Genomic DNA, 72,089 nt, shown 5'->3' with positions numbered 1-72,089 from the left:
TTTCTGAGTTTTTCAAAACCTTTTTTCTTTTTTGTTTTTTGTATTTGGATTTTATTACTATTAGTAGTGTTTTTAACTTTATAATATTTGTCGTTATTTAAAAATACTAAAATTTTTATATATTGGACACTTTAAATTAGTTTTAAAATTTGTTAATATCGGATATTTTAATTTTTAGATTTTAAAATATATAAAATAATTTGTAACGTTTTTTTTAAGAAAAAATTTAATACACTAGGTGAAGCGTACAACTAACAAAAGATAAATAAAGACAATAACATAAAATCTACATGCTACAATAATTTTTATGTCATCTTCCATATAATTATCAACAACATTGAATTAACTACCACATTATTTTTTTAGAGTAATAAAACAATATAGAAATATAGTCCACCACATTTGTTCTCTTGTTCTTAAATATCACACCATTTTTGAGTAACCAAATATTTCTTATAACAGAAAAGAATTTAATTAACCGCTTCTTACTCATGTATTTTTTCAAATGGTATGATATTTCAATTCTCAAAATATTCTTTAATAGTATTTGGGATGATCCAATCACGCCTAACATAAAAAATTTATGCATACCACACTTGTCAAGAAAACATATAAATAACAAACAAGTATTATATAGTTTCAATATCCTTTCTATACAGAACACACATTATTACAAAATTCAATGATGCCAATCTACTCAATCGGTCTTTAATATTGACTCACCCTACTATAGAACAAACCAGGTAAACAATTCAATTGAAAAAACTAATCCTTTCCAATTTTTTTGTGAATATGTAGCTACTTATATCATCTAATAAAGTCTCTTTTTATAATACTTACACAAATGAGTTAATAAAATAAATGTCTTCTTTGTCAAATTTTCACACCACTTTATTCTACTGTATATCTGCTATTAATCTAATAGAATGCAAGACATTAAGCAGCTGGTTCAAGATTTCTGTCTCCCATTGGTAAAATTTTCTCCTCTGTCTAAAGTTTCAAACTCACTTTAAGCCATCCTATAATTCACAATCCCCAATTACAGATTTTTTTGTTTGAAATTAAGACGAACCTTGGAAAGGAGTTCTTTAGATTCCTAACTTGTAACCATCTATTCTCCCAGAATCTGATTGATCTATCATCCCCAACTTCAATAGCTAGTCCATCAATTATCTTCTCTCTCACATGTTGCTTCTTTATTTGCAATTGATGGCATATATCTCTTCATGGACTTCCTTTTTATTGGTAATATTGAGTTGACAACAACGGATTAGGGTTCAAGTTATTGTATGAGCACACAACCTTCTTCCACAATAGACAGTTCTCCTTAAAGAATTTTCACCATCATTTAAACAGTAAAGCAGTATTACAAACTACCGCATCTCCCACTCCCAAGTCTCTTAGATTCTTCGATGCATGTATCATCTTTCACCATTCAAGAGCCAAACTAGGTCGTCCATCTTTCTTTTTCAAAAAGAACCTCCTCTGCAATACAATTATTTTTTGTACATCTATATTTGGTATCTTATACAGACTCATATATTTATCAGCGTTCGTATCTTTTATGGATACAAATAATAATTTATTCATTTAATAAATATATATGATTAAGACTTAATTAATAACGAACCTTTGCCCTTGTCCATTTTTTCCCACACCGTAGTGGATCCATTCCCGTGGTTTTGAGCTTAGCACTAGAGACTAAGGATGTTCAAAACTGATATAATCCAAACAAAACTAATCAACCGAAATAAAAAAATTGATAACCGAACCAAAAACTAAAAAAAAAATTATTTTTTTTGTTCGGTTCGGTTCGGTTTGGTTTTAACAAAAAAACTTGAACCAAACCAAACCGAACCGATAAATTTAACTACGTAAGTTAATTTTAGAAAAAGATCCCCACTTGACCTACCTAAACCCTAATCCACTCATACTCACCCACTCCCTCTAAAAAAGTGCCTTCACTCCTCTCTCATTCACATGGCGCAAACTCCTCTCTCACTTAGGCTTCATGCACACAAACTACTTTCTCACTCACTCAGTATCAGTCTCCACTCTCCTCTCTCAATCACAGAATCATAGTCCTCTACTCCTCTCTGCCATCACCATCCAGCAACTGCCATTTTTTTCCACTGTTTATCGAAGTCTCATGCCGTCTAGCAGCGCCGTCATTCTCAGCGTCGTCGTTCTCGGCCGCTATGTTGTGCTCCGTCATCTTCACTCTCTGCGTCGTTCTTGGCACTGTGCTGGCCGTGATACTCAATCCTTCTCAGCCTCTGCACCTCCTGATGGTTGTAAAACCAACTCGACAAGTGCACCGAATCGTATCAACTAATACTACGGTGAGTGGATATCGTTCCCACGAGGATTAATGAACTGAGCAAGCAATGATTAATTGACTATTCTAATTATACTGATTGAAAACTTGTCTGAGAGGTATTAAATGTCAAAAATAGAGAATTTAAAAGAAAGCAGTTATGAACGATTAGGAAAAGTAATATGAATAAAAACGTTAAGGCTTTGGAGATATTAAACCTTTAGAAAAAATGCTTCTTGCTATCCACATTGATCATGCAGAGATGTATCTATGACAAACCATAGTTAATCAAACCCCAATTCTTTGGTGATTCAATTTCTCTTAATCTAATAAACTGTCAATTCCTTGATCAATTTGTTATGATAAGAGGTCAAGCACAATTTCTGATTTATAGCCACACAATTCTTAAGGATTAATCCTAGTTGATTTTATGTCACTTATCAAAACTAGTTTTAAAAACTTAAGGAATTATGAGAAGAAGTTTCAAGCTTAATTCCAGTAATCAACTTTTTGAAAGTAATAATAGAATTTAAATCAGATTATAATTATTTTTCAATACATTCCAACCCTTAAGATGAAGAACGAAACTTGCTTCTTAAGAAAAATATCTATGCATTAATCAAAAGTAGAAAAACAATAACATTAGTCCATCATAATCAATAGAGCTCCTAACCTTAATAGAGGAGATTAATGACTCATAGTGTAGAAGCAAAAACAAGAATTTAAAATCAGAGAAAACTAAAGTATCCCCAGAAAAACTCTTTGGACTTATTTATATTCTATTCTAAACCTACTTTTCGAATTTAAATACAGAATCAAATAAAATATTTTCTAATTAATCTCAACAAAAAGTGATATTCTCTTTGAACTTGAAATTCAAAGCTTGGCACTTGCTTATTTGAAATCATGGACCATGCAATTGATCTTTGGGCTTGGGGAGTTGGTGTGACACTTTGTGAATGTGGAGTGACATGCCAAGGTACTTTAGTGGTCAATGGAGCTTGGCCCAAGAAAGTGAGGCATAGGCGTGACACTTGGTGACGGTTGCGTGCCACTTGGAGAGTTGGTCAAACTTGGTGATGGTGGCGTGCCACACCCTTGTATTAGCATCATGGAGGGCCTCCTGTTTTGTGCCCAACGTGCCACTTGAGATAATGGCATGGCACGCCCATTCAAGGATGGGGTTGAAGGCATGGCACACCAAGAGAGGGCATGGCACGCCCAAACTTGAGGCGTCCCTGGAGGTGAGGCACGAAGGTGTGACACGCCATTGGCAGGGCGCACGCCATGCTTGAGGATGGCTCTCTAGAAGTGCATGGTCGAAGGCGTGACACGCCATGCTTGGCTCCTTGGAGGTTGCTTATGTTTGGCGTGGCACGCCAGTGGCTAGGCGTGGCACGCCCAAGCTTGTGGCATCCCTGGGATGACCATCTTCTTCTTGTCTTTCTTCTTTGCTCTTGTTATTTCTTTTTCAATCATTTTTCTATAAATATACGTAGCACAAAGCACTCAAAGTACATTGACCAAAACATATGGAACTTAGAGCAAGTTCATTAGTTTTATTAGGATAATGAACTAGAAAAGCTACTAAAGATGCTCATACATCGCCCCTGTCGTTGCATCTTCCAATGGAGTCTTAAGTATGATTTGTTCATTCTTTGTCCTAATTCTTTGTTTATTATGATTTTTAAATTTTTCAAGTCTTAGAACTTTTATTTTTTAAATTATGTTTGTAAATTGTGTTTATTTGTGGGAACTTGTTATGATTCTAATTTTAAAAATAATGCAAAAATTGAGGCATGTGTCCTATTCCCCTAATTTGAGGATTGAGAAATGAGAATATCTAACATTTAGAGGCACATGTTTAGTTTAGTTAAGCATTCATACTACTGTTTAACATTCATTTTTTTATGAATATACAATGTAACACCATACCACACTGAGCTTTACGCTTAAGTCGTAAAACAGAGGTGGTGTGGTATTACGACCTCTAAAAGAAAATGTGTACATATAATAGCAGAAGGATTATAATATGATAGGAGCCTTGAAGAATAGAGGAAAATAAAAATCACAAAATAAAAGCGCAACGCTCAAGAAACGAGTTAACTTGCGTGCTAAGAAGACTATAGCTATTAAACATAAGATAATAAAAGTAGGCATAGAGTGCCAAAGATACAAACTAACAAGCTCCTAGCTCAACCCGCGAAGTCAAGACTTGCTGGAGAATATTTACACATATATACATACATATCCAAAACCCAAATTTACATAAACATAATCCTGCCTCTCCATAAACCTCTAAGAGGATAAAAAATAATAAGTTATGTGGAGAGAAAGCTAAGTACATATATATATATATCACAGTACAACAAAAAAACCCAGTAACCACTTTGCCTCAGGTATCCAGACGCCTAGTGAGATGCCTCTCGACCTGCATCTGAAAAACAATAACATCGTATGGAATGGGAACCGAAGGTTCTCAGTATAGTAAAGGTGCCACACACATAATATATAAGGTCCTGGGAATGCCAGAGGCAATCCTAGAACGCCGACACTCAGGTTATAGAGCTTAAATTATTAAACAGAAGCCATAAAAGGTGGTTTTCTAAGAATATCTAAACCTAACTTAACTTAACCTTAAATCTAAATTCCATACTACCATTCCTCCATACCTCCAACTCCATTATGCATTTCACAGACAAATAAACATATAAAGACAAACACAAGAAGGTTACAAATACTGCAGGTAGCAGATATACACTTAACATGGCAAGTACATTTAGGCACACCCAGTTAAAGTACAAGCAAGTAATTCAAGTAATATGCATATGATGCATGCCTGTCCTATGGCTGATGAGGCTCATCTGTCGGTTATCCAGCCAACCTGACAAGTCCAAAAATCTTAGACTGTCCCTCGACATACATCCCCAAGAGTCTATGCATAGCTTTTTCTCAAATAATCAATATTGCTCAATGGTGGTTACATTCCTGGGAATTTATAGTGCCCGGTCACCCTTACATCGTAGGGTCAACAGAGTATCGAGTTATCAACCTGGTACACGTGGTGGCAAGTCACGGTACTTTACCCAGGGAATCTCGTATCTCAAATCATTCAAATTCATAAGCCATATAAATAATTCAATTATAATTCATCAACATCCACATCATTCTCAATTGCATCTCATTCATCATCATATATCAATCATATTCAATCCTTATCCTTCATTATCACACCTCCCACTCTGTCCATCAATAGTTCCAATTCAAAACATAATTCATTCTTTTTTAAATGAATCAAACTTAAAACATACTCATTTTCTTAATAACTCAAAATCAAACCATATAACCTTTGAATCTAAATCTTTTAAATAATCATATAAATAAAATCTCTAATTTTTATAAAATTTCGGCAGCATCTCCTATAAAACTCGGACTTTGCCACCCTTTTTGGGTCCAAACATGCATTCTTTTCAATTCAATATACCCTTCATCATCATCATAACAATCACCACAATAAATCTACCTCAGATTAACAATTATACTCATACAATATTCAAATCCAACAACCAAAATTTAACTAAGAATCATAGTTCACAAATCCTAGGCTTTTAACACAAAATACCTCATTATCACAACAACCTCCACAATAGTTATACCTCAAATTAATAATTCACCAAAATCACCAGTTAATCAACAAGCACCAAACCAACCATGTTCATCAACAGGATACTAAGTATTAAATATACACATGCAATCCAACTTATCCTATGGTCATCTAGCCTAAGTTTTCACAGAACATTATATATTAAATGCAAGAAACTTAAACCATACCTTGGCCGATTTTCACGTAATGACCAAAGCAATATATTCAAAATCAAGGCAGCCCCTCAAAATTCAACAAACTCTAAGCTCAGTTTCCTCCAAGTTCCAATATTCACAATTTCAAGCTCCAATTATTTATTTTTCAACTTAATACACATTTATAACACATATATATCTAATTTAATAATCAAAGCTCAAATTTAATGAAATTAAAATAGAATTATCATATCCTCACCTTACCCAAGCTTCACATAAGCAAAAATAAACGTTCTCCACAAGCTAATTGGATCCGAAAACGTCAGAAATCAAAGAAATTCAACATTCCTGCTCAAAATTCAAAAATTGGAGGAAGAGGAGGCTGAGGGTGAAATATCAAGTTACCTATAAAATTACTCAGGTAGAAACGTAGAGCTCAACGCGATAAACGCGTGGCCGCAAACGGTGAGGTAATCAGAGCTCAGACGGAAGAGTTACGGGGTTTGGAATTCACCGTTAGGGTTGGAAGCATTTTTCCTTCCTTTCCTCCCCTGTTCGCTTTCAATATTCTTTGGGTTAAGTATTGAAATCGTCCCTAAGGTCTGAGCTGAAAATCAAAATCGTCTTCAACCTTTTTTTGTTATTAAAATCATCCTCAACGTTACAAAACGGTATAAAATCGTCCTTTTTCACTTTAATTTTATTTTTTTACCATATTACCTTTCATTATTAATAAAAATAATTAAAAATAATATTAAAGAATTAAAACAAACTCCCCACCCCTCAACACCCACCCCTCCCGTAACTCCCTCACCCAACTCCCCCTCACCCCCTCAGCCCACTCCCTCACCCCACCCCTCATCCCTCACCCCTCACCCCACTCCCGACTCCCGTAACTCCCTCACCCCTCTTCCCCTTCCTCTTCTCACTCTTCTCCAATCCCCTTCCTCTTCTCACTCTTTTCCAATCTCCTTCCACCTCCTCCCTCTCCTTTTTCTCTCCACCATCACCACTGCCACCATAGCTATTCATTACTCATAACAAAACAAATTAACAGCAACATTCACAAAACAAAATAAATCAACAAAAAATCAAAGACAGAAGAAGCATAACAATTTCAATAATCACAGCAATTTCAATAAACAATAATTTCAATAATCATCAATTACAATTTCAGTTTTCAGTTTTGAAGAGAGAGGCATCAGGAAAGGGATGGGGGGTTACGGGAGCATTTCCACATCCAATCTTGCAGCATCAACCTGGTTAACTCTCGATATCGTAATCAGAATCGTAGACTGTAGCAAAACTCAGCGCGATTACGAATTGAAGAAGAAAAGTTGAGATTGTTAAGGGCGAAAGCAAACCCTAACGAATTGAAAAGGAGCTGAGAGCTAACCAGAGAAGAGTGGGAGAGAGGGCCAGAGAGGGAGAAATGAATTGTATGTGTGAATCCAAGCATCTTGTGGCGGCGCTAATGATGATTCTGTTGGAGCAGTGGTTCCAGCGACGACAGTGCTACCACTCAAGGACGGTGATTCTCTGTCCATTCACCACACCGAATAGTAACTGACGGGAGTGGGGTGAGGGGGTTATGGGAGGGTAAGAGGGTGAGGAGGTGAGGGAGTGGGTAAGGGGGTGAGGGAGTTACGGGAGTGGGGTGAGGGATGAGGGGTGGGGTGTGAAGGAGTGGGGTGAGGGGTGAGGGGTGAGGGATGAGGGGTGGGGGTGAGGGAGTGGGCTGAAGGGGTTATGGGAGGGTGAGTGAGGGAGTGGGGTAAGGGGGTGAGGGGAGTTACGGGTGGGGGGAGGGGTAAGGGGTAAGTGGTTGAGTGGTTGAGGGGGGGGGGTGGGGGTTGTTTTAATTTTTTTAATATTATTTTTAATTATTTTTATTAATAATAAAGGGTAATATGGTAAAAAAAATAATATTGAAGTGGAAAAGGAAGATTTTATAATGTTTTGTAACGTTGAGGATGACTTTAATAACAAAAAAAAGTCGGGACGATTTTAATTTTCACCCCAGACCTTAGGGACGATTTCAGTACTTAACCCATATTCTTTTCTACTGAAGTGGGGAAAAGAAAGGCTTCGGGCTGCTTTTAATGCTGGACCGGTTGGGCTCACGGGCCCGGTTTGGGTCCAGTTTAACTGGTTCGGCCCGTTCGGTCCAATCTTAGACTGTTTTCTTTGAAATTAGTGTCAAAATTCTCGTTTCGATGTGTTCTATCCTAATTTGATATAATATTCACATTTCTAATCTTCTTTATTAAAAATTAATTTATTAACTAATTATCTATTAATTTAACAGGGTTTACATACAACCTCATTTGGTATTAGTTATTTGTGTTTTAATTTAATTTTGGATTTCAGGTTCTTTGTTTGCTCAACAATGGTTTGCTATCTTATTAGAGAATATTAAAGTGTGGCTGCTTTGCAGAAAAAATTAATGAAAACAACTTTTTTGTTGTGTTAAACTTTTCATGTTTTTTGATTGTTGTATTATAATTTTTTTTAGTGTTAAACTTCTTGTATCAATATTTTTGTCAGTTATTATATTTATGACTTTATTTATTACTTTGTGAAATTAAATTTATTATTTTATTACATATATTTTTATTAAAAATAACATAAGACAAAATTTTAATACATGAAAAATAATAAGAACAAAATGTTTTTTTAATTTGGTTCGGATGATCTCAATAAAAAAAATTAAATCGAACTATTAATATAAAGTTACATCAAATAATTTTTCTTTAAAAAATAAAACCAAATCAAACCGCAAACATTGCCTGCTAGAGACTGGTATGTGGAGGTGGAGCGCGTACTATACTTTAACGTTGGAGTAATAAATAAACAATGCAATGTTTTTTTTTTTTCTGGCATGTTATTTAATTGAATAAAATAAATGCAACTTTGCATATAAAGAATGGATGTTGATTTTGCACTTGCGTCTGGGCATAAAGCCATAAACAAATGTTTGATCCTTCATCCTTGTTTGTCTGAGTGGACAAAATCTCGGGACCAAATTGTCCACGTGCCTGACATCAGAATCATCTAACAACAGTGTGATTTATTTATTTTATGTGCATTAGCTATTAATTATTTCACTACTAGAATAACCCCTATTTAAAATTTTCCTTAAAAAAAAAAACCATGATATGTTATTATTAACGATAATACTATGAAAAATACAATTTGTATAACAAAATTCAGCCTTTCGCAACCTTTAAGTTTATTTATATTTTTTAATTAAAATATATTTTTATTTTTTAAATATATATTTGTAATTAAAATTAATTTAAAATTTAAAAATTAAAATTTTTCTAAGTTGTATCCACTTTATACTTATTTTTTTTACGTTTCTTCTATTCTTCTATCTCGTTCTCCGTTCTTTAATTTCAAATCACATAATTTATTTCAATTCAAAAGTCTAATCCTTCGTTTCAATTCAAATTAGTTCATTTTAATCCAAAAGTGTTATATTATTCTCAATAAACTTACTACTTTAAATTAATATTTTTTCTATTATGAGTATTTTTCTTTGTTTCTTATATCATATCTTGTATCGTTTGTCTCTTTCGTACAGGACATGCTTCAATTCAATTTAAGAATGACCTTCAATTCAGTTCAAGTCAAAGGTGCTCTATTTCTCTCAATAAATTTACTACTACTTATTATTATTATTATTATTATTATTATTATTATTATTATTATTATTATTATTATTATTATTATTATTATTTGTCCATTGTTTATGTAATTATTTATTTTATATTTTTCTTTATTTTATCCTTGTATGTTAAGAAATATCATAATTAACATCTTTAATTATATTTAAAAATAAACATAATAATTTATTTTTATTTAATTAGAACTAGGTTGATTTTATTTGATTTTAATAATAGAGTGGTTACAAATAAAGTAATTTATACTTAATTGGTTTGAGTAAAGATGCACAAAAATTCAAAAGTTTAAGTAAGAAGATATAGATGATATGTTCATAAAAAAATATATTTTTTTAATTATAATATATCTAATAGTATGATGTTATATACAAAATATTTTTGAAACACATCTAAAATCATAAATTTTAGAATTTAAATATAAACATTAAAAATATAATTAATCTTTTGATTTTTGATTCGATAAAACGCATCTAATATTTATTATTTTATTATTAGTTAGATTTTTTCATTACTTATTTGAACATTAACATTTTTAAACTTATTAAAATTAATAACTAAGTTAAGTTTTTTAGATCTTATGAATAAAAATATATCTAACATATATTATCGTAGTATTAGTTAAAATTTTTATTACTTATTTGAATATTAGACGGACCCAACTTGAAGGAGGAGGGGGCACTTGCCCCCACTAAGGAGAAAAAAAAAAGTAATAATATTATATAAATCAATATATTTATTTTAATAATTTTTTTCCTCACAAAAATTTATAAAATTTTATTTTGAGATTCATGTTAAATTTTTTTTATTAAATTTAACAGGTAATAATATTTATTTTGTTAAATTTGATTTAATATTAAAATTGAAAATAAATAAATAAATTAACTTAATAAAAAATGAATGAACAATGATATAATATAATTTTTAAAATTAATCAACCAGTTAATTATTAAACTAAATTCTAATTCTCTAAATATAAATAAAATAGTCACCAAAAAAAATATAAATAAAATTATCAATATCTTATTTTGTCTTAAAAAATTAGTTATAATAAATAAAAAAAGTATTTATCTATTAATTAATATTCTTTATTTTAATATTATAAAATACTTTTTAATTTTATCTCTTAAATAATTTTATTTGTAATAACTATTTTAGATTAAAAATATTTTATGTTATAAATATTACAACAAATAAACGTTTTAATTGAATGAATGTAATTAATATTTGAAAATTATAATGAGTAGTAGAATAATTTTTTAAAAGCATAGAAGTTGATTTTGATATGTTAAAATATGTATATTTTTTTAGATAATTATTTACATAATGTATATAAAATATAATTTTTTTAATTATAATATATAATTAAATAGACGCATAAAATCTTTAATCTGACAGTATATCAAAATTAAATTAAATTATTTTAAGAGTAAAAGTGTTTACTAATTTTTTTTAATTTTTATATCTCCATTATATTTTTAGTATAATTGGTAATATTAAAAAATATCTTAGAATATATATTTTGCCCCCACTTTTAAAATTTTCTGGGTTCATCACTGTGCATATGTTCAGTGTAGTGAAGACACACCTGTATCCTTTCTTATTCCAATGCTATAAGCACAAGAAAATAGTATAGAGATAAATATAGTTTTATGGTATTAAGTATAAGTAAATAGATAGATTGATAAATAGATCATAATTAATAAGCAGATAGATATATAGATTTGAGTTGTTTAAAATTTGAATTTTAGGATATGCAAATTTTTTAAGTTAATTGTTAATTAGTTTTTATGATAAATATTTATTAGTATCCATCTGATACTCGTTAATGTCAATGGATTGATAAATTAGTTAAATTATTAAATTCCATACAAAAACAAAACCTTTAACTATTGCTATTGGTTTCGATCCTGATCTAAGATATATTTTTTTTGTCTTACTGATCCAAAATGTTTAACCAATATGGACACCTAGTTATTAATTTGTATATATTTTAATTAATTACAATTTTTTCTTTTTTAATATTATAATAACCATAATTTTATTTATAATCTTAGACGTCAACATGGCATTTGTGATAGACTTGAACACGCCGCCATAGTAAGAAAAAAATTGACTCATTTGATAGCCATATTGATATGGACGATATAAATATTTGTAGTGGTTCAAGCAATTCTGCTACAGAAACTGAGTGCACAACTGAGGTAGTTAATATTTTATCTTTTGGAAATTTTGAAAATGTAATAATTTATTATTTTGATATTTGTGGCCGACTTTTTTACTTGCATGCTAATTATAGGTTATATTTTAATATATTTCTGTAAAGATATCCAAATACTGAGCAATGGTACTATAAATATATATGTATGTATATATTATTTTGTCATAATCCTTGTCATTATGTTTTGTTTTTTTAGGTCATAATTCATCCCAGCATTTCTGATGAGGAGATTCTAAAAGTGTGGATGCTATTTGGAACCCTCGAAGAAGCACACCAATTTTGCTACAACTATGCCAATAAAGTGGAATTCGAGTCTCATATAAGAAACACTAACTTCGACAAGAATGGAAGGACATCCATTAACCAATCCATACAGTGCAATAGAGATGGATACCGAATAAAGAAGAATCCGGCAACCCAAAGGTCAAACACAGTCTCATCTGTACACTATAAAGCTCGCATCTATGTGAAACTTGACACAGAGCTTGGACAATAGAGACAGTTGAAGGTAAAATTAGCTCACACGCACCAGTGTGATCCCAGTTTGTCATGGATGTTTAAGAAAAACAGGGAACTCTCCATGCACGTTAAGGATGTCATTGAGCGTAACGATCAGGCTGGAATACGACCTTCAAAGACTTTTCAAGTACTTGTTGATGAAGCTGGTGGTCGATCTAATCTGGAATTTGAAGAGAATGATGTTAGAAATTATATATCTAGTAAACTCCGAATCCATAGAGATGATACTGATGCGCAGGAGATGCTGGATTATTTTACGAGGATGAAAGAGCAGAATCCAAATTTTATTATGACATTTTGTCTATAGTGACAATAGTCTCAAGCATGTATTTTGGGCGGATGCTTGATCAAGAGTTGCTTGCAAGTATTTTGGTGACGTGGTGTCATTTGACACCACATACAAGCTCAACAAGTAACTTCTTTTTCTGGTTTATTTTTTATGGATTCATTAATTTACAAGCTCACTGATTGTCCCATGTGTTGATTTTTTATAGGTTTGAGATGCCAGTTGCAACATTTGTAGGCGTCAATCACTATAGAAGGTCATGTCTCTTCGGGTGTGCTCTATTGGGCAATGAAGAGACTGAATCCTTTGAATGGCTCATGCAAACATTTGTAAAATGTATGAGAAAAGCACCATATGGCATCTTAACTAACCAATGCAGGGCCATGGAAACTGCCATTCAGAATGTTATGCCAAACACCAGGCATAAATTGTGCATCTGGTACATCATAAAGAAGATACCACATAAACTTGGACGGTTGAGCCGTTATAAAGAAATTAATGCTACAATAAGTAGGATATTTAGAAGTCTCGTTCGCGAGAATCATTTGAAAGTTTATGGTATGAATACACATCCAAAACATGATTGGTCTGTTTATTAGTCGTTTTAAGTGTTGACTAGATTTTGTAAAAGAAAAGAACTTATGCTAAATTTCCTTTCATGCATGTTTAGTGTCACAACATAGGTGAGTATTTTAACGGTAAATATGTCTATCAAAATACAAATATCTATCATATTCACAATATATGGGTTCCTATTTTTCTAGAGCACGAATTTTGGGCTGACATGAGGAGTACACAACGAAATGAGAGCATGTATGCTTTCTTTAACAAGTACCTAACATATAGGAGCAGCTTGATTCAATTTGTGCACCAGTATGACAATTGTCTTGTAGATAAGGAATAGCAGGAGTGGGAATGCGATGCAGCAGACAACAGGAGCCTGATCCCATGTGTATCAAACTCTTCTATTGAGAAACAGTTCCAATATTAGTACACTAACTACTATTTCGCGATGTTCAAGCCGAATTTATCAAAAAGTGCGACTACAACCTGTCTCCAAGGGTAGTAAAGGACAACTAATACTTCTATGAAGTGACTGAATAGAAGATAGTAAATGTAATATCTGTTTATAGCAAGTATGAAGTTGTGTTTTGTCTTATTTCACACCAGGTTAGGTGCAATTGCTTCAGGTTTGAGTCACATGGTATCCTCTGTTACCACACCTTATTGGTTTTATCTCATTGTAAGGTTGACAAGGTGAACTCGTCCTATATACTATCTCGATGGAGCAAGAATGATTATCGCAAGCACACCCACATTAGAAGTAGTCACGACTCACGGTGCTTTGATGAAAGCATGAATATATTTAGAGGACTGTGTGTTGACTTCTATAATGTGGCACAGGACTTTGTGCATGACAAGGAGGAGGCTGATATATTGCGTTCTGCTTTTGTGAGTGCTAAAGTGGCACTTAGCTAAAATCGGGCAAAACATTCAGAAAGTATACGCACAAGTGAGTGTCTTGATAGATTAAATGCTCTACGGAGCCCTCCTCATGTGGTACTTAGGGGCGTCAAAGTTTCAAGAGACTCGGGACGGATATGGACCGGAAAATTAAGAAGGCTACTAAAAAACATCGAGCTGGTAGTAAACATCCAAAGGTTAGTTATGATGGCCATGGTTTACACAATTATCTTGCTCTGCTTATATTTTTCATGTGTTTAGCCTATTGAATTTAAGATATTTTCATATCACTACAGGACGCGCGCAGAATAACGGTGGTTTAATTGCCGAATTGCCAACAAAACAGTATCCGCAACGCATAAAGGCGCGGGAATCACACTTTGCGGCGGTTTTCAGCAACCGCTGGCATAACCACCGCAAATCATGAATTTTGCGGCGAACAGTTTACCGGCGGTTTATAACCGCCGCCATATCATCCAAAAGTGATTTCCCACGTAGGTTTGCGACAACCACCAACCGCCGCTATTTGCTAATTCAGTTTTTAGAGACTTTATTCGCGGCGGTTTAAAACTGCCGCTATTCTGAGGAATTTTGTTTAATAATTTGTTTTGATTAATTTGACAAACCTGTGTAATTTTTTTAATTTCTTTTTATCTAAAGATTATTATCGTTATTTAATTTTTTATCTTTTTTATTATATTTTATTAATTTTTTTCATCTTTTTTATTTAAAGAATATTATACCTTTTTTATCTCTAAAATTCTGCACTATGGAAAAAAAAGCTCATGAATATTTAACTGTGAAGCAAACTAACATATCTATTTTAATAATGTCAATAAAGTATTTCAATAGTCACCCAAAAAGGTAAAGTACCTGGCTAATAATTAATGCTGCATACTTAACATAAACTAAACATATAGTGAAAAACAAAGTATCACATAAAGCCTAATTTCTATTTTCCGCCATGTCTGTCCAAATAATTCATCCGTGCAGCGATATCCAGAGGCAGCTCCCCACATTGCTGTTGGACCAGATAACTCAGCACACTCTTTATTGCACGCCTCTTCATTTTCTCTGCTGCTAATTCATCCTGCATTGCTTTCCGCTTCAATTTTTCAGTTGTCACCTCCGCTTGTAGTTCACACAGCATCTTTTGAGCCTCTTTTACTTGAGCTCTATCCACCGGCGGCTGCGAACTCAAACGGAAGAGTTGACTTGGTGTCGGCCCATGTCCCATCCCACGCACTCTACCCGAGTGCTCTTTATCGAGAGCTTGGGCAAGGGAATCATTTTCTGACAATATTCTTGTAGATTCATCCAGCTGCTCAATCTCAGATATTTTTTCCTGCAGGCATAAACAAAATTACACAATCACACTAGGCTAATAGCATACTTAAGGCATTTTAATAACTAAACCCAACATGTTACATCATAAATGATTAAGTGTACCTACACCAATCTTCCGAGCTTCTTCATGTATATAGCTTGCATCAGATCTTTTGTGCTTTAGGATCCATACTTCTCCTCTACCAACTTTTCTTCCTTGCTTTTCTGACGGTGACAATACAATTTATGCCATGAATTTCACTTCTTTAGATTTTTCCAATAATTCTGTGTTGTTTTACTCTATAAATAAATCAACACTAAATGCCACTTATACTTGACTACAAATTTATATTACCTCTTCTTCCCTTGTCCTAGCCAAGCTTTTAGAACCGCCAGTGTGCGTGTAAAGTTACTTCTAACGATTCAGCGCATTTTGCTTGCACTTCGCCTATTAAAATCAACAATAAGTTGTTGTTCACTAAAGTAATAAATATAACTACGTAGCATATATGTATCCTACGTTGCAATAGACTCAAAATAATGGGGAAGTAAGTAAGAAAGTGTGGAAATTGAATAAAATGTATGTAGTCTTAAGTTAAGTACTGCTTTACCAAGAACAATAGTTATATGCATGCGGTCCCTATTTACATATAAGAAGTTAACAATGTTATTGTATTTCTAATATGCAAATACAACCCCTATAAGAAAAGCTTTAGCAGGCATCTGTGACATAGCCCAATAACAATTATATAGCATAAATTATAATAATAGGGGTACTGAAAGTTCTATACGGTAACAGACAAACAACAAGGTTGTACTAATGAAAGTTGGTGTACATCAATCTCATCATCATGCAAGTATATATTATGATTTTAGCCAAACATTCCTTCTGGACCGTGACATGTGCTGAGTATGTTTATATTAAATTTAATTACACATGTATATTAAATAACAGGGTTCAAATTCAAATCAATTGGAATAAAAACTATTTATATATATTAGATCATATCAAAAAATGATCAAAATTGCATGTTCAGATTTGAAAGGATTTCATTATTTAAATAATTACATGTATTAGATTAGATTTTGGATCAATAGTTATTAGAATTGAACCGGTTAAATCACTCAATCATATTGAATCTGTGGGTTACAGAATGAATTAGCCTAGTCATAACTAAATAAATGGGGTACCTTTGTTGCAGGATCATTACGATAGTCAATGAACCACCTCCATGTGCTCTCTAGGAATTCCCTCCGGGCGCTTTCCAAGATTCTGCTCAAGTGTCCTTGTTGGTTTGTAATGCGAGTCATACAGCCTCCCCCTTGTGTCCTTCCAGGACCTCCCCATTTGTTACAAAAGTTTTTTCTTGATTCTACCACTGCTATCCTGAAAGTGGAACATCTCTTAAAACGACAATGTCCAGCTGTAAGTAATTGCAAGTTCTAAGGTTTGATATGATTAAACAAAGCCAAAAGTCATTACCTTTATGCAATCATCATAAACCATATCTTTACCCCACAACTTTGCCCAACTCTTTTCACAGATAGGAAATTTGCTATAATCAGAATCCAACGCTCCTAGAATGCCACTCAACAGGCCAGCTCTATCTCCAACTGCTTGCAGTTCCTCATTGAACCTCAGTATGATCTTGCTACCATTAAAAGACCGCTCCATAGCCTCCCTCACACTCATTTTAGCTGGCTTGACTATTCCTTCAAAATCTATTAAAAAAATTTTAAAAATGGTATTTACGTGTTCAACGTGCCCAACATGTAAGCCATACATAAGTATATCATTAGCTAATCAATTAAAAAGTTTTATGGTTCAACATTTGTTACCAATGAGATCAACATTCCAAAACTCAGTGGTCTTTCGTCCTTTGCGCTTTTCAGCATCAGAAGCAGCAAATATCCTGTCAATGTGTTCCTCAAACGAATCTACCTCGTTCGCCTCCGAGTCAATGTCTTCATTGCACGGTTTCGTCACTTGTGAACCGTTAGCGGCTTGTGACTCAGGTCTTGGTTCGCTCCTGGGCAGACGAAAGGGTTGCAGAAGAGCCGCTATGGAGACACCACCATTACTGGGACGGAGGGATGAGCCAGTCATCGTCATCGGATGGTGAAGACACAGGAGGTGCAGCTGGAGGCTGCTGATGCGGTGGCGACACTCTGGTGTCTTTCTTGAAGTGAGCTTTCCTAGGCATCTTAAAATTCTAGTGTAAACACATGTAGCATGCCAACATAGATTAATATCTCATGGAAGAATAGAATAATTAACCAACAAATAGCTGCTATTTCTCTTTCACCTTCTATGTCGTATTAAATTCCCTTAATTAAACAGTGGATATTAGCTAAAATTATCTACATTTACAGGCTGTTAAAGGAAACACCGCGTCTTAGGCTAATAGCATTACTCCCAATATAACTATGTAAAAAGATAGTAAGTACTAATATATATACGTACATATATTAATTACATTAACAGCATCTCTTTTTCCAAATGATCCAACTACATGTAAATTAGAAAAATCAAAGTCCAAAAGGAAAGCTGTTAATGGACGAGGACACTAATAAAGCCTTAGTTCATTCTTTTGGAAAAATGAAACCTAGTACACATAGCATAAATAAATTACTAGTTTTCCTAATTCTCTAATTGCATGAGCCAGGTCCAGTGCATTAGATTATTAATTACAATTATTAATATTCCTATTTATTACAGGTGTATTTATTCCAGATATTTTTAGTTAAGAAACTATAATTAAAGTTAACAGCCATCATTAATAATCATAACAGAATTAATTAAGATAAATTTTCATAAAGTTAATATTCTCTCTTTACATTAGCACCATTTACTCCATTAGAATCACCATTACCATTATCAATAGTCATATTCCTAGCAGGTGTATCAATATACGATTTTTTATTTATGAAAATATGCCTAAAATTAAAAGCCATCATTACCCCTTGTGAAAAATTAAATCAAAAATTAGATCAAACTAACAGAGGCATATTATTTAACCCCTTTTTATAGTGACATTGAAGATATGAACATGCAATTCTCCCCACCCCCCCAAACTAATTATATCTTATATGTGAATGTTCATACCCACATAGAATTGGAGTTAGTGTTAAGTTGATAAAAATTAAATACAAAAGATTGATTGCATGCGAATAGAAAGGGTTAGCATCTCAATTAATTGATACTTGTGACCAGCGGATGTCTAGTAATGAGATTTCTTCATAATAGCTTTGATATATAGTAAATCCATTCAACTAATTTGACAGGTCACATCATAAGCAACTGACCCAATATGAGGCACATAACTATTAGCATGAAAGAGTTGGAACATGTTACTTCAACGAGCATAATGACCGTGTGGAAGAGGAGTTGACTGACGGTACCGTGAGGGAGTTAAGGGCGCAACAATGCCGACTACGTTGCTCTGATCCGACGACGTGGGTAGTGAAAATAAGGATTCAGCTAGCGTGGAAGTGGGGTTGTACGAGCGACTAAGGATGCTGTGAGGAAGATTAGGTATTTATTTATTTAGTTTAACCTCTTCAAGGTTTGACGTAAATGTGGGCCTTGAGATGTAGAAAGAATAAGATCTTCTGGATGTGGGTCAAACTGATAGTATAATACTACTACTAATTCAAACAGGTTTTCATAGTTATAAAAAAAGGAATAGATGAATTCTCAAATGATACTACTATCAATTCACGGTTTTCATAATTATAAAAAAAGGATAAATGAATTTTCAAATTTGTTCACTAGTCTCATTCTAAAAAATAGTAAAACTACATTGTTATATATTCTACCAAATTATATCTAATTTAAAGACTAAATAACCCGGTACATACTAAACTAATTTGGCTTAATTTTTATTATACTTCTTAAAATCTTCCAAGCCTATTTGGAAATATTGTGGGATGAGACCCCTTAACCTGCTTATTTGAATTATTTAATTGAATATTGGAAGTCAATTCAAAAAATGAAATTCTACATCTTGTATTTGTTGTGAAGACAATTTTCAACATGTAAAATTCATTATAGCCGGATGGTATACAGACTACAGTCTAATTATTTTAAATATTTAAAATAATTTCTCAATGATCCCTGTTATATCTTGTACTTATTGAAACCCATTTCAATTTTTAATACCAAAGACAAATATAACTGCTACAAATTTTTAAATAGTTATCTTTGAATAGCTGGCTCAAATAAGCCAAAAAAATTTTAATCATAGACAAAGTAATAAAGAAGTACAAAATAAATTATAATGTTAGTTAAATATCTTTGTATAATAATCTTTAAATATATTTTTAAAATATGGTATCACGAAAATCTGTATCTTTATCTAAACGACATGTGCACAGCCTTGATAAAAAGAAAGAGAAGGGAATCTTCAAGATAGTGGTAGAAATAACAACCAAGACATAACAGGCCTTCAAGGAAATAAATAATGAGTAACATTATTCGACAAGACACCATCACAAGAATACAAACTAGAGATGAATCAAAATCTCTCGTTCTCGTCCGGTGTCTTATTGAGGTTATAATTTCTCATGGAAGCCTTTTGACCGGTCGAAGCACCTCATCGGAACTCTTGCTGGGCACGAGTTCTTCTTCCAGTGAGTCTTGAACTATCTCCCCTATGTCGTCTGTGTCCTCTTGAAGCTTCTCTTGAGATAGTCTTGAAAGTTAGAGCATAACAAACCGCTTGGAATAAGATTACACATTTTATAGAGAATAGGGTCAGGCTACTATATTCTACAAAGCTTGTTTGACTTACATTCTCAGAGTTTAGTAAGTCCTCTTTCTATGAAAATGAATTCCTCTCGGGACACAAAATCCAGTTTAGCCAAAAGATTGTTCTCGCATTGGGCCTAAATCAGAACAAAGTGATCATCAGAACAATGGGGCAATCCAATAGCTAGGGAGAAAGTGCCTATGAAATCTGAACAGTTCATTGGTAGAGAATTTTTTGAATCAATTCAAGATCTTGTTGGTGTAATTAAAGGAGCAAGAGAGCCTGACCGGTATGCCAGAACTCCAAAAGAATGCAAATCAGCAAGTATGACCAAAAGTTTTTTAGTTTACTTGGTAATCTTTACTAGTTAACCTTTCTCAAAATTGCTAGAAAGAAGGAGACAAGAAAAAAATATTTTGCTTTAAACAATGAAGCTTTTTAAAAGAGTCAATTCATAGCATCACAACACACAACATCAAATGATCAACCTGATTTGTCATAATTTTTAAATGATTCACCATTTTCACAACGCACCAGCATAAACTCAGACCATTGACATCATCAGAACAATTGGGCAGTTCAAGTGCTAAGAAGACAGTACATAGGAAAATCTTACTATGTTCAGGGGCAGGGGAAATTTTTGAATCAATTAAAAATGTGATTCGTGTAATTGAAGGAGTAAGAGAGCCTGACGGTATGTCAGAACTCCAACAAGGCAACTCAGCAACTTTGACCAAAATTTTTTCTCGTTTACTTAATAATCTTTAGTAGGGTAGGCTTTCTCAAAATTGCTAGAAAGAAAGAGACAAGAAAAAAAGAATTTGCTTTAAAAGACGAGGCTTTATAAAACATTTCATTCATAGCATCACAACACAAAACAGCTGTTGATCAACCTGTTCTGTCGTATTTTTAAAAAAATTTACCATTTTCACAACGCACAAGCCTAGACTCAGAAAGGACTTCACAAGCACAAAACACTATTGTAGAAAACACTAGTCATATAGAAAATAGTACACAACTTCACACACAGTTTGGTCACATTGAGACACCCATTGACTTTATAGAATCACAAAGAGAGTTTTCTGTGTTCACAAAGTCTACCTCTCCATCTAGATGCCATGCTATTTATTTACGAGGATGGAATGATGCCTGACGGCAACGACATACCTGAGACAACAATAGTGAAGAAAAGAATTGATGGCATACATATAAATATCACATATAAATATAATATAAGTGGTCCCATCTGGACAAATCATAGAATTCATGTATAAACTAACTTTTTACCTTCACTTCCTCCAATATCTTATGCGAATGTCTCGTATCTATAGTTGTAAAGAATTTGAAGCCAAATTTTTTCCGGTACTTTGCTCTAAATTGACACAGATCCTACAACATTGAGAGTCATACAAATAATAAGATATTTGGCTTTGTCTTATAGTTACAAGATACTAAACCCACTCAAATAGTTGTCGCCGGTCGACGAAGTAAAAGAACCCCTGAGCTGTGGGCCAGATTGATCACGTACTGATATTAGTTCAGTAGGCGCCCTACTAATAGCATCTCCTATGTGCCTGTGTGCGGAGAATGCATCCAACCATGATCTAATAGGTGAATTACTAAAGTTGACACAAGTGTGTCCCAAAATGTCTTGCTTTATGCCTCTACCAGACGTGGTGTCTGCCCAGATGCATCTAAACAAGGCCACAAAAAATTGACCACTGTAATTCAGCTCAATAATATCTACCAATCTCCCATAATACGAGACGCCACCAACAGCCATGTTACTGTCACGAGCGCTTGCATAACTTCTAGTGTCAGAAGTGACACAAATTCCGCTATTCTGGGTTCTCATTCCATCCTCTCTTGATAGGGTTCTAAACCTAAATCCATTGACATTGTACGCCTTAAAGCGCCTTGCCTAAATATTGAGGCCACATGCGAGCCACTGTATTTCTCTCAGGTGCATAGTACTTCCCAGTGGTATCTACCAATGAAATATACGTTTTATTCAGTTGAGAAACAGAAGGCAAGATACCATCGAAACTATAAATGGAAGAGCCATACAGAAGATTCACCTCATGCTTGAACCACTCGGCGAATTCTCTGTGGACAACCTTGTCAATGTAGGCTTCATTTCTTTTTCTAATACTTTGTAGCTGTCTTTTTCTGCTAGCCCTAAAATCCCTGGACATACCACATGGATTTATTGACAAATGGTTTAACAAATATTGACTTGGGGTACATCATCATCCGAGCTGAAATAACTGCACTTACTCTAAGAAATTCTCCACAGCTGTGTAATTGACCAATACATGACGATGTGCTTGAAGTCTCTCGGTTGGTGAAAGATTCATACATGCCAAAGCCCCTACCGCTTTGCCAATCAGTGGGAACATGCTTGTCACGGTATCAGCCACATCTTCGCTCGGTCGATCATCAACACGCAATGGTCGATTGATCCTGCTCTCAACATTATCCAGGTATCGTGAACAGAAAGTGAGAATCTCATCGGATAAGTAGCCATCGGCAATCGATCCTTCCGGTGCAGCCCTATTACGCACGTACTATTTGAGACGACATAGGTACCTTTACGAGCAAGATATGTGTGTTAGGTTGTTAGCTTTCAAAATAATTGCAATGTAAAATTAGTCTTTTAGTTTCCTTTCAATTGGATACATCCACCTATAATACACCGGGCCCCCTAGGCGTAACTCTTTGACCAAATGCACGGTTAGGTGTACCATGACTATGAAGAAAGATGGTAGAGAAATTATCTCCAGTTGACAAAGAGTGAGGACAACATGTTCCTGTAGGAGAGAAAGTTGTTGAGGGTCTATAGATTTACTGCATAGTCGTCGAAAGAAAGTTGAGAAATCAGCCAGGACGACTGCCACTGGGGCTTCCAATACATTCGTTGATGTGAATTGGGAGAAGATGTTCCATGAGAGTGTGGTTGTCGTGACTTTTCAAGCTAAATAGTTTTCGTTGCTGTAGGTCAACACAGCGAGATATGTTGCTCGAATGACCATCTGGGAAGACCACATTCTTTAAATTCCTAAGAAAGACGTCCTTCTATGAATTCGACATGGAGAATATTGCAGTGGGATACTTTCTATCTTCCCGAGGCCAGAGTTCACGCCTAATTCTCATCAGCTGGAGGTCTTTTCGAGCTTTGAGGTTGTTCTTGGATTTACCACTGTCGTTCAGTATCGTGTTCATTATGTTGTCGCACACATTTTTCTCTATGCGCATCACGTCCAGATTGTGACGCAATAAATTATATTCCCAATATGGTAGTTCAAAGAATATACTCATCTTTTTCCAAGGAGACTCATCTTATAATGCAACCTATTGTCCGCGTGCGCTTTTACCGGCAACCATTTGCACCTTGCCAAGCTTGACATGCACATTATCCAACTGTCTCAAAATATCTCCACCCGAAAATTTTACAGGGGGACCTCTGACCTCTACATTGCCATCAAATCTGACCCGGTCCTGCCGAAATCTGTGGCCTTGACTCAGAAACCGCCGATGACCCATAAAACACCATTTTTGATTGAAGGTGAGTCGTTTAGGCTCAGCATCCAAGTTGCACGTAGGACAAGCTCTCCCACTGTACGTATTTCACCCAGATAAGTTGCCCAACCCTGAAAAATCACTGATTGTCCACATCAACGCAGCATGCATCTTGAATGTTTTTTCTCGTTAGCGTCGTACGTATCAACACCACCCTACAGCTGCTTCAACTCATCTATCAAGGGCTGTAGGTAGACATCTATGTCATTACCAGGCATCTTGGGACCGGGAATAATCATAGACAACAAGAAAGAGCTGGGTTTCATACAAATCCATGGGTGTAGGTTATAGGGAATGAGGATCACAGGCCAAATCGAGTACCTTGAGCTGAGATTTCCGAAGGGATTAAAGCCATCGCTAGCTAAGGCTAAGCAAACGCTGCGCGGATCACCATTGAAGTCAGTATATCTTCTATCAAATGCCTTCCATGCCTCTCCGTCCCTTGGATGCCTCAAAAAACCATCTGAGTTAGGACATTTCTTGTGCCACAACATGTTAGTCGATTTCTTATGGACATGAACATCCGCTGCAGTCGTGGAACAAGGGAAAAGTAACGAAGAACCTTCGCCGCCTGCGGCTTCCGATTCTTCTTAACGACTATATTGATCCGAACAATGGAATTTCTCCTAGTCTTTTGCTTCTATCTCGAGGTCCCATATCGCCTGCACCTAGATAGTTCTTGGTCGTTGCCTTGATATAGCATGCAGTCATTCGAACATGCATCTATATTCTTGTACGCAATGCCGAGCTTTCATATGATCCTCTTCGCATTGTGCAGTGAGGCCGGAATCTTTGCATGCTTAAAGGCCTCACCCAGTAGCTCTAGTATCATTCTGAAAGCCTTGTCACACACTCTGCACAGGAACTTTATATGGTATAGCCTCATGAAGAAAGCTAGCTTTGAGAATTTTGCACATCCCGAATACAATTTCTGCTCTCCATCTTGAAGCAGCTCATCAAAATTACAGGCTGCTTGACTAGGTTCACTGTACAGATACGGCAACTCTTCGGCGTCCCCCCCAGAATCTATGTTGCCTGAGTCTTCTTCATTGGGAATGAAACCTGTCAAGTTGAATGCCTCATGAAGCATGTCGTGCATTGGATCTCGGTAGACGCTATCCGGGTCAACTTCTTGTGTCTCAGTAGATCTCTCTCCTATGCGTCTCTCCCCGTGATGTAACAAAAAGGTATACTTAGCAGGAAACGGTTTTAACAGTAGATGATCGTAAGCATCCTTTCTAGTTTGGAAAAATCGGAACCCACACAAAGGACAGGGACAATGTATCATCCCATCGGATGATGCATTCGCAAATGCAAAGTCCAAAAATTTTTTCAAGCCGACCATGTATTCGATACTACCTCGAGGCTTTGTGATCCGACTATTATCTATATCTACTTTAATAAAATCGTATAAACGAATGAATAAAACTCTAATAAGGAAATACAATTAGAAAATATTTAAAAAAAATTCGGACAAAGTGTCCGAAGGCATATATTAAATTTATCACAGTTATTTAATGGGAGAGTAATAACATATTTTAATTCAATAAGTAATCCCATAGAGAGAACGGGAGAATAACTTGGGAATAAAACAGAGATAAAGGTACTTGTATCCGGGATAATAGATAGCATATAAATCGTATATGGAAGGTTGCTTACTCATGGTCTAATTCTGCACTTGTAAAAAAGTACTGGAAGAAAGAATTTCTAGTTCCAAAGCCAAAAAATAAAATGGAAAAGAAGAGCTTTCTTTATAAAAAAAAGGAGGGAGAGGAACAAAAGTTAGAGTGTAAAAATATAAAAAACAAAAATATAAATAACAGCAAAAAATTGCACAAAACACAACAAAGCCTTTCTTTCTATTCATGTACTGAGTGAAATAAATTTCAAAATGCTTTGGTGAGCATCTTTAATAGGTTACAAAGCTTCATAGTTTGGGAGTGTCTCAAAATTTGTGATCAAAATCTTGTTTGTTTAACTTAACAGGATGATGATATGGTATATATATGCCGAAAAGAGGCACGTGCCACGAACATGAACTCATTATAGTAATATACTTTTGAATTGTAATACTATACTATCGTCTTATTTCAAATGTCATTAGCTAATCTAATCAAATCAAATTAGTTAGTTATAAACGAGTGGACATGATGGACATTCCAACACCTCCAGGCTCCAGCCATTATTTCCCATCTTCCATATTGCCTTTTTATTTTGCGGTATCCTTGTTTATTAGATTTTCAGGAATACACCCTTGCTAATCAAACTTCTCTATTATGGAATATAAATTAATATATAGTTAATTAAATTCACAGCATAATTGGAAAATCATAGATCTATCCTGAACACAACTCACATTGCTTGATTATAAGTAACTAAATCTAAATATAAACCACTAAGCTAGCTGAATGTTACGGAGTCATCCGAAGAAAAGCAGTTATGACAAAGCCAAATTTTGTTGAATCCGATCACAGACACAAATTAAACAAGGTCATACTATATACTTTTAGGTTCCATGTATGCTCATCAAGAAAAAATTATGGAGGAAAAGAAGGATAATTAATGAAAATGAAAATCTCAACATAATAGGCCAACATAAACCATGAAGCATAAATTATTAACAGCATAAGAAGTTCTGTTGGATAAGAATAATCACCAGCCAAGATAAACATAAATACATGTACAATAACACAATATTGCCAAGAATCAGACTTTAGGAGAGTTGCTAATTGAGATGACGCAAACACACATTGCTAAGATTTCTATTCATTCCCAATAAGCAAACCAAGTTATAGTACAACATAGAAAGTGGAAATCCTAAAGCCAATTTATTATCAGATGAATTAGGAAGTATGAGGCAGGGGCAGAAAATGATGTAATTTTCAAGTAATCAAGTACCTGTGTCCTCTTTCTTGCATTCACGTGGGAGGGATTCTAAGTGTTCTCTTCGGTCCTCAACAGAAGCTCTGAATTGTTCTTCAACAGTCTGGACCTTTTTATACCAAATGCGAAATTAGATACCTTGGTAAACATGACAAGTTGGCATAATATATATGTAACATCCACATTGGCACAAGCGTGGCTTTATATATAACTTCCAATCTTATTTCAAACAGAATTATAACAGGACTGACAAGGAAGTTGCATCAATTAATAACAAAACCAATTTAAGATGAACATCCAATAGTGCAAGATTTTCAGGTTCATAATAATTAGTGAATAGGCTTCAATACTAAAATAGATGAACAACTTGCACTGCTCAATAATTTTTCTTTTTTTTCTATAGATCTCTTTCCACTGAATTTCAGCAACAAATTAAGGTTAAAGAAACAACGAATGAACAATACATAGCTTCTAACCTCATCAAATAGATATCAAGTGAAGAAAAATATTATAAAAAGTCTAATCAGCAGCTTTATTATATCATCAATCGTATATTAACATAAAACAAAGTTGATGTAAAATATTTCTCTTGTATCTAGCATACCACTGCACTATCATCAATTACACCATTGGAAAAGCCACAACACTTGGTCATAAAAAGTGAACACAAATTGATTAGTATACCCCAAAACAAAGCCTCTATGAGCCTCGAAAAGATACACCTCGTTGTGTTCTGTTTAGACCAACCAGACAAAACTTCTTCACTTTCAACTTAATACAAGGTTACATAAACAGCAAAACTAGTCATATTATATTACCAAATCAATAGTTAATACTACAGCGAACAAAATAGTACAAATTGAAATAATCATGAACTAATTTGAACTACTAACAGTGCTAGAACTCCAACAGAATCTTAGAAAATAAGCTTGGTCAATGAAGTAACAGAGAAGCTAAACTTAGTAAGGTCTTGAATAGAGCACTGATTTTTGTGCTAAGGTCTTGAACAGAGCAAGAGGAAACAAAAATGTGATTAACAAAACACAAAAGCTAAACTTAGTAACTAAGAATTCTAAAGTAGGAATATAAGGGTTATAATCTTGCATCTTAGCAGGAAATATTTCTGCAAAGTTAGGGGATAGAAGGAAATATTTAAGGGAAAGGACAAGGGGATAAAGAAAATATTTTTAACTAGGACAATGTTGCAACTTAGTCCTTTCAGCACTTTTCTCTACTCTTAACAATGACTTCCATTGGTAGCTTAGGCCTTTTGATTGTGAATAGTAACAGGAGCTGTATTCTTTGTATATGTATGAGTAATTGATAAGTGTATTGGGATGAGAAATAAGTAATAATGAGCAAATTCTTTATTCCTTTAAGGGACCCCAGAACTTTGTCCCTCCTGCTTTTGAGAGGGTTGTCTTTGCCGAATTTGTTCTTTCTTATGAGCAAACTCTTTTTTCATTATTTCCTTTTCAAATATAACTGCGGCATCAGCATCAAACACGATATTACATCGAGGACATAAAGACAAATCTAGATCTTTTAACTTTCGTTGCATAAAAAATTCCAATAATCCTTCACCAACACCAGGATATATTACTCACACATTAGCTTAGAAGTCCCCCAAAGTAGTATCGAACTCATAAGAAAAACCAACCGTATTGACCCCTAAAAAGACTCTGCAAAGTTTGCACCAGCATCGAAGGGATTAGAATCAACCTTCATGTCCTTCTTGCCATCATCAAACTTTAATCTCCCTTCCATTATTGCCTCCTAAATTAAATCCTTGAAATGGACACAATTATTAGTTGAATGGCTAGTTGCTTGATGAAACTTACAATAGGGTTTCCCCTTTAAATCTTTTGTCGAAAGCAATGTTTTGCCTTCAGACAATACTAATTGTTTATCTTTAAGTAACACATAAAATATTTGGTCAGATTTTGAAATATCGAAACCATATTTCTTTCCACTCTTATGTTTTATATCATTAGATCTATCAACATTTGCAATTTTCTTAAATAAAGAGCATACGTAAGGTGGCCCTTTTTTTAGTTTAGCCAAATCATCTTCGGGAAACTCGAAATTGGATTCCTCACTTGAGGATTCTATTTTGACATACGAAACCTTTTATTTTCGAGAAAAAATCTTACTTTTCAACGTTTTCTCATTTTTAAATTTTTCTTTCACTTTCCAAAGAATTTCTACTTGACATACTCTTTCTGCCAAATAAGCCAAGTCAGGTATAGAATATTAAGCAATTTTTGATGTATATAAAAGCCTAAACCCATGGTGACTATTTTAACTACTTCACGTTTAGGAAGAGATACATAGCATCGACTTCGAGCATTTTTGAAAGAATCATGAAGTCATCAATTGATTCTTCATCGTCACGTTTCAAAGCTACCAAATCAGTGACGGTCACATTCAACTCTCCTCTAAAAAATTGAGAATGAAAAGTATTCTCTAGTTATGCCCAGATTCCAATCGAATTTAGGCCTAAGATTAGAAAACCAAGTGAATGCATTCTTTGTTAAAGAAGAAGGAAAAAATGTCATCTTTGAATTTTCATGATTCGCTAAGTTTTTCAACTCAACCATATATCGAGCAATATGTTAAGTGGTTGATTCACCAACTTTTCTCGCAAATTTTGTTACTATTTTAGGATTTTTTATTCCCCTAGGCACTTCTGCCATTTGCACAGCAGCAGGAAAAGCAAAAATAAAATATGGTCGATTCATGAAACCCACATTGAATCCAACCCTATTAAGTACATCTTCAACAATTCTAGTAACCTGGTATCTCTTACCACGCTGAATGACTTTCATTCGAGCCAACACCTCATCTGGATTTTGATCTCGTCGAACAACTCGAGGAGTATCTCTTTCAAAATGCATATCACCTCCCATATTTCTGGGCATATTCATCCCATCCTCCTTATTCATATGTAAATTTTGATCTCCTTCGTCATAGTCAACAATTCGAACAATTCTCTCCACTTGCCTAGCAAGGCGCTCGAATTTTGATTCATGATCAGCCATCATACGATTCAAAATTATAGTAATCTACTGGGTCAATAAAATGACCAAATCCTGATGACTTTCATCAATATGTTGTCGAAAAATAACCATCGAACTAGAAGCATTCGATGTGGAACCCAATTGATAATCTCGAAAAAATTCAGGAGGTAACGGAGGCACAGGATTACTAACAAAACTTATGAATTTCCAAATCTAATTGGTGGAGCATAACCACCCATTGGAGGAGTGTAACTTGGAGGAAGGCCATAAGGAGGCCAACCAGCAGTTATTGGTGGCTGCGCTTGTGTCACAGCAACCCGTAGACGCTGATTTCACCCACTATTTTGCACTGAAGGATGAGTAACTGTTACATTCTCTATTATTGTGCTACTTTCAGCACGTAACGATATCTCCGTCGGGATTGGTGCAACTATAGCAACATTATCATTTGCAGATGATCGACATTAGGATTAGAAATTTCTTCTGCCATTCGTATAATTTTGCCATTTTTAAGTTGCATGCACTAGATCATTACAAGATGCTTTTTTGACACACTTAATTTTCAAAACTGTCCTACTGGGCGTGCCAATTTATATTACAGATTTTTCGTAAATCTTAGTGGTTCGATATCTAATGATTTGGAAGCGAAACCTACTACTTTTATGAGTACTAGTTTTTAAAAATGCATCAAAAGTTATTCCAATTGGTTAAACTAATAAAAGAAAATCTGAAAAGAAAGCAAGTAAAATTGAAAGTAAAATGACTAAAAATGAATAAAATAACATTTAATTCAAAGAAGCAAGAAATGGCCTTCGATGAGATCGAAAGGCTTTGAAATCAAATACAAAAAGTTGAATCTTAAAAGAAAACGGAAAGAGTAAACTTGTTTGAAAGGTAAATTTACAAGAAAATAAAGATTACAAGAAAGGTAAATTGAAAATAAAAGACAATGGAAGGAACTTTACAGGAAAAAAAACTCTAATCAAGCTCAGAAATTTGCTGGGGATATGAGTGTGCGAGAGTATTTTCTGATACAAGATTCTAACCTCTATTTCTTCAAATCTTCACCTATTTATAAGAGTCTTTGACCAACTAAATTCAAATATAACTCCCACGTTCATTAATCTTTAAGTAACTGTTCCTATTCTTTGTACAGTATGAGTAACTGCCATTAATTATCTTCACTCAATATTCTTTTTCGATAAGACTTATCGATCAATCTTACCTCTTTTTGTCGATAAATCCTTTTTCGATAAGTATTACATTCTTCGAAAAAATATCCATCGAACTTCGTCTTCGATGTCTTCGACTTTATATATTTTCCACCTAACAATATGTAATCCAGTGAAAATAATCTTATAAGGTTTTGTAGGACAGAAACTTGAAGTGGGCAAAAATGCTACATTAATAACTTGAAGTGGGCAAAAGATCATGCATGTAAAAGGATAGTGGATATCGGATATCATATATTTGGAGAATTTGAACAATGCATGTGAAGCTTAAATGCTTATGATATCTCTTCAACCACTCCATTGGACCAACCTCATTATATGTCGACGGCCATGCCTTACATACAATTAACCAAATCAATATATATATATATAATAGCCATCATATTATTATGTATGTATTAATTATTATTTGGATCGATCTGATGTGTATTATATATACATTATTATATAATCGAAAATTTTTTAGATTTGATGCTAAGCAAAATCATAATATATTTTTTGTATTGTAATATTTCATTGTTCTTAATATTAGATGAAGAGTAATACCAAAAAGATAATAACTCAAAATTATTTTATTTATTTTATCATTCATAAATGTATATATGTAATATTTGAAATTATATAATTTAAAGTATAAATTAAGAAATTTTGGATTAATTTATACAGGGCGAATTAGACAACACCTTTCTTTTAAGGGGTACAAAAGTTTTTAAGGAAAAAAAATATTTATGGCTAATAATTTTATGATGTATTTTTAAATACTTTTAATTATTTTATACTAATACCAAACTGATTTAATATATTTATTATTGATTATATTTTAGGAAATAATAATGACGTAACACATCATATGCTGTTGTTCTCAAATGAAATTTTGCATGATGAATTGATACAAAATGTCTGGTTATGATTTGTTCTCACTTGCAAAATTAATGAATCGGAGGCCCAAACTCTCATTCTCAAGCTTGTTTATCTGTACGGACTAAGGGACATTGAAGCCACAATTACAGAGTAACCACTTGCAGGCGACCTCATCAATGCAAATATTTTTTATCCTTTATTTTTATATGTTTGGGATACACATTATATTCGTCTTGTTATTTTGTAAATTCACGTGACTAATATTTCATAATTACCGAATCAATGGGGAGGAATAGCAATTAATTAAGTACAACTTAGTCAACGGCAAATCATTATTTTGAGATGCTGGCAAGAAGCAACAAGCAAGACTGCCGGCGTGCAATGCTGACCCGACTGTGATCATTATATTTAAAAAATAGAGTTAGATCTTTTAAATTTTAAATTTTATCTTAGAAAATGAAATATGATCTCTCACCTTTGTATTTTTTTTTTTAGTTCTATGTATAAAATAAATTCATTAAATTATAAGAGATCATACTTTACTATCTTAAATAAAATTCAAAATTTAAAAGATTTACAGTTTTAAAGAATAAATTTATGCATCAAAATTTGTCCTATGTCTTTTTTTTTTTTTGGTTGAAAGTTTGTCCTATTTCAAAGTCAAAGTATTGTTCCGCTTTGATACATACAAGCCAATATCTATATACAAAGACAATTACATACAAAGCCCAAATAGTTTACTCTTTCTTCAGGTTCGTATACTACTTTCATTGAGACCTTGATAACATTTTTTTCCTACGTTACAGACAAAAAAAAAATGAAATAAAAAAATTTGCATCAACTAAGAAACTCAATCATATCAAATTATTTATCAAAATATTTTTATTTAATAAATTTTTCATATGAATATTTTATTCTACAGAAACTAAAAAGTAGTTAATGGACATTGTCGCCAAAAAGTTCTCCGAAGAATCATATTGTGTGAATGCTGAAAAGAAAATAAATGGCACAATTAAAAGAATATGAAATAAAAAATGAAATTGCGTCATTGCAACTCAGTTAGGCACAAGCAGGAGGCTATTCCTAACAACCTTAAATCCTGATGGTATCTTTAGTTATCTATTCTTTGTGCGTCTCAATAAAGTTACCAACTTACCATGATAGAAGCTATATTTCTTTGATAGCAGGAATGCCAACTACTGCAAACAGGTATAATTGTCCGCCAAACATTTTTCATTGTTCTTGTTTCGGACCAAAAAGAACATAACCGACCAAGTGATTAAGACTATAAATCAACTTCATGATATAACAGCAAGATACCACAAAGGATTCGCCATTATATTTCGTAACCACCGAATCCCAGTAAATAATGTGCCATAATGAACACTTAATGCCGAAAAAACGAAAGCCCAAAAGACAAAGACTAAAAGAAAAAGGTCAACACTAGGTAAAGACACAAAACTCACTTACAACCTCACACTCCATCGACTTTAACATCGGAGTGCCTTGCAAGTTGTCCTCCTAACCTGATTCTACACTCGAAAAAGTTGGAATCTCCCGTCTCCACCTCTCCAAATCATGACCTCATTTCGAGCACGAACATTTCTATAAACCGAACCAAAATGATTGGTACAATCAGATTAATCAATAACTAGTCATTTGAACATTCCCATATCCCAAAAAAAAAACAATTAAAAAACTGCTGAACCAATTAAACTAGTCCAGTTTTTTATTACAAAATTGATTAAAACATTAAATTAAAAAATGGAAATTACATATATTTTATATAAAAATATTATTTTGTTATATCCAATTTAACTCGGTTAAAACTCATCCAAATTTTTAAACCTTTGAATTTTTAACTTTGCTGGTTCAATGACTGATCTAATTTATATATATTTTATATAAAAAAACATTATTTGGTTAAATTCAATTTAACTCCGTTAAAACTAAACTAAACTTTTAAACCTTTAAACTTTAATTTTGTTGGTTCAATGACTGATCTGATTTGCAGAACTTGACATTTTCTATGCCAGCCATAGATTGACAAAACAATAAAAAATTAAAATTAAAAATGAAAAACTTACATGAATAGTTAGCTTATTCATGTTAGAGATCCAAATTCCTCTGTGTATGTAATAATTTATTGGCCAACAAAAAATATAGAATTTTTTTAAATAAATAAAATAAATATTTTATTTACCAAAATAGACAATTCATAGCATTTTTTCAAAAATACATAATGTCTTATTTCGTTTACAGTGTAAACGAATTAATATTATACGTATTTCATTTACACTATAAACGAAATAAGACACAAAACGACGTGGTCGTATCACGTTTGTGCACGTAGTGTGTAACACTCTTATTTCGTTTACAATATAAACGAAATAAGACTAGACGACGCCTACATATAAGTATTTCGTCCACAGCAATTGTTTGTACCTTAAACCATCCATTTCTTCAATTTTCTCCCACTTATACCCTTCTCTAATCAAATATAGGACTTACTTCAAGATTATGGCGCGCGATGATAATCACGATACGAACATCAACTGACTGAACGCAACGTAGCACATTGCGGGGGCAGCTGACTTTGAGGTTGGTGTTGTTCTTCGTTTTATGTTTATGTTAAAGCATAGATGTGTTGCCATAGTAAAAGGTACTTTTATGAAAGTAGTATGCAGTAATTGTTAGACATATGAATATATTGTTAGGAATGGTTTAAATGATAGAGTGTGATGTTAGGTATACTTTGACATGGATTTAGTAGTTAAATGTTTATTTAGAATTGTTTTCCTTTAAAATATGTTATAAAGGCCAATAAGCTATAGCTCAAATAGCGTAGTCTTTACATATTCGCCTAGAGATTGTGGGTTCGAGTCTCACTTTTAACTTTGAAAAAAAAATGTAGGTTATTAAGCATATTTTTTATGACTTTAGTTATTAAAATAGTGTTATTAAAAAATTTTGGTAAACTTAATTATGTAAGAAGATGTGAATGTTTCTATTTAATTAACATTTAAGTAACTGGGTTTTTCAATTTAAATTTGTTTAAGACTTAAATTAAGTTATTAAGTTGATGGTGTACTTGTTGTGAGTTATTTAAGTAAATGTTTTACATAATTTAGCTTATGAATAAGATGGAAAATGAATGTTGTTATTAATTATTTAATTAATTAATTTTATTTACATTAAATTATAAACATGTTTATTAATTTGGTTACGAATTTTTTATCTAGATATTTTTATTTAAATTAAATTATACAGATGTTTGTTAATTTAGTTATTCTTACTTAAGTAAATATTTTTATTTAAATGAATTTACAATGTAAATGTATGTAGTTATTTGTTAAATTAGTTTACTTATAATTCAAATTAATTTGTTATGTAAACGATTGTTGATAGGATTATTTACTTTAAAATTTTTATAGCTTTATAGATTTACACATTCCTGATTCGGGTGTTTTATTGTTTACCAAAAGTCTCGCCTACTTCCCAAGAGAGTTAGTCACACACTCTTACCACCGGATGTCATTGTCCCATACCCGAGGGAGGCTTGCTTGGGCAACGCCATGCCCCTCAAAGATTTCGCGTTTGACAACTCCCTAATCACGGCACATTTGAAGCACTGGCATCTAGAGACCCACACCTTCCATCTGCCATGGGGTGATTGCACCATCACCTTCCAAGACGTCGCGTACCACCTCGGGATGCATGCTAATGGAGAACCCGTTGGTGGAGGCTTTCGTGACTTCCATACATGGTACAGGACAGAGGCTTGGGAATTGGTTGAGCGGCTACTCGTGACAGGTCTCTTGTAGTGTTGCAGTAGAGAGCGCAGAGGAAGGAGTCTTTCTCCTTGAAGCTAACATGGCTTCTGGAGCATGTCCGACAGATGCCCGATATTAATGATCCTTCCACCCTCCGACAGTACACGAGGTGCTACATACTGTTGATGATCGGGGGTTACCTGATGACTGATAAGTCCAATAATACGGTCCATCTCTAGTGGCTCCCACTGCCAGATGACTTTCAGAGGTGTCGTTCTTTGTCCTGGAGTTCTGCGGTGCTAGCACGGACGTACCATTCCCTATACTCTACAACACACTGCTCCACCACAGACATCGCAAGATGCACTCCTCTGCTGGTATCTTGGATCTACCAGAGATTTCCTAAGTGGTGTCCACCTGAGAGACAGATTTACATGTATTCGATGGCTGTGATGTAACTGTCCCGTTTGGTTTTACTTTTCTTCGTTTTCGTAATTCAATAACATTTGCAACTAAGTGAATTGTGGTTATTCTTACATCTGTCTACAGGTTGATCGGCATGACACAACAGAATAGGGACCAGCCCGAGCAGAGAGTCTTGCAATGGCGTCCGAAATTAGATCAGTCACTGTAGGATGAGGTACTGGGATTGGTATCGACTGCATTACTGTGTTAAACACTTGTGGAGCAGATTGTGCTTGATGATCCCAAACTGTTGGATTTACCAAGAGACATGCAACCTACTGCCAGCCAGTCTCAGGACGTCCTAGACCTTCCCATGGATGTCTCAGACCGTCGTAGGCGGGTCAGAAAGGTTCGGCTGGACACCCGGCAGCCTACCTGCAGAGACAGGGGTGTTGGGGAGCGCAGAGGAGCCGAAGGGACAGGGTTATGCCTCGTAGGGAGCGCTTGGATATAGAGTCCAACAAGGAGGCGAAGTATCACCAACAGGAGGAGCACGGTGATGTCCCAGATGACCAGGATGACTCACCGCCTTCCCCACCACCACCACCCCCTCCTTCACCTCCACCAGCGACAAGGTTAGTTGTGCATGTGCGCCTCGTCCCTTCCTAATGAACAACTACTGCAACCTGTCGTTGATGCATCGCACGATGGCTGAAATTGGTAGATAGCATGTACCTCTGAGCACAGCATTCATGCACTTAGAGAGGTTCGTCGTCATGTGCCTAAACCGGCGTTTGCTATCGCAGTGTTAGAGCCAGATCTCTTTGTTGAATCTTCTAGCCTAATTCGCCATCTCCCACGACAAACCCCTCAATGCATCCATGTACCACTCGTACCCAACCTTGCTTGGACTGTAAGCAGCATTTATAAGATACTGCTTTCCCTCGGCAGACTTGAAACGAGACATAAAGTTCGCCGCCATGTGTCGGACATAATAAACGTGAATCGCTTTAAGAAGATGCCAACCACTATCGCCTGCTCTCAGTGCAGCTATGATCGCTTGAGATCTATCAGAAATAACCAACAGGCCTTTCTATAGGGTCATGTGTCACCTCAGATTAGTAAGGAAGAAAGACCATGACTCGGTCGTCTCGGACTCGACAATTGCAAAGGTCACAGAAAGGATATTACTGTTACCATCTTGTGCCACCCCAATAAGCAAAATACCACCATATTTGCCATACAAGCGTGCCATCGATGAAGATGAACAGCTTGTAATGCACCAAAGCCTCCACACAGGCAGGAAAAACCCAAAATACCTTATCAAACATGCTGCAATCACGCACTATTACGTGTCTATCATAGTACGATACAGCACTGATCTCACATATCGTTCTGGGACAACAACTCTGGAGTGCTTGCAACAACCTAGACACCTTAATGTATGACTCCTCCCAATCACCATATATCTGCGCAATTGCCTTTTGCTTCACTATCCAGACATTTCTGTACAAGGGTTTGAAGTGATAGTTTTACCTAACTGCACCTTGTAGGACAGAGATGCCGACGGATGGGCTCAATTGTATCAATGGCAGGATGACACAGCAAATGAGACTGTTGTCCAACTTGCGGTGGTCTTGAGACATGGTAGGGGCTAAACACGTGTACGCTTCTCCTACCCTACGCACCTCCCTAACAGAATAGAACAACCGTGATTGACATGTATAACAAGCATAACAATGATAATTGAGAATACAAAACACAATTAAACTTGAATTTACCAATATCTGAGATTTTGTCGAAGAGCAACACGAAAACTCCAAGGGTAGCCTAATTCATATTGTCGGCAATGCACATGGCACTTCAATTGATTCGACTCTAGAACTCGGTACTCAACACTTCTAGGAATGCTGTAATTCTTGACTGTTTGCAGCACTGCATCTTTGCTTTTGCATATGTGGCCAACCTGAAATTCCACACCACTGTCTAAGTTGTAATCGTCTTCACCCGTGTTGGAAAATGCATTTTCTCTTCCATCGCGTCCAGATCCAATGTATGATAGTGATTGGGGACGGATGACAAGGCTAGAATTGGATACAGGACAGACAAAAGATACCAACGTGATGGCTCACCGGGGTCTCCGGTACAAACTCCTCCTTGTCATCATCTTTAGAAGAACCACTTTCATTGCTATCCGCAATATACTCCTCGTCTGAGTCCTCACCGTCAACGTCTATGTCCTCCACTGGGCTAGCCACGTGTATCAATTGTGGTGCTAGAGGCGAGTCATCCTGCACAAAGTCCGACTGTCTAGATCCACCACCGCTGACATCACCAACATCCGCAGAAAACTCCATCACTTGTTCCGCCATAATTCTCCCATTGATGTCAAACATCAAGCACACATGCTCGTCGCCATGGAGCCAAAATAGACAAAACCAAAAAATTATGTTTCCCATCAATGCTAGCATCCTATACCTCACCCTTCCGATCTATTTTCTCCCACTATCACCAACGCTACTAAATATCAGACTTTTTAGCTCGGACAAAAAATTTACTCGCGAGATACGTAACAGAATGAGATTATCACACTCAAATATCATCTCGTTATCACTGTTTCTCATATGACAGTTGGGATACACACTTACAACCAAATATCCACACTACTACTTGACATTTTGATTTATTTTCAAAAGAAAAAGGTAGAGAAAAAGTAGTGAAATGTTTGTGAAAAATATAAAGGATTGTACATCCTTTTATAGCTGCTGAAAATTTGCCGTTAAATATCTCCTTTACACTGTATACGCCATAATTATTCATGTATCTTGTTTACCATATAAACAAATTAATATTGCATGTATTTCATTTACACTGTAAACGAAATATACACGTTTCTTGTTTTGTACTTTATTTCGTTTACCGCGTAAACAAAATATATTTATTTCGTTTATAGTGTAAACAAAATACATCTAGTATTAATTTGTTTACACTGTAAACGAAATTAGATATAGGACGCATTTTGATAAAAATACTACAGATTGTTTATTTCGGTAAATAAAATATTTATTTTTTATTTAAGAAAAAAATCCAGGAATATAACACTAAATGGATGCGCCCAGACGGAATTAAACTAGATCAAAGAATTGAAATCAGTTCCTTGTTTTAGAACTAATTAATTAAATAGAATTGAAATGCAAATCACCAAATGCAGTTCTATTTTAGTGAAACTAGCCATGTTACACTCTATGGATGCAGCAAAATGAACTAAATTGGAGGCAACAGAGGTTGGAAGAACCGAGTAGGTTAGAGTCAGAATGAGAAGCAATTCTTGTGATTGAGAGAATGCATTTCTAACTAATTAATTTTCTAACTGCTAAACTAACTCTAACCAACTAATTTTCTAACTGCTCAACTAACTCGCACTTCTCTTCAAAAGTACTAAAGTAAATCATACCAAATATATATTTTCTCTTTTCTATCCCTCCCCCTCTTCTTCCTTCCCTCCCTCCTCCAAAGCACCCCGCTCCAGAAAAAAAAAAAAAAAAAAAAAATAAGTTTCAACATTCTTACAAGTGCATTCCAAATCAAGGAATTTAAATCAAATTTAATTAGAAGTTTATACCAAACTAAATTCATCTCAATAATCAAGTTTACACGTTCCAAAATACCCTGCACGAGGAATGTTCCATTCAAATAACGGGATAGTAACAAGATCTGTCAACTACTACAGTCATCAACTTGAATATGGACAATTTCATTGTCCAAAGAAAAAATTGCTTTACAAAAGCGCTCTAACACTTGCTGAATACTACTTTGGTGCTAATTTTGAAGAGAATTTAGATGTCATTGAGAAACAATGAGATTTTCGTTTTTATTTTATTTTGTTATTTTCTCAGAGGAGGGATTGGGGAGGTTTATTTTGGCTAATGAACATACCATTATCATAGTTTCAGATCCACTACTCCCTTGGTTAGGGCCAAACGACTACTAAGATATGCCGTAGAAATTTGATTTTCTTTTCTTGCTCATTGTATTGTCTAAAATGTGGCATGTTACTATAAGAATGAAAAGACATCTTTCAAAAAAACTATTGAAACTTTATAAAACTATATACAGAAAACCAATAAGGAGGGAGGCACAGGGCATCAAACACATTTTTTTTTTCTAAAAAATGGCATAAAGCAACAAGCTTTGATCAACTGGAATTAATAGTTTTCCTTTGACATCTATATACATAGATTCGCATGAGAAGAGAGAATCACTACCTGATCGAACACATTGCACACGTGTGTGATCTGCTTAAACTCCCAACGCAAGACTCAGCCAGCCAAATAGCCACAACAAGCATCATGACTTTCAACAAAGATTGAACAGTACCTCAACCAAAAACTACTGCCATGAAGCACCATGTCCACTTGACATTGCTTGAGCTTCAGCTAAAGAGACAGCCATAGCTAGCATCATCTGCTCCTCAAAACTCTCGGGAACGATGGGGTTTGTAGTACTTTGAAGGCCTCCATCAATGTCCCCAGATTGTGGCAACGATATCTCATCACCATCTTCAGCTGCAGCAGAGCTGGCATAGCTAGTTGACGTTTGAGCCGCCACCTGTCCATGAACTATGTCCCATTCACCATGACCCCTAGTCATGACAGTATCATTTGTCGGCACCTCATTGAGGTTGTCTGTAGGTGTATAACTAACCATATCTCTACCAATCCTGTTATAATACCTTCTGGAACCTTGTGTGTTAAATGATGTGTTTTCACTGGTGGAGATTGTAGATGAATCTCCAGTTACTTGTTGACGCTCAGCAAGAGCTGCAATGGCACAAGCAAGACCGCCAGACGGGGATGAGGATGATCCAGTCTGTAGATCCATGACAGGTAAAGCATAGTGAGGATCAGCTACGTATTGTCCAGAAGTAACATCGGGGAAAGATAGATTTCTCTGCTTGCCTTTCTCCTGTAGTGTAACGTACATATTTTAAGTCAATGAAATCTACGGGCACACACAGCTCAACAGAATCAGAGTGGATTAAGGTAATCCCACCCTTGTACTCTTATTGAACTCAGAAAAATGCAGAAGTACTGTATGAAGCAGTAGAACAGTAGAAAAAGAAAGATAGGGGCTGATATTAGAGAACCAGTCTCTCTCCTAGCCTATTCTCACTCTACTCCAGAATCTGCCCTCTACCACTCCAATCTATTACTCAAATACTCGCAAGCTCTCACGCTTCCCTCACTACCTGATCCTAAAGAGGATCTTGATCTTGACAACCTTGCCATAAGTTTTTTATGTGAAAAGTGAAGGATGGTAACCAATAAAAGGCATGGATTAAATAATAAAAAAAATAAATAAATATGAAGGAATCCTTTCTGCAGTAATTTAAGGATTAACATTTAAAGGAATACATGCAAGCTAGAGACAAAGATCAATTCTGAATATTCACATCTTTCTTTCACACTAAAATCACTTTAAGCATAACATAAAGAATATGATGCAAAACAGAGGATATTGCACTCCTTTGGAAGAACTTCCTTACTTATTTTCATCATTTTCCATAAGCAAAATAACTGGCAAGTGGAAATTTTCAAAATTGATTGACAACATGACACCAGAAAAATAAACTGTGCGGTTAGAAGATTTATTAAACAAAGTTGTTGACATCCATTTTTATAACAGGGAAGCGGTTATCTTGAATTTTAATACACTCAATCAAAATTGAAGGTAAGCATATTCAAACAAAAATTTCACCTGAATAGAAAGCCAGATTGCTTCCATGACCATTATGTCTTCAAGATCAACATCAAATTCATCATCTCTGCAGTTTACAGCATTCGGCGAAAAGAAAATTAGGTGAGTCCGCAAAGTAATTTTAAAACATAAAAAAGGACCCATGTGAACAAGATACAAGTATTTAATACTTGTTGACAACAAGGCATCAGCGAAAATGACCAAATATATAGAGATGGGGCTCTGCCTATTATACATCATACAGGTAGGTATTCAATGCAAAATTAGAACGTGAGGATACAAACCTCATAAGTAGTAAAAATATCAACCCAATCAATATTAGAAATGTTTGTTTCATTCCCAATCCAAATAAAAACACAACCATTATCAGAAAATTTTATGGATAGTAAAAATATCAACCCAATCAATACATAATAACACTTAGTGGTTGATACTTTTTGACACAAGTGAGGCCAATAATGGTTATTACAATACTAATTTTATACACCGAACCTACACCAAGTGTTTCATTAATTTATGATTTGAATCCAAAGCTTAGACACAGACAAATGCAATCTATATAATAGCACTTGGTAATGTTGCGATCATAGTGGGTTGAGAATAGGTCACAAGATAACCTTAATGGTTTATGAATCCAACCCATCATAGACATGGTAGGCTCAATCACCTATTCGGACTAGTTCGGGAAGGATAATGTGTTTTTCCTTTTTTTTATTTTTAATATTGGACTCAATACTTGATATAATGCTCATAGGAAAATCTAACACCAAGAAGAATCCTCAAACCATTTTCAAGAAATCAGACATGTCAACTGATTTTCATTCCCTCATTGATTTTTAGGTATTTAATACCATATGTGAGAAAATATGGGACATAGAAACATCGAACATATCATGCAAATTTGGGAAATTGGTTTACCTATTGGTCCTCACAGTTGGAGGCGGTGGTCTAAACATAGAGGTGGCACATGAGTCTTGAGATGAAACAATTTCCTCATGTTCAACAACAGAAACTGAAGATGCAGCTGCTACACAATTTGGAAAGGGAGAACAAGAATAATTTCTATTAGCATGATCAGTCAAATAGAGACATACAGACAAAATGAAGAACTTCCTCAAATAGCTACCTGCATTTGTGCTGTATTCAACATCTGCAACTGCCACATTCACATTGGCAGATCCTGTTTCTAGTCTTTTATGCAATCTTTCCTCTTCATCCTGAAGTTCTTGCTGTCGCATCCTAATTTTGGCTTCTATAACGCGTTGCTCTTCCTGAAAAATAATGAGGGCGTATAACTTGATTCAATGTGAAAAGTTTCCAAAAATGGCATTCTTAGACAATATTCATGGTAGATATAACTTACAATCTGCTCCAACCCCTTTTCTTCTTTTGATTTAACGCCACGATACTCCACAGCATAATTTGCTGTTTTGCAAAAGGGACATCTTGTGTTGTTAAGGCAAGCAATAGTTCTAATACTAAAGCAACAAGAGAAGGAAGCTGTCGTATAGACAATAATGAGTTATGTATTCATATTGTTAAACGAAAAAACTAGTAGTGAAGGATACTGGGTAGGCCGAGTTGAATTCGGAACTTTCATCTGCAAAAAGCACTCTGCTAGAAGGAAAGTAATCAGGTTACATATAAATGTAATCACAGAACATACAACCAGAGACAAATAAATAACCAAATAATACCTGTACAAATACTTTTTGTGCAACATCTTGATCTGTTTAGACTTGGATAATACTAAATTAAGAAGAAAAAGGGGGAAACATCAAATTGGATAATCGGAAAGAGACATAATCAAAGATTAAATTTTCAAGACTTTAATACAAACAGCTCATATATTTTTTTTCCCTTATCTTTGGATCAAGTAATTTGTGATATATATCTAAAACTGACATGCTACATCCTCGGTCGTTTGGTTCGAAGGTCAATAAAAATAAATTAAACCCAATATACGTGATCCCAATGCCATAATTATAGTTTAATTGTGCATGATGAATTGATTAATTTGTTCATTATATACGTCAAATAATACACAAAGAAACCAATAATGTGTAAAGTATGTTAGAAAGCAGACCAGAAAGCAAATTGGGCATTCTTCCCGATCCAATGCAGTTTCTTCATCTCCAGGATAGCAAGGAGCAAGCTTCGATTCGAGTATAAGCTTCCTCAGCTTTTTATGATCAACATCTTTATGATTATACAGCCCTTGTGGCCTTGTGAATTTTTCATCTACCACTTGCCTCCTCCTCCCAAGTTTATTACCCATCCAAAGAAATTAGTTCTCCTTCTTTGCTATTGACACCTTGAATTCTTCAAGAGACTAAGCAATACAACAGCAACATGAGTAAAAAACCATTCTTCACCAAAATTACTCAAATTTCCATGTCAATATATACATATAGGCACAAAAAATTACAAAGAATGATTGACATATACAACCAACAACAACTAAAGAATCTAAGATACAAATACAATCAATAGAAGTCCTTTCTGCTCAATTCACAGAGATTATTGCAGATACACATTCCAAAACCCCTGCAGTGGCTTATGAATAATGCAGACACAAACAAAAACAAGTAAACATGGTGCAACAGAAACCCGCGAATCCCACTTTACCATAGAATCACTCAAGAAGTAAAACAAACAAGCTTTCTTTCAAATTCCCTAAAATTCATTGCCCAAACGACAAAAGCAAACAAAAGAAAGTAAAATCCGAAACAAATGATAAAAGTCCAGCTTGCAATTCAAGTGGTTGCATTTAGAATGTTCCAAAAACAAAGACTCCTGGATTCGTTAATAACCAGTCAACAATTACGACAAGCTCATTCCAAATGAATTGGAATTGGCAAACAAATGACAGCGACAATACAAGAACCCTAATTGCAGCTCGGCGGAGCTCCAATTGGGGAACAACACGCATTGGAATATGCAATTAAGCAAAGAGAAACGCGACGTAAGAGATTAAAGACCAACAAAATAGCACAAATTGAACCCAAACTTGAGTGCCAGAACCCAGTGAATGTGAACAATAACTATAATAAGAACTGAAGAAGCTTCTTGAAAAGCAATTAACAGTGAAAGAAAAGCACTTACAGGGAAGAAAATCGAACAGGAAGAGAGAAAATTGGGAATCGGAAACGTACCTAAAATCTTGCGAACAGAGAGAGAGAGAAATAGACGGGGATTTTAGAGAGAGAGAGAGAGAGAGAGAGTTGAGAGAAGAAAGGAAGGAGTAGTAGACGAGAAAAGCTTCATTTCCTTCGCCTATTCGCTAATGAAACTCACTCTGTTTCACGCGCTTCCCTGCCGCGTGACTCTACGCCGCTCTACACTTTACAAACGTTATTTAGGCTACTTCTCCCGTGCCTTTAATTTTGGTGTCGAAATTGTCGAAGTTACTTTTTGTAATAAGTTTTAAATATTAAAAAATTGTTTATTTTTATATTTTTTAATTTAAATATTAATTTTTATCTTTTTTTAGTAAGTTAGGTAAATATATATAAACATTATAGTATACACCCGTTATTTAAGGGAATAGCAAATTTTGTAATAATACGATTTATTCACTATATTTAGAAAAAGAGTAATATTAAAACTAATTTTTCTGTCAATATTAGTCAATTTTTAAATTTTTATTTATTTTAAATTATAAATTTTAATTTTTAAATTTTCTAAAATAAAGATTTTTAGAATTAAAAACTAACTAATATTAACTAACAAAAAATTAATATTTTATAATTTCTTAAAAAGAATTTTGAATTTTTACAAATTATCTAAAATCTTTAAAATTTCATTTTTTTAGTTTTTCTAAAAGTTTATTTGCAAGTGGAGAGACAGAAATACATTTATTTAACTTTATTTTGTTCATAATTTTAACATAAATAAAGAATAAAAGAAATGATGAATTTATAGTAAAAAATACAGAGAATCAATTTTTAAATGGTCGATATTACTATTTATTATAAATTGTTTTTTATAATCTTTATTTTTTGGAAATTTAGAATTTAAAATATATAATTTAATATTTAAAATTATAAAATAAATAACTGACCAAAAAAATTTGGCTCACTAATTAAAATATAGCATATTTTATAATTTTATTTTTTTTTTAATATCAAAATTGCTCAACAATGGCAAAGAAAATATAGTCATCCATTTTCTTGTCTTCCCTTGGTTCCAATTTGCTCTCATCCATGCTTCAATACATCTTCTCAAATCTCAACCATAAATTCCACATTGATCATGTAATTTTAGAATGAATGAAAATGATCTTATTGTTTTCCAATCCATTTTCCTACATAACTACTGTTAGAATTTGGTTGAATTAGTCCCACATTGCTTAGGATAGCAAATGAAGTGGGTGGCCTAGGCTATAAATATGAGGCTAAGTTTTTCATATTTTTTGCACCAGTCGAAAACACTTAAAGCTTGTATCTGACTTTTCTTTTCCTCTATACCTTTTGATTAGAGAGTGTTGTGAGGTGTAGTTAAATATTTGCTTTGAGAGTGTGGGTGTACTGGGGTGCCGGTGTTAGAGAGAAAGAAGTCTATGTGTTGTAACAATTTTCACATAGTGATATTCTCTGGTTGTCATTTGGCAACAGCCGTAGTTTTTTCTCCAGTAATTGGAGTTTCCACGTTAAATTCTTGTGTTGTGATTGTGTCTATTTTATTTCTCTATGAAAGGTATTTTCTCAAGGGAGGAATGGTGTATTATTCCCAACAAGTGGTATCAGAGCTTCGGTTCGGTGGGATTTATTCTTAGTATGCTCTGTAGTTGCAGCCTAGTCTGACCTTCTACATCAGAAAAGAATTTTGTCATGTAGCTTGAGGTTAATCTTTGGTTGCTGTTGTTGTTGCTGGAAGGCAGTGTGACACTGTAAGAGTGCAGTTTGGAAAGGTTCTGGCTAAGGAAAGACCTGGTATTTAAGTGTGTCCATTGTGACCCACCTCTCTTTCCTGGGGACCCTTCCTAGTGCACGGTCTACAGTTGAGTTATACTATTCCAGTATACGGTTGCAACAATGTCAGGATATTCAAGTGTTGTGAAGTTTGAAATAGAGAAATTTGATGGAAGAATCAATTTTGGCTTGTGACAAATACAAGTCAAGGATGTGTTGATACAATCAGGTTTGCACAAGGCGTTGAAGGAGAAGATCTCTGGTATGAAGGATGAAGAATGGGAGGAACTAGATTTGAGAGCTGCAAGTGCTATTCGCCTGTGTTTGGCTAAGAATGTTCTTGCAAATGTGCAAGGAATGAAAACAGCCAAGGAACTTTGGGATAAACTCGAAGGGTTGTATCAGGCAAAGGGCATCTCAAATCGGTTGTTATTGAAGGAGCAGTTCCATAATCTACGCATGGATCACAATGTGAAAATCTCCGACCATTTTAGTGCTATCAATTGTATTGTCTCTGAATTAAAGGCAATTAGAGTGAAAATTGATGATGAAGATAAGGCACTGAGGCTCATATTGTCTCTCCCTTCTTCCTTTGAGTATATCAAACCTGTTTTAATGTATGGGAAGGAAACTCTGAATTTTGAAGAAGTTGCAAGTAAGCTCATTGCTAAAGAAAGAAGAATGAAAAATGAGGGTAGCACTTCATCAGATTTGGCGCTTATAGCTAGAGGTGACAATTATGGAAAAGGAAATCGTGGAAGGAGTGTAACATGCTGAAAATGTGAAAAGTCTGGGCATGTAAAAAGAAATTGTCTAGGTAATGCGGTTTCAGAAAAAGGCTCTCAATCTGATACTTGCAATATTGCTCTCTCTATGAGAGAATATGATGTTCTCTAGAAGACAAGAAGTATCCTTATGGTATTACCGCACTGCCATGGATAAGGATAAGTTGTGGCAATCGGGTCCACAATTGCACACGGGCATTGGTTGGCGTTGAGATGCAAGGTGTGTGGCGGAGTTATGTCGATGGCTGAAGAACTTCCAGGAAAAGCCAATTTGGAAGTTGCACCATGAATTTTCAGCAAGGTTTCGATCTGTACCAAGGCGAAATGCTTGGAGTGGTCTAATTCCAAGTGAGTATACTTTCATGGTGGAGTATGATAGTTCTCTGAACTATGATTGTCGGTAAAGACAATGGCAGCAAAGAATTGTCGGTGTTGACTATGGAAGTTGAAGATGTGTGACTATTTCAATCAAGGTGGAGATTGTTAGAATTTGGTTGAATTAGTCCCACATTGCTTAGGATAGCAAATGGAGTGGGTGGCCTAGGCTATAAATATGAGGCTAAGTTCTCCATATTTTTTGCACCAGTCGGAAACACTTAAAGCTTGTATCTGACTTTTCTTTTCCTCTATACATTTTGATTAGAGAGTGTTGTGAGGTGTAGTTAAATATTTACTTTGAGAGTGTAGGTGTACTGGGGTGCCGGTGTTAGAGAGAAAGAAGTCTATGTGTTGTAACAATTTTCACATAGTGATATTCTCTGGTTATCATTTGGCAACGGCTGTGGTTTTTTCTCCAGTAATTGGAGTTTCCACGTTAAATTCTTGTGTTGTGATTGTGTCTATTTTATTTCTCTGTAAAAAGTATTTTCTCAAGGAAAAAGGGTGTATTATTCCCAACAACTACTAAACTAGCACAAGAACAGGTCAATTTTTCGTATTTATTCTCCCAAAAAAAGCAAACTATATAACTAATTCAATCTTATATAGGATGAATCCAATCCTTTTCAAATCATGTCAATGAATTTACATTTTCTAAGAAATATTTAATTAAAAAACAAACCTAATTTGTTAAATTTTCAAAAAAAAAAATCTATTCTCTTAACATATTATATTCTTGTTTATTAATAAAGATTTATCAAAATAATTTGATAAGCAACAATCTAACTATTTTTTATAACATCTTTTTATTTCATTATGATACTTAAAATCAATATTTTCACAAACAATAGATATAGAATAAAAATCAAATTTAGTTGTAATAATATTCTTTAAATGTTCAAATACTGATAAATTAGGAGTAAAAATAGTGATTAAATCATAATCTTTGGACAACTCATTAGCAATCACATTCTTATTACCTTATTCAATCATATATGAAAAATAGTCAAACAATTTAGTCTACTTTATATGCTTTTTGTTCAAGATTTCTTGAACTATCAAATGCAAAACATACAATACTTTGTTATATGTTGAATATGTGAGACATATTCTATGTTAATTGTCTTTCTTTCTTTTGATCTGTTGAGTTTGAAGAACTAATAACAATTAATTGATGATGATCAAATATTATTATTGGATTAAAAGTCTAATTAAATGTGTGATTAGTTTGTTAATTGTGCCGTAATTCAAATGAACCAAACAAGCCCAACAACAAGCTAATAAAGCCTAAAGTAATGAGAAATCTGGTTGGCTAGCATGGAGAAATGAATTTAGACTAAAAACAAACTTAAAGCCAAATGGATAATCCAAGTCCAAGTTCATATTATTCACTTATGGCCCAAGAAAAAGGGTAATAACTAAGAAATGAAGTTATAACTCACACGGCATTTCGCTCCCTCCCTATCTCAAAGGTCTCGGGTTCGAGTCCTATCAGCTGCAATCGAGAAGAAAAAATTGGTAAGTATGTGAGGAGTGTATGGGTGTGTATTGTGTACTTAGGATTGGGGGTTGTCCAATCCACCGACCAAAAAAAAAAAGAAATGAAGATTCACTTCCATTTTAACTAAAACACAAAGTAACCGAATCAGTTCTCTCTCTTCCCTTCATCATTCTCTTCTCTTTCACCCCCATAAAGTCTTCCAAAAAGTAAAGCAAGAAAAAGAAAATATGATTAGGGCTCAAATCAAAGATGAAAATGTGAGTTACCAAAATCAAGCAAGAAGAAGAAAATCAAATAAGTTAAGCCTTTAAGAAAAGATCATATATGAAGGCTATATTAAAGAAAGTTTTCTTTCTTCCCTCTGCATGCACCAACTAAAAAAATTGAAGATTATAGAGCTCTACTACAAATTAATGGTCAAGAAAGAAATTTTTATTCTCCCAAAAAAAGCAAACTATATAACTAATTCAATCTTATATAGGATGAATCCAATCCTTTTCAAATCATGTCAATGAATTTACATTTTCTAAGAAATATTTAATTAAAAAACAAACCTAATTTGTTAAATTTTCAAAAAAAAAAAGTCTATTCTCTTAACATATTATATTCTTGTTTATTAATAAAGATTTATCAAAATAATTTGATAAGCAACAGTCTAACTATTTTTTATAACATCTTTTTATTTCATTATGATACTTAAAATCAATATTTTCACAAATAGATATAGAATAAAAATCAAATTTAGTTGTAATAATATTCTTTAAATGTTCAAATACTGATAAATTAGGAGTAAAAATAGTGATTAAATCATAATCTTTGGACAACTCATTAGCAATCACATTTTTATTACCTTATTCAATCATATATGAAAAATAGTCAAACAATTTAGTCTACTTTATATGCTTTTGTTCAAGATTTCTTGAACTATCAAATGCAAAACATACAATACTTGTTATATGTTGAATATGTGAGACATATTCTATGTTAATTGTCTTTCTTTCTTTTGATCTGTTGAGTTTGAAGAACTAATAACAATTAATTGATGATGATCAAATATTATTATTGGATTAAAGTCTAATTAAATGTGTGATTAGTTTGTTAATTGTGCCGTAATTCAAATGAACCAAACAAGCCCAACAACAAGCTAATAAAGCCTAAAGTAATGAGAAATCTGGTTGGCTAGCATGGAGAAATGAATTTAGACTAAAAACAAACTTAAAGCCAAATGGATAATCCAAGTCCAAGTTCATATTATTCACTTATGGCCCAAGAAAAAGGGTAATAACTAAGAAATGAAGTTATAACTCACACGGCATTTCGCTCCCTCCCTATCTCAAAGGTCTCGGGTTCGAGTCCTATCAGCTGCAATCGAGAAGAAAAAATTGGTAAGTATGTGAGGAGTGTATGGGTGTGTATTGTGTACTTAGGATTGGGGGTTGTCCAATCCACCGACCAAAAAAAAAAGAAATGAAGATTCACTTCCATTTTAACTAAAACACAAAGTAACCGAATCAGTTCTCTCTCTTCCCTTCATCATTATCTTCTCTTTCACCCCCATAAAGTCTTCCAAAAAGTAAAGCAAGAAAAAGAAAATATGATTAGGGCTCAAATCAAAGATGAAAATGTGAGTTATCAAAATCAAGCAAGAAGAAGAAAATCAAATAAGTTAAGCCTTTAAGAAAAGATCATATATGAAGGCTATATTAAAGAAAGTTTTCTTTCTTCCCTCTGCATGCACCAACTAAAAAAATTGAAGATTATAGAGCTCTGCTACAAATTAATGGTCAAGAAAGAAATTTTTATTCTCCCAAAAAAAGCAAACTATATAACTAATTCAATCTTATATAGGATGAATCCAATCCTTTTCAAATCATGTCAATGAATTTACATTTTCTAAGAAATATTTAATTAAAAAACAAACCTAATTTGTTAAATTTTCAAAAAAAAAAGTCTATTCTCTTAACATATTATATTCTTGTTTATTAATAAAGATTTATCAAAATAATTTGATAAGCAACAGTCTAACTATTTTTTATAACATCTTTTTATTTCATTATGATACTTAAAATCAATATTTTCACAAACAATAGATATAGAATAAAAATCAAATTTAGTTGTAATAATATTCTTTAAATGTTCAAATACTGATAAATTAGGAGTAAAAATAGTGATTAAATCATAATCTTTGGACAACTCATTAGCAATCACATTTTTATTACCTTATTCAATCATATATGAAAAATAGTCAAACAATTTAGTCTACTTTATATGCTTTTTGTTCAAGATTTCTTGAACTATCAAATGCAAAACATACAATACTTTGTTATATGTTGAATATGTGAGACATATTCTATGTTAATTGTCTTTCTTTCTTTTGATCTGTTGAGTTTGAAGAACTAATAACAATTAATTGATGATGATCAAATATTATTATTGGATTAAAAGTCTAATTAAATGTGTGATTAGTTTGTTAATTGTGCCGTAATTCAAATGAACCAAACAAGCCCAACAACAAGCTAATAAAGCCTAAAGTAATGAGAAATCTGGTTGGCTAGCATGGAGAAATGAATTTAGACTAAAAACAAACTTAAAGCCAAATGGATAATCCAAGTCCAAGTTCATATTATTCACTTATGGCCCAAGAAAAAGGGTAATAACTAAGAAATGAAGTTATAACTCACACGGCATTTCGCTCCCTCCCTATCTCAAAGGTCTCGGGTTCGAGTCCTATCAGCTGCAATCGAGAAGAAAAAATTGGTAAGTATGTGAGGAGTGTATGGGTGTGTATTGTGTACTTAGGATTGGGGGTTGTCCAATCCACCGACCAAAAAAAAAAGAAATGAAGATTCACTTCCATTTTAACTAAAACACAAAGTAACCGAATCAGTTCTCTCTCTTCCCTTCATCATTCTCTTCTCTTTCACCCCCATAAAGTCTTCCAAAAAGTAAAGCAAGAAAAAGAAAATATGATTAGGGCTCAAATCAAAGATGAAAATGTGAGTTACCAAAATCAAGCAAGAAGAAGAAAATCAAATAAGTTAAGCCTTTAAGAAAAGATCATATATGAAGGCTATATTAAAGAAAGTTTTCTTTCTTCCCTCTGCATGCACCAACTAAAAAAATTGAAGATTATAGAGCTCTGCTACAAATTAATGGTCAAGAAAGAAATTTGGGGTCAAAGCACAAATGAATGGTTCAAATCTTTAAATAAATTTGAAAAAGACATCAAAGTTGCTGAAGCCAAGTTTTAAGATTTGGAAGCTTTACTCCTTTATTAAAGGGATGAATGGCTAGAGATTGATTCAAAGAGTGAGAGAACAAAGTTTGGATTTCATACCTTACAAAACTATACCTTCTTCTTTTTCATTGTTCTCTATTGAATATTCAGCTTTCTCAGTTTTAGCTTTCTTTGTTTCAATGGAAAAAGACATTAATGTGAGGAATTAAGAAAAAGCCATTGAGAGAAAAAGCAAAGAAAGTTAGACTTGGAGAAAAGCTAATTGTTTATTTCAAATATCCTTTGTATACTTTTTTGTTTTGTATTCATAATTCTAAGGGGATTCCCTTGCTAAGTTGTGTGAGCACTTAGTGGCTGAAAATCTAAGGAGTGAACCTAGTCAAATCTAGTTTGGGTAGAAGCTGAGTTTGTTCTAGATAAGATTGAGTTGAATCGTAGAAAAATTGGTGAATGTAATCTTTGCAAAAGATAGTAAAAATTTCATCATAGTTGTGGTAGAGACTAGATGTAGGTCACATTGCACAAGATAGTTGAACTAAGATATATGGCTATGTCACTCTTCCTTCTCTGTTCTAATTCTTGTTTGAACTTAAGAAATTTTTCAAAATATTCATTGTGGTAAATGACGGCACAAACCGATTCCTCATTATGTAGAATGATGACATAAACCGGTTCTTCATGATTTTCTGCATCTTCTTCCAGCTATAAATTAGTCTTTTCATATACTTGTTTCTAGATCTTCCTAACTCATTCCACCATATATGAATATCATCGAAAAATTTTACTTTTATCAATCGGAGCTTTTTTTCCACTGAAAGGATGCAATGTGCAAAAATCGACTCTACATTCCTTTTCCATTCGAAATAAGTTTTTGCATCATTTCTTCATTTAAATACAGGGATTTGTAACTTAAAAGCCTTTCTCATATATGAGATTCTTTCATGATCACTATTAAAATTCTCAATCCTCATTCTTTCTTATTTGAAAACTTAAAAAAGGATAAAAAATATCTCACTATGCTCGTCTCATGTGTATTACTTAGATTAGTACACTCGTGTTTGCACTCAATTTGTGACTTTTTTATTTTTTTTGAGTTCATTACTCTTACCTTTTTTATTTTTGGATTGCTTTAACAAGTTGTACTTCAAAAAATAAGAAATTGAGAGATCAAACTAAAATAATCTGAATAATAGAGACTTTTAATTTGATAAAAAGACAACTAGAGTATGTGACAAAAAAAAGAAAACAATGAAAGACCTGAAGGTGATAGAAACTAATTTTTTTCTAAATCTTACTTGAAGCCCAAAGTAAATTGACACAATACTAAAATTTAGACTCTAAAATAAATAAAAATTTCGAATGCCAAGGCCCAAAATAATATAAAACAAATTTGGAATATGGACACGAAAAGTTAAAAGCAATAACCTTATAATTCAAGAACACCTCTTCTTCTTTCTTTCTTTTTTTCTTTTTTTTTGAATTTTTATTTTTTTGAACTTTCCTCTTTTTTTGATCATTATTTTGGTATTTTTGAATTTTTTTAATGTGACTCTAAACTAAATCTGCAGAAATAGAAAATAAAATAAAAAGACTAAATAAAAATTCTAGATTAAATAAAGAATATATAGTTAAATAAGAATTTATTTATGATCTGTAACTGATACCAAATGAAAAAAATATGGACAAAATTAAAAGGAACAAAACAGACACAGTGAAAACACAAAAAATGCGAATTTAATAACGAAAATAGAACCGATAGAAAAAAAAGAGTTTTCTACTAAACTTCTAAAAAACTTGTTCTTAGCAACCTAAATCACGAGAAAGGATTCTCTACTATATTTTCAAAAAATATGCCCTTAATAACCTAGATTATCAAAGGGTGAAAACTGAAAGATCTGACACATAGAATTATCTTAGGTTAGATCCTTCAATTCTCTTCATGCAACAAGATAAGCAAATCACTATCCTCACTTGATCACACAATGGAAAATGTGCATAAAGCAACTGAAAATTATTATTCATAAAAAAATTGTCTAAATTGTCTCACAAAAAATATTTAAAGAGGACACATTAGCTTAAAAGTGGATTAAATATTCTTAGATATGACTCTAAAATTGACCCTATACATTTAAATTAGATATAATTTAAATTAAAAGATCCTTAAAAATATGATAACTAATTTAAATCATATTTGATCTTATTAGATTAGATCAGATTTGATATAAATTTAAAACACCTAAAAATACTACTAAACAAATCAAGAATAGCGAAGCAGATACTGGCGAGGGGAGGCAGTAGTGACGACAAACCACACTGGATGAGGACGTGATGATGACAACAAAAGACACACGAAAATAAAGAGACGTGACAACACGGAGAAGGCGAGCCACAGACGAAAGCGACGACGCAGTGACGGAGATGCATAGGAGACGATAAGACGATGCAGAGGAGCCGGCGATCGTACGTTGTCAGTGACAAACAGAGTGAGAGAATGAGAGGCTGAGAGCTCAGCCTCCTTGTGAGAGTGAATTAGAGAGAGTGAGGAGGAATGAGGCTCTGTTAAGGTTTTCAGTTTCTTAAAAATTAATTAGAAAACAACATTTTTTTATGGGGAGGGGTTAAAAAAAATCGAACCAGTCCAAAATTTTCAAATTCGTCGGTTCATTAGGTTTTACTAGAATCGGACGGATCAAACTAGTTTTTTATTGCATGGACGGGTCCATGGCTAGTTCACCGGCTTTTTCGATTTGATCAACTGTGTCGGTCCAATTCTAACAATGATGTTCTCAGATACATAGAGAAGAAGACAAATAAGCATAAAAATCGAATACTATGCATTTGAGATGTGTAACACCTTGAGAAAATATATATCTCCAGTACACCTGGAATATTATACATCTGCATAGATGTGCATATCTAGAGTGTTGTGCATTCGGGATAAAACAAAAAATTAAATTTATCCCAATATACTTGAAATATGTTATGATCTTATTTGATTTTATTTTGTTTATTTCATTTAATTTTATTGAAATATTTTAAAATTTTAAAATTTTAACTTAAATTTAGACAAATATAATTTAAATTAATAATTTAATTCAATCTAATACAAGTACAATAATACGTGTATGTTTATTTGTATTATATTAAATTAAGTCGTCAATTTTAATTATATCCATCTAATTTTTAAATTTAAAATTTTATAATTTAAAAAATTTAAATTATTTAAATAATATTAGATAAAATAAAAAATAAAATAAAATAAAATTATAATATATCTCAGATACATTGGGATAGATTTTTGTTTTGTTTAATTTCAGATGCACAGCATCCTCTATATATATATATATATGCAGATATAATTAACAAATTTCGAGTACACTTAGAATTTTTTTAATTTGGTTAAAGTATTACATATTTTGAGTGTAGAATAATTAATTTTTGTACTTATTTGTCTTCTATTTTGTGTATTTGAAATGTATAATTGCTGTGTAAAAACATAAATGTTTTACACGTTGCACAATTTAGTAATTAAAGTATTTAAATAATTTGAACAAAAAATTCCGATTTTTATAGTGTAATCTTTTTAAAAGTTTATCAATATATGTGCCTAAAAAAATTGGTCTCTAAATTAGAATTATATTTTTATTTATAAATACATATAATTTAATTTTTTTAATATATATTTTATATTTTAATATATATTTTATACATATAATTAGTATAGTTAAAAATTTATACCTGATACAAATTAAAATAAGTCTGCTATAAGCGTCTCCCATAGAAATGCATTTCCTCAACCAATTTTTCCACTTCATCCCAAATTCCATTTTATGGAGAATAACATCTACATAAAGTTTCACATTTGAAACTGTTTTTCATTTGTTATGAGGGCTCTGATTCACACAATAAAGCCTTACATTCATTAGGAATAAATTAAATAAAAATATATATATAAAACAACTCATGTACGTAGGTTCGTCGCCTTAAAATTTTTAAACTAGATTCAGCACCCTAAATCTATTGATCTATCTATTTGGTTTAAATATGTTTGGTTTTACATTGTCCTCTCCTCCCTAACATGCAGCTAATGATCTTTTTTATTGTATTTTCAGTCATTGTATATTTGAGTTCAATAAAAAAATTTATCGCTGATTAATAAATTATTATATATATAAAACAAAATTTATAATTTTGACATTTATTCAAATAAATAAATGAGTAAATTAATTGAACAACCCAAATTGATTTCCTAACATGTACATATATACTACTGATATCAAGCTTTTGCTAAAAATATTTAAAAATAATATATGTATATTAAAAATTAATTATCAAATTAATTATTATATATTATTTTATATAATTTAATATATATTTTATATTTTAATATATATTTTATATAAATAATTAATTTAATAATTAGTTTTTCATAGATATAATTAAAAAATAAAAGTACCAGAGGATCAATACTTTTAATTAAAGAAATAGTTAATACTAATTTAAATATAAGATAAATATAAAAAAATATTCGTCACCTAATTTTTTCTAAAATAATATGTCAAAATAAACCACATTTTTTATCTAGTGATTTGGGAGGACCCTATCCTCTGAAAGAAATATATATAAAGTTTGAATAATGTTTTGGATTGTTTAACACCCGTTTGACCTAGACGGCTAGTTCTTATGTGGACGGCTAATTTTGTTATAATATATGATATCCCAATGAAAACAAAATTGCACTCACTTATTGTGGCCTGGTTTCACCTCTTTTATTTAATTATTTGCTTATTTTTTATTTTTTTTTATCTTTTTTTTTTGTTTTTATTACTCGTGTGTTCATCCTAGTACATATTAAAAATGGGGATGGAAACACACGTTGAATAAATTTGTGGAAGACTAAGAAGAGTATTTAGGAGATTCTTTTGCAACCTTTTTCAACATGAAAACAATTTCAACTAACTAAAATAGTAGTAAAGTAAATATATACCTATGAAGTGTATATATATAAAATAAAATAATTGTATGTTTTGTTGTGTGTTTGAGTGTCTGAACAGAATACGTTCACATTCTAATAAAAGGATGTCAATACTCTTAAGAAACCCAAAGATAATATTCGTAGCTTCTCAAAGAGAATAGAATAAGTATCCAAAAGGACCGTCGTTAAAGTAATATTATTTGGTTTGTTCGAATATACTTTTTTCCTTTAACAAGTTCATCGCTGGGTGGTCAAAGTATTTTAAAATAATTCTATCATCTAAACTTTTGGAAAATTAAGTAATAAGATTAATGTTATATAACCTATTACATAAAAAGAAAAACACTTCCATGGATTTGAATAAAAGTTATGATGGATTTTTATTAATATTGTATTATTATAAGTGGGAAAACTTAAATCTATCCCAAAGTTAGGCATATCATGATGGATCATCACACTGTTCTAATAGTCAAATTTTTATTAATATTTTACGAAAAAATTGGTGGTATCAGGTCATAAATGGTAAACATTCAAGGGAGAGTTTTGAGATCAAAAGAGGGGGAGACCCATGACAAGGAAAATATTAAAGAAAGTTTTTAAAATTCTTTTTCTTTCTTTCAGTTTATTTTTAATAATGTTTGTTATTAGAAAAGAAATTGTTAAGTTTAGTGAAATAAACTATGATTAAAATGATCACTAAATATTATTAATTGGATTAATATTAAATTGTTTGTATGATATATTTGGTTTAGTATAGAGAAAATTAATTTAACTGATACTGATCGAAGAAACTATTACTCAAGCCCTAATATACACACAATGGTCCAAAAAATTAATTCTGCTACTATTACAATTCCTTCCATTAGAAATAAATCAAGCCTCTACTCAAATGAAGAAAATTAAATTTGACCCAAATAAAAGTCCAAGTCTAATTCGGTGGTCCCACTCAAATTCATCTCACTTCAACCAAGTCACTAACCGAATAAACAAATTGAAATTCATTTGAATCCATTCTCACATCTTTCCAACCAACAATCTCTCTCTTCTCTCTCTTTCTTTTCTTTTCTATCACATCAATATCTGAAACGAGAAGAAAGAAAGAAGAAAGATCTGGAGCTAGTGCAAAAAGAAGAATGATAAGCTAGCTTCCATTTTCAAGTAAGAAGAGAAAGTAAAATGGCTACAAACGGAGGAAGATCTCAATGCAACAAAAGATCACAAAAAAAAAATGATTTTTTCATTTGTGCTACACCAAAAAACCATGAAAAAATCCTCTGTGTCTTAAGCACCATTCAAGAAACTATGAAGATAGTGAAGTCAAAGGTGCTCAATGATTCATCAACGGCCAAGAAACAAACTTGGGACAAAGAAAAAAAGCACAGTCCAAATTCAAGAAGCTTGAAGAAAAAGGATGAAAGTGAAAGGTTGGTTTCATGTCAATGCCTTGGTCCTCTCTCTCTCCTCTGACCACGTCGCTGTGGATTCTGATTATCGGAGAAGAAGACAAACCAAGTGGTGAAGATGGTTCAAGCCCTAAAAGCTTTATTCCTCTATAATAGGGGTGAATGGGAAAGGATTGAAAAAAGAGAGAAAGAGCACTGGTTTCGATTACAGCTCCTCCTGAGCTGTTCTTGTTCTTCTCCTTCACGGTTTTCATTTTATAGTTCTTTTCTCAGTTTAGTATGTCTGAATTTCATTAAAAAAAGACAAACATGGTGAGGTTTGTAAGAAAAAGCTAATGAGAAGAAAAAGGCAGAAAGCTAGACTTTGAGAAAAAGCCTAATTTATTTCAGAAATCCTTTGTAAGTATTACTATTCTTTCAAGCAACTGTATTTTGGCTCCTACCACATCAGGAGACAAAATTTATGTATCTCCTGTATTCTCTCAAAAGAAAGCAAAGTTACAAGTCTAGTTAAAAGAAGTCAGGATTCAACCTCCCATTCTCTTAGCCACTGATTACCATCATATTACTACGATTTAAACAATAGTACTTCGTCTAATCACTTGAGTATCTGATACTTAACACTTCTCTAAATACTGTAGGTCTTGATGCATGATTACATACATATATAGACTCTGATATAGAATTTATGTCCAACTTGAAACTCTACACTCTCATTTGTATTTGTAGTCGTTAGGGTCACTGGAACCAAAAAGCGTTGGATCCACATGCATAACATCAAGATCCAATGAAAAATAGTAACTAAAATATTCTTGCAAATGACTAAGAAGAAAAAATGGTGTTAGTAGGATAAATTGTGCTTGTAGAATTTTAGAAAGTTGGATTTTTGGGACGAACTCTATTTCTTCATCACTACTATTATCAGAACTACTTTAGACCCACTCCTTGTCTGATTTTGAATCTTCAAGAAACCTAGCACCACGTAGTTCTAAAGATGCAATTCTTAGGCCACTAATTTCGGTTTTTTACCTGCGACTTTGTCCGTTCCAGAACTCTGTAGACTTAAATACGAAGTTGAAGAACTATCACCAATATTCACTAACTCAATTGTCACATGACAATCGAACATATGACAGCTGGTACATACTCATCATCTTTTAGCCAAACCACTTTATATCGCACACTTCGGTTACTATAATAAAAAAAGAATCTCATACCCTATTTTTTTTATGTGGTTAAGTTTAACTATCTCCATAATCATCAAAATATATTTTTTAACCTCAACCAAATATTGAAACTGGTAAATATTTACGAAAATTTTGCATTTAAAATTTGCACCATCATCGTTACATCCTATAGTTGTGTTCGGATAAATAACAACGATTAAAGATTCAATAGTCATTTGGTTCAAAATTTGAGTTTAACATGGAAAAAATAATAGAACGAAAAATTCAACTGTAAGCTATTCAATTTAGCATTATCTTTGCCAATTTCGCAGCTACTGCTTGCAAAATCTTGAAAACTTATTTTCTTTCTTATTTTTGGTTTCGGTGCATGCTAAAATGGGACACTTCTATTCTTTTTCATTTTCTTTATCAGTGTATGCGAAAATGAGGAACAATTATTAGACAATTTCATTGGCTCTGACAGTGAAAATAAGGAAACGATCGATTTTAGTCAATTTTGCTTCCTTTGGCCAAAAAATAGGAACAAAGTTTTACCAATTTTATTGTATGTATGTCACTGGTAGTGAAAATGCGAAACAATATATTCTCACCCATTTTCGTAGATATGGGGAGGATCTAAAAATTTTAATATGAAAAAATTGAACTTTCGCAAACTTTTTAATTCTTTCTTAGTGTGTTACATTCTTTCACTATATAAAAATAATTTATGCATGATATACGTATTTATTGGATTTTTTTAAAAAATATTTATCAACATATAAAAAAATCTTCGAAATTTTTTTCAATAGTTAGTTACATAAAATGATAAAAAGACACAACTAGTAACTACTATATAAAATTACAAAATATTATACTTTTATAGTATTTTTAGTTAAAAAAATTATTATATATCTTATTAATTAAGATAGGTTCTTTAAAAATTTTAAAATCTTAAAAATAAATTATAAACTATTAATTATCTCAAAGATGTTAGTATCTGTACAGAATATAAGATGCAGATCTCAAATAAAATAATAGACAAAATAAATTATGATAAAAAAGATAAGGGAAAAGTTTTTCTTTTAACAATATATGTTTAAAAAGAAAAATTAACATTTTTGTCAAGAAAAAAAATTTAAAATGAACAATGTGATTAGTAAAATTTAAAAATGTAAGTTATTATTGATTTTTCATATAATAATATAAATATTAAATATGTTCATATTTATTATAATTAAAAAATCAAATAAAATTTTAAAAAATAGATATAGAGATGAATATATAAAAATTAATTTAAAAAATTACGAAAGCTTAAATATATAATATAAAATTAATTAAGTACAATTATTACTGAAATAAAAAATTGAAACTAAAACCCATCGTATAATAAAAAAATAATCGCATATTTATTAAATCACATATCTTATATAAAGATTTAATTGTTCAAAATTTTGGAAGGCCAAAGTTATTACTGGCCCCCATTGTATCTGCCTCTCTTCACAGATAGTGGCTGCAAAAATTACTAATATATATTGGCTAGATATGTAATTTGCTTAAATTTAAAAAAAATTGAAAAATACTCTCTCTCTCTCTCTCTCTCTCTCTCTCTCTCTCTCTCTCTCTCTCTCTCTCTCTCTCTCTCTCTCTCTCTCTCTCTCTCTCTCTCTCTCTCACAAATTGTAATAAAATAACTTTTTTTCCTGCTCTCATCGAGACACTTCACCAATGGCCATTGGCTCTAGTTCTTTACACTCAAAAAAGAAAAAAGTTTCTCTTCATGTCTCCACAAATACGACATGGCTAGCCATTGTCAACATGTATAATTGTATTGGTCAACTAATTAATCATAATGCAACCAGCATTATGACTTAGATAGATTATTTCTGAAATGAAGTTTTGGTGTCCTTTTTGGCAAAGCGGCAACTTTGGAAGAACTGAAGTTCTTATATAATTATTGCTTGTCAAGACATTTACATATGAAATAAAGCTTCGTTAGTTACAACTTATTATTACAACTCACGTAAACTTGTATAATGTTGTTCGAACTTAGCCACCAATAACATACAACTTTGTTTTGAACCTAATCGGTTAGGAATTAATGTTGGGTATTTTGGCGTATAGTTTCATGTCTTATTGCATTATACGTGCAGACGTGCCTATACCCAAAATAGATATTAGCTTAAACCACGAGACCAGAACATAGAAATGAATTAATATTTTTGTTACTCCCTTTTGGACCACATTATTAATTATACCTAATTGGACCAACTGGCGACTTTCTTTGTTCTTAATTACTTTAATATTTATATAGTTATTAAACTCGGATTAGTTATTTGGTTCCTAAATCATTAGTTCAACTAGTAAATTTTTATTTTAACATGACGAATATAAATATAATATTAAGGTGTTTGTTATAGTACGATGATAAATTTATACGTATCGATACATTTAAAATATGGACAAGTAGTAATAAGTCACGTGAAATTTATTTTTTACATCAATATTTAATTTTTTTAAATATATATTATATCACCACTTTTACTAAAACATCTTTTTAATTAAATAAAAATAAAAAATATTTATTTCTTTAATTTTATAAAAAGACTTAAATATCGTTTTTTATATATTAGACAAAAATTACTCTTTTAGATTAATTAAATTGTTTAATTTTATTATTTTAAAATTTAAATAATCTAAAAAACAAAAACAAAAATACATTTAATAAAATCATTTGTCTCTTCATAAATCTTAATCAATCATTCATACCAAAATAATTAAATAAATTTAAAAAATACTAAACAAAATCACTTTGTTCTTTGTTTGCTGGGTTCTCATCCAACCTTCATCTCTCATTGTTCATACAAAAAAATGTCATCTGAAAAACTGAGAAAAAGATAAAAGAACAGAACTTCATGTCTTTATCTTCCTGAGTTTCTCACCAGCACACTCTCAACAAACATCTATCATTCCCAATTCTGAGACTCAAACTCTCTCTTCTCTCTCACTGCCACTAGAGTCTCTCTCGGTCTCACTAGAGTCTCTACTCGTTCAAGTATTCACCGTCGCGAGTCACCGTGGATCGTCGACTATCGTAGGGTCGTCACTTGCTTCGTCGCTCATCCTCTTCTGGGGTCGGGTCCTCTTCATCACCTAGTCGCCGTTGGTAAGTCCATGCATAATCACTTCCCCTGTTCTCCCTTTCCTAGATTTTCTTCTTCCTGTATTTTGAGATGATGTTGAATTGGTAATCAATTAATTTGTTAGTGATTGAATCTTGAATTTTTTGTTGTCTTACTCAATAATCATGGAGTTTAAATTTTTTTCTTTGTTAAAAATCATCAGAGTTGAATTTGTTACTGATTATCATCGAACCTTGAATTTGTTGCTGGCTTGCTCAAACACCCTCTATTATGTTTTCTATGCACTACTTGTGTATGTTACAATTTTCATATGACCGGGCTTACAATTTGTTGCTGTCTTACTCAAACACCCTCTATTATATTATCTCTACAGTTTTCATATTGTACATTGATTCATGATTTCAGTTTGTTTTTGCATGATATACTTCAACGGATAGCTTATTTCCACTAAGGTAGTTGGTGATATCAGTGCACCTAGGAGGTTGTTTTATAATATGTACAAATTTTCTTATTTTACAAAAATAGTTTTGCACTTGGTTGACTCGGTTAAGTAACAATAGAAGAAGGAAGTATGTAATGCATGAATCGTAATAAAATAATGGCCTAATTAAGTAACAAGATCCATTAGTTTGCCTTAGGTTTCTTCAAATTTATTACCATGATAATATTCTGGGGTAAAAATTAAGTGAAAGATTACCGTGTAATTTTTAATTTATGCATGTTAAAATTGCTGATTATATCTCCCTTTCAAGTGCTTGTGCTATCACCTTATAAAAAATTAGGGGTGGTTCATAAGGATGTATCATTACAAATGTTGTCGACGTTTTTTTTATTGTGTTATTGACGCTAATTTTGAATAAAATCTTGTTCTGTTAATGTATTTATGTCTTAATTTTACTACCTAGTCGGTCCCTTTTTTTAATAGTATGTTGTGGCTGTTCTTGGATTGATCATGTCAATGAATAGAGGGTGATCATTCTTCAGTGAGTTTTTCAATATGGAGCACTTGGGAATGTTGTTTGGCAAGGACATTAGATTCACCTGAAAATAGTTTCTTAATTCAACTTCATAAGGCAGCTGTGGTGCTAAATTTGGAAGAGTATATTATTCTTCATATGTGTTCATTGTGTTATTATTAGTATTGTTGAGTACTTGTGTTACTTGGACTTTTTACAGGGTCAACATGATGAGCTAGAGGTAAAATTTTCTGAGGAGAGAGCATCTCTTGAGGCCAAGTACCAAAAAATGTATCAACCATTGTATACAAAGGTACCCTAAGTAATTTGTTCTTGTAGAGTGTGAAGTTGCATATGATTTTGCATACTGTGTCTGTTTTGTATACTTTGTGAAGCTTAATTCTTCCATCTGCAATATTAGAATTCAAACATCATGGTTTTGAACTTTATTGCAATGATGGATGTTCAGTATACTTTTTATCTCCGGCTCCAATGCCACGTTGCTGGTAGCTACAAGCTATGACCAATGTGCTATGATTGGACCAAGAGCAAGAATGTTCATTTGTTTCACATTTTGATAGGAACCTGCGGATCTTAATACACTATGATTTATGGAGCCGTTTCATGTGATTACATTCTATTTTATGTAATCCTTTTACCAAAAAAAGGAAAAAAAAATCTGTATCCCTCAACCATTTCTTAATGGATGCAGCACTTTGAGATAGTTAATGGTGTCACTGAAGTTGAAGGAATAACGGAGGAGAAAATTGCAGATGCTGAAGAGGATGAAGGTACTAATTACAAGATCTCACTTTTTCTTTAAATAGCATTTCAATTCATTCACTGATAACATTTTGATTTAGTTTTGTAGAAAAAAGAGTACCTGCTTTTTGGCTCAATGCAATGAAAAATAATGAAGTGTTAGCTGAAGAGGTTAGTTGGTTCTATCAATAGTAACTCCTTTTTCTTAAATGTTTATTTTATGTCTTGCAACCAAGTCTTAGTGTTAGCTTAAGAGGTTAGTTGGTTCTATTCAATAGTAACTCCTTTTTTCTTTTAAATGTTTATTTTATGTCTTGCAACTGAGCTAATTTTAAGTCTTTGTGAAATAGATTTCAGAGCATGATGAAGGTGCTCTCAAGTTTCTCAATGGAGCAAGATAGACAACCCAAAAGGATTCAAGCTTGAGTTTTTTTAATCCTTATTTCACAAACACTGTTTTGACAAAAACATATCACATGATTGATGAGGATGAGCCAATATTGGAAAAAGCAATTGGGTGAGATATTTTTTTCCCTTTTCCACTTTATTGCACAGTTTGCTATCCACAACTCTATATTGTGTCACAATGGGCTGGCTTTTTCTTAAATAAATTTGGTGGTTACTTTTTCCTGTAGGACTGAAATTCAATGGCACCCAGGGAAATGATTGACGCAGAAGATTCTTAAGAAAAAGCCCAAGAAATGTTCAAAGAACGCAAAACCTATTACAAAGACTAAAAACTGAGAGTTTCTTCAATTTCTTCAATCCACTCAAGTTCCTGAAGATGATGAAGATATTGATGAAGATATGGTAAATCTTTTTATTTCATTTTATTTACTTTTTACAGTAATTTGTTATGAAAGTCTTTAGTTTGAATCTTTAAGAGGAACACAAGCAGAAGTAAAAAATTTGTAAATTTGAAAACCTGCTGTTTAGCTATTAGATATGACCAGATTATTTGCCAGAGCTAATTAATGTTCTCTTTAACAAGCCGAGGAACTTTAGAATCAGATGGAGCAAGACTTTGACATTGGGTGAGCTTACTTGTTTCCCTCCATCCCTTCTGATATTTTTCGATGTTGTTTTCTGAATCCAGGATTGATGAATTTTCATATCACACTTGTTCAGTTCAACAATAAGGGATAAGATTATACCTCATGCTGTGTCATGGTTTACTGGTGAGGCCATTCAAGGAGAAGAGTTTGGAGACCTGGAAGATGATGATGAAGATGACATTGAAGAGGATGATGAAGAGGATGATGATGATGAGGATGAGGATGATGAGGATGAGGATGAAGAAACCAAGACCAAAAAGAAGGTATTTCATGTTAGTTGCTTTGATATGCTGAAACACTTGAAATGCTGAAACACTTATATTTATATTTTTTAGGTTAATGATGGTACAAGGATGCGACTTGCGTTGGATTTGATTCTAAGGCCCCACAACTAGATACTGCATGATGTCATTGACTCTATTAGTAGAAATTACAATAAGTATAAACAAAAGGATTGAAATAAATAAATAAATAAAGATTGTGGTTGCTCAACTCTCCAGAGTCTTTCAACTTGGGACATCATGCAAAATAAATAAATAAACATTCTCAAGACACCTTGCCTTTGAGAAGCACACTATTGATTCTTTTCTATTTTGGTTATTTTAAACGTGTTCCTCTTCCAAAAATTAGAAAACAAGACTAATTTCTTTGGAATATCAACTTACTCCTATATACTATTCTCTTTGTGAAATACTATTTGTTAGATCAATAGATTTTGAGTGTTTTTCTTTTAAATCTGAATTGATGTTGTATAGTGTAATTTCAATCCCACACAAGATTTAAGTGAAAAAAATATAAGAAAATTTTGTTCGGTGTGAAATCACCCTTTATAAAATCATTTAAAAAAAGGATCTAATTTTACTTTAAAATTTCTCAAAAATATAAATTTGAGATAGAATTTGTATCCCGAACTAAATTGAGTTTTTCATGTGTACGGACTCCATATATACTGGCTTTGAAGCGTACACAAAGCCCCATAACTGTGTATATAAGTGAAAGACCAGTAAGTTTTCTTTAGCTATAAATGTCTCTTGAAATTAGGAACCAGAAAAAAGATGAAAAAGAAAGGATGAAGGAGTGTGTAACATTGTGTGCATGTGAGAAGAATCAAAGAAGTTGCATGAGCACCTCTACTTCCTTCACTTCAAAATCTTAAGAATTCTCAAGGCAAGGATTTCCATAGGTTTCCGAGACCGACCTTGAGCCATTCAATCTTCAAGAATATTGCAAGAGTTTGAAATGGATTAAATAAAAACACAGGGTGATGATATATGATCGAAGACATGTTCATATTTCTTCCTTTTTATATTTTTCAATTTTTTTCTTTTGGCAGTATAAGAGTAACAATTTAAGCAAAGAGATAGCGATAGAAGTAGAAAGTTCTTACAAATCACCATCCAAATAAACCGCAAAATGACTTCCCCCTCCAATTGCTAAGAACTCAATGTTGCATAGTGTGAAATAGCGATTTAACCCTGCAATGTTGTGATTAGTTTAGGGTTTTACATTTAGAATTCTAAACCAAGCAAAAGAAAAGAAAGGAAAAAAAGAGAAAGGAAAAACCAAACAAACAAATGTATTCCAAAATTTGAGAAAAGCCTCATGCTGAGGCTGAAGATTTAGCAATAGAATTCAAGGTTCCAAGATTTTACTAGAGGCAACTATTGAACATGATAGCATTTTTATTATCTTTAACAATTCATAGATATTCGGATGAATGTGAAATTATGATGGAGCAAATTCAACTCTCATTGACAAACTAATAATTGAATGTAGCAGACGACATTCTCACATTTCTGAATAAAAGTAAACTCAAGCATTCCTCATTGGCGCATAGGAAATGGTTCTTATATAAAGTTGAAAGATGACATTATGTTCACCATATGTCACACAATTCCTGAAATTTAACCTTTTAATGATCTTCATAGGCATAATTTCTAAGGTTTGTACCATAGATTCAAATGTCAATGCACCACATAACAAGAAAAACTAACACCGATTCGTTAATCTTGGATTTTGATTGCTAGCTAAGCATCGTATAATTATGACAGCAAAAAGGATGAAAGAGTAACATGTTCAAACTCGGATGGAAGAAGATACCTGTTGGACGATATATAACAAGATGGCTAGAAATATTTGTAAAAACAAATGTACTATTTGTTCCCTGTACCAAATATTTGTTATCAATAATACAATAACAGATACAATCTATCGGATAATCTTTGGATAAATGAATTTTGGTTTGACCTGGTATTTCTTGTTGGATGGTCTAAGAGGCGCTTCAACTAAGCTTCCAAACACTGCTCCTATTCAGTCTCCGACAACCTGAAATGTAATAACTAACATTTGGAACCAATCCATGATAGAAACGAAGAGAAATTAACCTTACCAGTTACAAATAAAAGATTCCAATACTAAATATATCTTTAATAATTCAAAACGTATTAAGAGTTTTCAATCCATAGCAAAGAACTCAAATGTTATGTAGGACTTCTAGGCTTCCAAACTGGGACTTGAATTTGTAGAAAACATGAACTATCCCATTCTACAACTAATGCTAGTGTTGAAACTCCATATACAATATAGTATACATTACAAACACCACAGCGAAATGTGTGCTTATGATTCAAATTTGCTCAGAGAAAGTTGTAGGGTACCAGCAAACTCAATCTAGGCCAAAGCATGCTTATAAATCATGGCACCCAAGCTCCCCAACTAAGGGAAGAACACCCATCATCAAAGCATGAGCCTCTTGACCTATCCGCAATATGCCAAGCTCCCCAACTAAGGGAAGAACACCCATAATCAAAGCCAAATTCGGCATTATTCCTTCATCTACCATTAACCTCACATACTGCAATGCTTCAATCCGAATCACATGGTGTGCAAAACCAGCAACCATGGCACCTCACAAAGCAACATCTCTCTCAGAACTTTCATCAAATACATTTCTCCGCACAAGCTCAATTTTCCCACACCAAAAATACATTCTAACCAAACAGACCTTAATATATAAACTAGCATAAAAACAACCATTCTTAACCAAAATGGCATGAACCTTAAACCCTTCTTGAACTGCATTTGCATCACCCATGCTTTCGATAACACTCACAATAGAACATGCATAATGTCACTGTCCTAAGACAAAATATGCCCAATTTGGTATCCATCCAAAAATTGGGGACCAGGGGAATTGAGACAGTGACATAAATATATTCTCTGGCTATAAGCTCGGCCATATGAAAAACGAAGTTCTCGATTACAGATGAAAGGAACAGGGGAATTTGTTAGATCTCACCAAATCATGAAGCAACTTCCGATTGTGCGAGGGAAGCTGACGGTGAGACTCGAAGCAAGAAGACGACGAGCCCCACGACCTGCTGTTTCTGCCGCTGGCGACGAAGAGCGCAACGAAGGCGCGTGACTGTTTGCAAGACGATTATGAGACAGAGAGCAACGGCGATGACCGATCTCAGAAACGAGAAGAGGGACGACGACTGATGAGCGGATAATTTGTATGCTTTTTGGCATTGTTTTTAGTATGTTTTTAGTAGTTTTAGTTTAGTTTTTATTATATTTTTATTAGTTTTTAGTTAAAATTCACTTTTCTGGACTTTACTATGAGTTTGTGTGTTTTTCTGTGATTTCAGGTATTTTCTGGCTGAAATTGAAGGTTCTGAGCAAAAATCTGATCCAGAGACTAAAAAGGACTGCAGATGCTGTTGGATTCTGACCTCCCTGCACTCGAAGTGGATTTTCTGGAGCTACAGAAGCCCAATTGGCGCGCTCTCAACGGCGTTGGAAAGTAGACATCCAGGGCTTTCCAGCAATATATAATAGTCCATACTTTGTCCAAGATTTGATGGCCCAAACCCGCGAAGCAATCCGGCCTCAAAATTCCCAGCGTTAAACGCCCAAACTGGCACCTAAATGGGAGTTAAACGCCCAAACTGGCATAAAAGCTGGAGTTTAACTCCAGAAAGGGTCTCTACACGAATTTCCTTGATTGCTCAGCCCAAGCACACACCAAGTGGGCCCGGAAGTGGATTTTTATGTCATTTACTCATCTATGTAATAGTTTTCTATAAGTAGGACCTTCTACTATTGTATGACATAGAGTCTGGAGACGACATCTAAGTAGCTATCTTTGTTTTATGCTATCTTAGACCTTTGGGAGGCTGGCCATTCGGCCATGCCTAACCTTTGTTCTTATGTATTTTCAACGGTGGAGTTTCTACACACCATAGATTAAGGGTGTGGAGCTCTGCTGTACCTCGAGTATTAATGCAATTACTATTGTTCTTCCATTCAACTCCGCTTGTTCTTTATCTAAGATATCACTTGTTCTTCAACCTATGAACAAGATGACTGACAACCATTCTTGTTCTACAAGCATTCAAGGCTTTAGTGAATATCTCTTGGATTTCTGATTGCATGATGCATGGTTGATCGCCTGACAACCGAGTGCTCGTCTGACAAACGAGCCAGCCATTCCATGAGATCAGAGTCTTCGTGGTATAGGCAAGAACTGATGGCGGCATTCAAGAGAATCCGGAAGGTCTAACCTTGTCTGTGGTGTTCTGAGTAGGATTCAATGACTGAATGACTGTGACGTGCTTCAAACCTGTAACCTACTGGGCGTTAGTGACAGACGCAAAAGAGTGATTCTATTCCGGTAGGGGAGGGAACCAAACCGGTGATTGGCGGCACTGTGACAGAGTGCTCTGCATTAGCTTTCACTGCGCGGATGGGAGGTAGCTGCTGACAACAGTGAGACCCTACACAAGTTTGCCATGGAAAGGAGTAAGAAGGATTGGATGAAGACTGTAGGAAAGCAGAGAGACGGAAGGGAAGGCATCTTCATACACTTGTCTGAAGCTCATACACCAATGATATACATAAGTATCTCTATCTTTACCTTTTCTGTTATTTTCGTTTATCATCATCATATACATTTGAGTCTGCCTGACTAAGATTTACAAGATGACCATAGCTTGCTTCAATACTAACAATCTCCGTGGGATCGACCCTTACTCACGTAAGGTTTTATTACTTGGACGACCCAGTACACTTGCTGGTTAGTTGTGCGAAGTTGTGTAATGCCATGGTATTAGGCGCACCAAGTTCTTGGAGCCATTACCGGGGATTATTTGAGTTGTGAAAAAGTATTGTTCACAATTTCGCGCACCAAGTTTTTGGCGCCGTTGCCGGGGAATTAAATGTCCTAACTACAGTTTCGCATTTGTTCCCTGCAATAACAGTGCCATATTTTGATCCGGCAACAACACCAAGTTTTGGCGCCGTTGCCGGGGATTGTTCATGTTTTGAGCAAGCTTGTGGTAACATCAGATGCCAAGATCCGGCAACAACATCAAGTTCTTGGTGTTATTGCCCGGGATTGTTTAGGCTGGACAACTGACGGTTCATCTTGTTGCTTAGATTAGGTATTTTTTTTTCTCGAAATTCTTGAAGGTGAATTCTAGAGTTTCATGATGATTTGTTGAAATCTGGCTGGCTGAGAAGCCATGTCTAATCTGATTGGACCGAGGTTTCAACTTATCACCACAAGAGCTTGTTGATTTCGTATCAATCTTGCTCTTGGAGCAGTGATTTGCTAAGATTTGGCTGACCTTTGGTCATGTCTAGTGTTTTGGACCGAAGCTTTCCTTGGAAGCTTGGCTGGCTGTGAAGCCATGTCTAATTCCTGGACCGGAGTCTTAGACTAGCATTGCACTGATTCCTGGAATTCTCATTAAGAATTTTGATGCCTTTTTCCACTTAATTTTCGAAAAACACAAAAAAATTTATAAAACCATAAAAAGACCAAAAAGATTTTATGTTTCTTGTTTGAGTCTAGAGTCTCATCTTAAGTTTAGTGTCAAATGCATGTTTTTGTTATAATTTCGAATTCATGCATATATTTCTTGTTTTGATCTTTGAAT

General features: G+C 33.4%; 1 protein-coding gene, 1 non-coding gene and 1 pseudogene across 4 annotated transcripts; 2 read left to right on the top strand and 1 right to left on the bottom strand.

Moving 5' to 3' along the window:
- Positions 1-33,098: 33,098 nt before the first annotated feature.
- LOC130941277 (E3 ubiquitin-protein ligase DA2L-like) lies at positions 33,099-45,124 on the bottom strand. Of its 3 annotated transcripts, XR_009070609.1 has the most exons (10): positions 45,031-45,124; positions 43,962-44,207; positions 43,573-43,624; positions 43,444-43,489; positions 43,239-43,320; positions 43,002-43,146; positions 42,794-42,902; positions 41,876-41,942; positions 40,384-41,083; positions 33,099-33,545 (listed from the first exon to the last, which is right to left on the bottom strand). XR_009070609.1 is itself a non-coding variant. In XM_057869716.1 (9 exons), the coding sequence occupies exons 2-9, from the start codon at positions 44,151-44,153 to the stop codon at positions 40,508-40,510; spliced, it is 1,266 nt and encodes a 421-aa protein (XP_057725699.1). In that variant the 5' UTR covers positions 44,154-44,207; positions 45,031-45,124; the 3' UTR covers positions 39,799-40,507. The 3 variants fall into 3 exon arrangements, 2 of the variants coding, with proteins under 2 accessions (XP_057725699.1, XP_057725698.1); XM_057869716.1 differs by lacking the exon at positions 33,099-33,545 and having other exon boundaries at positions 39,799-41,083; positions 42,794-42,899; XM_057869715.1 differs by lacking the exon at positions 33,099-33,545 and having other exon boundaries at positions 39,800-41,083.
- A 1,928-nt stretch (positions 45,125-47,052) lies between these two features.
- On the top strand, positions 47,053-66,542 carry LOC130940032 (nucleosome assembly protein 1;4-like; annotated as a pseudogene).
- Positions 64,817-64,968, top strand: LOC130942747 (small nucleolar RNA snoR2/U65). Its single transcript, XR_009071305.1, has one exon. It is a non-coding gene; the product is annotated as a small nucleolar RNA snoR2/U65 (small nucleolar RNA).
- Positions 66,543-72,089: the final 5,547 nt, after the last annotated feature.

The sequence above is a fragment of the Arachis stenosperma genome, chromosome 7 (assembly GCF_014773155.1).
Source record: "Arachis stenosperma cultivar V10309 chromosome 7, arast.V10309.gnm1.PFL2, whole genome shotgun sequence".
NCBI classification, from domain to species: domain Eukaryota; kingdom Viridiplantae; phylum Streptophyta; class Magnoliopsida; order Fabales; family Fabaceae; genus Arachis; species Arachis stenosperma.
Note: the sequence above shows the minus strand (reverse complement) of the source record. Positions and strands in the feature narration are given on the sequence as shown.

Excerpts from the sequence above, each read along its gene's own strand:
- LOC130941277 (XM_057869715.1), bottom strand. The coding sequence starts at position 44,153 with ATGGGTAATAAACTTGGGAGGAGGAGGCAAGTGGTAGATGAAAAATTC. Across the intron at positions 43,490-43,572 it reads CACAAAAAGTATTTGTACAG|AGTGCTTTTTGCAGATGAAA; the intron begins GTATTATTTGGT and ends TCCTTCTAGCAG. Across the intron at positions 43,147-43,238 it reads AAAAGGGGTTGGAGCAGATT|GAAGAGCAACGCGTTATAGA; the intron begins GTAAGTTATATC and ends ATTATTTTTCAG.